This window comes from Dreissena polymorpha, chromosome 8, assembly GCF_020536995.1.
Source record: "Dreissena polymorpha isolate Duluth1 chromosome 8, UMN_Dpol_1.0, whole genome shotgun sequence".
Classification (NCBI taxonomy): Eukaryota; Metazoa; Mollusca; class Bivalvia; order Myida; family Dreissenidae; genus Dreissena; species Dreissena polymorpha.
Genome location: NC_068362.1, coordinates 45,508,848 through 45,580,936, shown reverse-complemented (window position 1 = coordinate 45,580,936; position 72,089 = coordinate 45,508,848). Strand labels below are relative to the sequence as shown.

At 36.3% G+C, this 72,089-nt stretch overlaps 3 protein-coding genes and 1 pseudogene across 7 annotated transcripts; all 4 read left to right on the top strand.

The window, feature by feature from the left end:
* The first annotated feature begins 2,451 nt into the window (after window positions 1-2,451).
* Window positions 2,452-8,628, top strand: LOC127842669 (uncharacterized). The gene is made up of 6 exons (XM_052372299.1): window positions 2,452-2,584; window positions 4,043-4,340; window positions 4,474-4,545; window positions 5,195-6,022; window positions 6,754-6,885; window positions 7,152-8,628. The coding sequence occupies exons 1-6, from the start codon at window positions 2,510-2,512 to the stop codon at window positions 7,214-7,216; spliced, it is 1,470 nt and encodes a 489-aa protein (XP_052228259.1). The 5' UTR covers window positions 2,452-2,509; the 3' UTR covers window positions 7,217-8,628.
* Window positions 8,629-23,980: 15,352 nt separating this feature from the next.
* On the top strand, window positions 23,981-28,228 carry LOC127840495 (uncharacterized; annotated as a pseudogene).
* Window positions 28,229-31,107: 2,879 nt separating this feature from the next.
* Window positions 31,108-44,905, top strand: LOC127842668 (uncharacterized). Of its 5 annotated transcripts, none has more exons than XM_052372296.1 (7): window positions 39,666-39,817; window positions 41,119-41,416; window positions 41,558-41,629; window positions 41,998-42,563; window positions 42,630-42,924; window positions 43,658-43,789; window positions 44,058-44,905. In XM_052372296.1, exons 1-7 carry the CDS (start codon window positions 39,743-39,745, stop codon window positions 44,120-44,122), a joined length of 1,503 nt encoding a protein of 500 aa, XP_052228256.1. In that variant the 5' UTR covers window positions 39,666-39,742; the 3' UTR covers window positions 44,123-44,905. The 5 variants fall into 5 exon arrangements, with proteins under 5 accessions (XP_052228255.1, XP_052228256.1, XP_052228254.1 ...); XM_052372298.1 differs by having other exon boundaries at window positions 39,668-39,817; window positions 41,998-42,398; window positions 42,696-42,924; window positions 44,058-44,904; XM_052372295.1 differs by lacking the exon at window positions 39,666-39,817 and adding an exon at window positions 31,108-31,249 and having other exon boundaries at window positions 41,998-42,924.
* Window positions 44,906-66,066: 21,161 nt separating this feature from the next.
* LOC127842022 (homeobox protein araucan-like) lies at window positions 66,067-68,491 on the top strand. Its single transcript, XM_052371335.1, has 5 exons — window positions 66,067-66,225; window positions 66,436-66,648; window positions 66,956-67,062; window positions 67,403-67,656; window positions 67,852-68,491. Exons 2-5 carry the CDS (start codon window positions 66,439-66,441, stop codon window positions 68,286-68,288), a joined length of 1,008 nt encoding a protein of 335 aa, XP_052227295.1. The 5' UTR covers window positions 66,067-66,225; window positions 66,436-66,438; the 3' UTR covers window positions 68,289-68,491.
* The last annotated feature ends 3,598 nt before the right edge of the window (window positions 68,492-72,089 follow it).

Here is a 72,089-nt window from a genome sequence, read left to right as displayed (position 1 = left end):
ATTTAAATTACTCTGCAAACTGTGCAGAGATCTCGCTTAAGCTTGTGTGTTTCGTCACAGAAATTACGTCACAAGAGCTACGTCATAAATTGCGTAATCGATTTAATGAAAATGAAGGTACAGAAAACTGGTACGGAAATAAATTTAGGTCAAGCAGCAAAATAGGATGATATGTAAAATAAACGCTAACATACGGCAAATCTGGACCGGGCGTCTGTAAACTGCCCTAGCAGCATAATGGCTCTCGGGCGAAAGGCCAGAGACGACAAGCCCAGCTCTATCGTGTGTTATTTTTTTCAATATAGTATATTGTTATACTATGCATGTTACATAATAGTATAATATATAATAGCTCTAGTAATACTAAGAAAGTAATAATAATAACTTAATATAAGTTATCCATTCAAGTGCATTCTTAGCTCATTATTTCGTTGGCAAAATGTGAAATGGTAAATTCTTTATAGATCTACTGTGAACTGTTTTCTAAATTTAAAATCGGGTCTCTTTAATTTGAAATCATAGTTGTAAAAAACATACCTTGCGATTTCAGAGCACATATAATTTAACATTCGTCACTTATTAGTTTTATGTGGCTAATCTAAACGAATATTTTAATCAAAACTGAAGAGGCCCTCTCCATAAATTACACCATCCATGTAAGTAAACATGTTTATAGAGAATAATTAGAAATATTAATGAGTCAGTGCAACATTATTATATGCAATTCTTACAAAATGACGTTGGTGGTTTAGTTCACGCAATTATAATTTAACGTGTTGTATGTGCGCTGCCATTGCTTTTCAATTCAGTGTTCCCATCGTTGCAAATCTTTTTTGTAGAATATAAACTACGGATTTACTTAACAAGTATTTAATACGGAATACCGTTAGGACCACCGTAGTTACACATTAAAATCCAGAGATGGCGCCAATGCGATAGTACGATGGCGAAAATCCGATAGTACGATGGCGACAATGCGATAACTACACACTTACGATATCGCCAAACCGGTAAGTGGTGTTTTTTTCAAATAATATTTAAACATTTCAACTTGTGCATAAAAAACAGTTTTTAATGCGACTTATGGCATTGTGAAAAGCATAAGAAATTACATAATTAAATAATCATGTGTTCTTGGCCAAATTTGGATGTTTACAACATCACAATCCTATTTTGCTCATTGACTTAACAGGGTGCAGGATCAACGGGGTTCACAGATGATTACACAGGGGCTGGACAGAATGAAAACACATCGTTAAGAACTTTATTTTTTGCAAATATCTCAAGTTATTGAAATATGTTTGAAAAAATATTTAGCGCATAAAAGACAGTTTTTTTTCTTGCAGTTTTGCCGATATCTTAATATTTAAGAATACATTATTGAATACGTCGGGAACGACACTTTCCGCTTTTATGATTTTTTTCGTTTAAATGAAGTCTCTTCTTAGCAAAAATCCAAATAAGGCGAAAAGTGTCGTCCCTGATTAGCCTGTGCGGACTGCACAGGCTAATATGGGACGACACTTAACGCACATGCATTATGCCCAGTTTTCTCAGAACACGACTCAGTTTGTTATGCCGCACGTTCCCATTCTTTTTAGATATGAAAAATCGACCATGCTAGGCGCCTTGAACTAGTATTTGTTATCATTGCATGCATTTGGTCAGTCTTTTCAACTACTTAAAGCATTCTTAAAATACCCCTTGTTGTATGTGTACCGAAGCTCTTGTTCTTAAGAAAATAAATTTGTAACAAAATAAAACACACTGAAATTAATTGCAACTGCTGTGCATATAAAACACGTTGTGTCATGATTGCTGAGTGACGAGCTTAACCTTTTTGTGCTCAGAATTTCAGGGTTTTTAAGTAAAATTTTTGATAAGCACTGTTGTTTCTTGCAACAAAGGTTTGTATTTAAGGACAACTGAAATTGCGTAATAATTTGCTCGCGATAATGTAAGTTTTTAAAAAATAAGTGGTTTGCTTGTACTAACTCGACCGAACCCATTTTTTGCACACACAATGCTTTTTTTGAGGTTGATTTTTCGAACATTTTGCTTTTTTTCTATCATATTCGTAAAAATAACTTTAAACATAATGTGGTAAATTCTGACTTGGAAGATGTCTGTCTCTTGAAAACCTTATAGAAGTGGAAAACAACTTTTTTATACTAAAAAAGTTAACTTACAAAACATTGGCAGACCTTCCTAACCTATATATTTGGAGATGACAAAAAAAAATATTCTTGGGCCTGATAGATTTTATATAATAATTATGTGTGGTTTCCGATGTAGTTGTCGGAACAGAATCTTTTTAGTTACAGAATATGAAAAAAGTTATTTTACTTTAAATTACGTTAAATTCAATAAATGAAGCTTAGGCCGGTTTTATTGTCCAATAGAATACTTGCGTACGTGTAACGCAATTACAGAAAACGTAACTTCCACTGTGACGTCATTTCACGTCGTTGCTAGTGCATTGAACAACACATAAACCAACTGCACAAATATGGGGAAGTTAGGCTGTTTACCGCCCGGCAGCTGTCGGTGGCTCGTGCAATTTAAGAAGTCGATGAATGCCAGGGTAATGTCTTTAACAATTGACTCGCTATTTTGATACCAGATTCATTGTTGTTGTTTTTTTGTTTAAGACTTATGGTTAAAACCGACCTTTTGCTGTTTCATTATACAAGACCAGGTTGTGTTCATATATTAAACTTATATCGAAAATACCAAGAGTTTTGCTCGAAACTGTAGACTGTATGCCTAATAGTTTGCATTTAGTCTTGCAAAGGCTTGTGAATATCTTTATTTGTTTGAAAGCGTAAGATGTAATTGATAATGGAGGAAACTTCAACGCGGCTCAACATTGCATTACTGAATATTTGTATTATGAATGTTATCACCGCTTTGTTGTCACTTTTCCTTCATACACTGCTCGAAAATGTTGCTTTAGTTTTGTGACTAAATGAATTAAACTGGAGGACCGGTTGATGTGTGGAACGTTGATTAAATATGACGATTAAAAATGTGAATTTCAAAGCGTAAAGGACTCTGGGTGCCACTATTGGCCCAGGATTTTAACCCATTTATGCCTAGCGTCAAGAAAAAAAGGCCTTGGAAAACAGCGTAGACCCAGATGAGACGCCGCATGATGCGGCGTCTCATCAGGGTCTGCGCTGTTTGCTTAAAGGAATTTGTGTAACAAATATTTTAAAAATAGAAATAAATAAACTAGACATCGCTAATTTTGAAAATAAATTGATCCAATTTAGATGGATCGGTGAGTCCAGTAGGCATAAATGGGTTAATGCAATCAAACTGAAAATATGTAAAGCCATTGAGCACCAAAAATACTCCGATGCATGCTAGAAGACATTAGTGTTTACGAACTATAAGCGATTTTTCGAGGTACTCCAAGTGCATCAAATGCTGTCGCGTGCATAGAAACTATACATTATTTTACCGATTTAATTGCTATCTTTTGTTGCAAACTAATACTTCAACATCGATCCGGGAAAACGGTTTCAATGCATGTCGATGCATGGAGTGTCGTCCCAGAATAGCATGTGCAGTCCGCACAGTCAGATCAGGGGCGACACTTTCCGCTTTTATGGTATTTTTCTTTTAAATGAGTTCCCTACTTGGCAAAAATCCGAATTCGGTGGAAAGCTACGTACCTGACTATTCTGTGTGAACTGCACATGCTATTCTGGGACGACACTCCACGCACATGCATTAGACCCCGTTGCTCCAGATCGTGACAGAATTTTTGTTATGTGTATAAAAGGATTATAAGAATCAGTTTCTGCTTTCTTTTCCTAATGTTTGCTTAATAGCGCTTAAGGTTTCACGCGTGTTATTCGAAGAAGTAGCGCTTGTAGTAGGCACTGTCCGATCGCGACCTGTCGTGTTTGGTTACATATTATGATATTTAAGCAAAACATGAGCGTTTCCGGGCTTCGACTTGATGTTCATTTGTATTGTTATTATAAACGATGTTAAGATTAATATGTACTTTAAATTTACAAAATATCATCAGGTGGCGAAATTCAAAAATGACTTTAAGCGGAAGTTTTTTCGGGACAACAAGCACCTGGGAGACCTGCGTGCCGACCAACTTCACAATGAGACTGGGTCCCGAGATATGGAAATCACGAAACAGACGTCCAAGCATGCAGCGGACAGTCCTGTCCCTAAAAAGAAGGTCGTCAAGAAATCAACTTACGGTTATCAACCCCCCTTGTATACTGAAGAAGCAAGTTCCGAGATTCAACGGACTCAAGTTGTAAAGAATTCAAACGACGAAAACAAACGGAACTCTTCGCCGAATTGTCGCGGTAAGAAACGCTTTTAAGAATTTCAAATAGATTTTGGATCGATAATATTAAGAGTACCTTCTTGCTAATTTGTTGGGGTTCACAACAGGTTTTGCGTTATGACTTACATTATTAAAAAAATGGTTTCCTCTAGATTCATGCCAGGTCACAATCAAAGCCGTTGTTCACGAACCCACTCCAACCCGTTCCAAGGAAGAAGAACTAGGTATGTATAATTTCATGAATTATTAATTAATAAACTAGTATTTTATTAAAATAATTGTTATTAATATACTACTACTACTACTACTACTACTACTACTACTACTACTACTACTACTACTACTACTACTACTACTACTACTACTACTACTACTACTACTACTACTACTACTACTACTACTACTACTACTACTACTACTACTACTACTAATAATAATAAATAATAATAATGCTAATAATAATAATAATAATAATCATAATAATAATAATAATAATAATAATAATAATGATAATAATAATAATAATAATATAGTATTATTATTATTATTATTATTATTATTATTATTATTATTATTATTATTATTATTATTATTATTAATTAATAACAATACTATTATTATTATTGTTTCTATTATTATTTTGTGTGTTATTATTATTATAATTCTTATTTGTGTAATTGTTATTATTATTAGTAGTAGTAGTAGTTGTAGTATAAGTATTATAATAATTATTTTTTAATTATTATTGTCGACCTCGATGTAGTTCTTGTTGTTTTAAATTATCGACGATAACATCTATAGTATAATCAAATCATATGCATTATGTTTGTAATAACTTCTTTTATAATTGAATCGTCCTATTTTTTCAATTAGATGAATTCGTGACTACAGTCATCCGCAACTCTGTGGCACATCTGATAAAGGAAGCCAGCGTTACGTTCCTAATGAAAGAGTCAGCAGAGAACTTGCTGAAGAGACACGACAGTAATGTGGAAACAACCGGCGAACACGTTATCAAGGATACCGACACCACCAAGGAACAGGTTGTCATTGATACCGACACCACCAAGGAACAGGTTGTCATTGATACCGACACCACCAAGGAACAGGTTGTCATTGATACCGACACCACCAACGAACACGTGATCATTGATACCAACACCACCAAGGAACACGTGGTCATTGATACCGACTCCACCAAGGAACAGGTTGTCATTGATACCGACACCACCAACGAACGCGTGATCATTGATACCGACACCACCTACGAACACGTTGTGATTGATACCGACACCACCAACGAACACGTGGTCATTGATACCCACTCCACCAAGGAACAGGTTGTCATTGATACCGACACCACCAACGAACGCGTGATCATTGATGCCGACACCATCAACGAACACGTTGTCATGGATACCGACACCACCAACGAATGCGTGATCATTGATACCGACACCACCAAGGAACAGGTTGTCATGGATACCAACACCACCAACGAACGGGTGGTCATTGATACCGACACCACCAACGAACGCGTTGTCATTGATACCGACATCATCAAAGAATCCAACGCCGTGAACGTCATCAAGGCGTCATCCGAGATTGTCCTAAAAGAACAGGGCGACAATTTCGACATCACCTACGAACAGGTTGTCAAGGAAACCGACAACGTTTCCGTCTCTTCAAGCGTGTTAAGCGGTAAGATTTTTTTGCATAATTATGCGATGAAATTATTGATGGTAAACATACTGTTGTGTTACTTTTAACGAAGGAAACATTTTACTTAAAAATAACAAACTAGACATTAGTTCTTCGTATCTTTCCTGCCAAGGCAAATAAAATTGACAAGACAATTTCTTTTATTTTTACACTTATATTGTATTTTTGCACACCTATTTTTGGGAAGTTATATCAGAAATATGCACAAATTAATGTCATTTTATAGAGGTGCTTGATCGCATCGGAGTTCAGGCCCTTGTCCAGAAACCTTCCAGCTGTTTGCACAACTTGGAGCACTAGTACTCCGTGTCTTAGAAAGGAGCCTCGGTTTGGAAAAACTAGGCTTAATGCGAGTACGTAAAGTTTTGTCCCAGTTTAGCCTGTGTGTACTGCACTGGCTAATCTGGGACGTAACTTTCGCCTGAAGTGGATTGTCGCTAAGAATATACTTCTTTGAACGTGAAATTCCATAAGAGCGAAACGCGTCGTCCCTGATTTGTCGATGCGGAATGCACTGGCAAAACCGGGACGACAACTTACGCAAATGCATTAAGCCCAGTTTTTGAAGAACGCGGTTCGGAAGGGTCTAGAAACCCATAAGTGGGGATCGCATATACGATTACACGGTCGGGATGTGTACATAATATCCACTTTACCATGTGAAACTGCATCGACTTAAAATGTTGACATTGTTTTGCACCAATTTTCAGCTTTTGCCGAGAGCGCAGTGAAGGCCAGTCTGTTTGAGATGGATGTCGTCGACAACGTTAACCACTCCGCGAGGGTCCCAAAGCCCGCCGTCAAGGCTCGCAGATCACCAAGGACAGTGAAGGAATTCTTAGGTACGTGTGGTTCATTCGAAATGAGTAGTCATATACAATTAATGCGTGAAGCATTTAAAAAATAATAATAACAATTCTAAATTACTTGTGTTTTTCATCTGTTTCATGTCATTTTTTTTATTTATATTGCGTGATATGTTTAAGATTTTTAGTATAATGTGCTTTTCATTTAAAACTAAAAACTATACTATTATGACTGCTTGGGCGTGGAAATACGAATATATTTAACAATGGTCTGTATTAATGTGTCCGTAAATGTATTTCAGAGATGATTGGAGTACCAGATTGCCGGGACAGCTCCAGCCTTCACCTTCCCGACGTCGACATCTAGACATTTAAATTAAGCCCCAGTCTCATATAAGCACGGTTGGCTACGGCAGTTCCGGATCATCACGAATACACCCGGATCAAGATCCGTGATGATCCGTAGACTGGTTGGTTTCTAAGCGTCAAAGGTTTTACCAAGATCATAACGTCGGTGACAACACGGCACGCAAACCGGCCACACGTACCAACACGGACAAGCCTGGCAGCATTACGAAATCAACACGGAACACGGCAGAGACACTTACCATCAGGTTGGTTTTCGGTGAATCCATAGACTTACAATCAGATCTCGAAAGTGTAACCTCGAAAGTTTTCATTTCGATGTGACTCGTAATTGCACAATATTTTCAGTTTGTTATTATCACACAGCACAAAATCTTGCACATATAAGTATCATATCATGTCTTAAATTTTGGACACGGACCCGGCTTCTAAGCTGAATTAGGCCCGACGATATTCGCGTTGGTTATTTGTTTCCTTTTTGAAGGAAGATTTATAGTTCGAAGATAGATCCGACAACACATCTATGAGCGGGTTGTCGTTTCGCCATTGCCCTAGTTTGATGTGATAATAGTCCAACTCGTCAGCAGCACTCGCATTTTTATGCCAATAACAAAATGAAGATTCAGGATCAGGCAGGCAGGCACACCATTTCCTAGATTATGGTTTTCTGCTCTTGAACACTTGAAAACCCCGGGCTGAATTATCGCTACCTACTTCCAGCAAAATGAATCCGAAGCAAGTTTCGACCAATGTTATATGAATTATGGAATGGTAACCCTTGTAGTTCGTGCAAGGATCAATCACGCTGAGGACACTGTTTGCAGATGTGCTTCCCGTCCAAAACAGAAGCACAGTTGTGTAGCTGCTAAGGGTCGACGAATTGATTGGCGATATTCTCGCATTCATGTTCACAGGACAGCGAATTAGGTCATCAACAAACTCTATATCTATCGCATTGCAGATCTGATGATGATCTTGGAGTTGGTGTTGTGTGCGAAGCCATACATCAGAATGGGGTAACTGTCCCCCAATGCTAGGTTCCGTCATGTTATTGCCAACTTAATTCCAACTGACAGATGTTTCTCGTAGTTTGGCTGCTTTTGCTTGGATCTGTCTCCATTTCGAGTCAGAATATGTTGGTATGTCTGATAGCCCATGCGGAGGAAACCAAAGAAGTCATTTACGTTTTTCTTATTCGGTTTCTTCATCAGCTGAGAGTATTGATCCAGGTCTGTTCGTTTGGTAGGCCATTTTCTGACATAGATTGTCAGAACATTGCTTGCTAGAAGTCCAGACAAGGGTCAATGCGCTCCGTTGATGGACGAACATAAGAAAGAAGACGCCAATGGCTTCTTTAATTTCCTGCGCGTGGGCTATCAGATATACCAAGACATTCTGACACGCATCGGCGACAGAATCAAGCCGAAAAAGTCCAACTACAAGAAGCCTCTGTCAGTTGGCATTAAGTTTGCAATAACATTACGGTACCTAGCATTTGGGGACAGTTACCACTTTCTGATGTATGACTTCGCACACAACACCAACTCCAAGATCGGCATCCGGTCTGTGATGCGATACTTACAGAGTTTTTTGATGAACTAATTCGCTGTCCTGAAAACATGAATGGGAGAATATCGCCAAGCAGTTCGGCAACCCTTTGCAGCTACACAACTGTGCTTGTGTTTCGGTCAGGAGACACATCGACATACAGTGTCCTCAGCGTGATTGATCTTGAACTGCAAATACAGGGGTTAACATTCCATAATTCATATGACCTTGGTCGACACCTGCTACAGATTCATTTGGGTTGAAGTAGGCAGCAATAGATCCGCCTGTCATGCTCAAGTGTTCAACTACAGTGAACTGATGGAAACCATAGGCGTGTTGTGTCCACATTATCATTAATCTGTACCTAACGTTCGACGACGCATCAATGCCGTTGTACTTTTCAACAGATGACACTCTGTGTCCTGGCAGGAGGACGTGATGTGAACATTGTGATTGAACAAAATAGTCTATGAAACATGTCATTTTATTCTACATATAGTTGATTTATTATATTAAACAATAATATGTGGACTAATATTTTACGAAATTTAAGAAGTTAACATCATTTGATAATAATATTTGACATATTATGGTCTGTGTGATAATAATACAAATGAAATGTTATGTCATATGTCACATGTGTCATATCGATTTTAAACATTTAAACGTGAAAAAGTAGCATTCAATAGTAAGCGTTAGAGATCTGATTGCAAAATGATGGAAATCATCGGAAATCAACTTTATTTTATACAAGTTATTGTCCCGCCGGGGCAGACGTAATAGTTCCGTATCACTGCCATGTTTGTCCGCGTCATTTCCGTTAAAGTCCGGGATAGTACGTGTAGATTCCGTGTTTACCCGTGGCCCTCGGTGTCTATGCCGTGTTGGTCCGTAATAGAACGTACCTCTGCCGGGACAGTCCGTGTTGCCGCTGTGTTTGTTGGGTGTAGCTTTCGTGTTGGTACGAACTGGTCCTTGTGGATCCGGTGTTGTCACCGGGTTGAACGTTTTTGGAAGACCGTAGACGCTAAAAAAGCTACAAAGTCCTGGAATTTTATCGGATCTTTATATCCGGGCGATCAGGGACGATCTGGGACTACCGTAGTCATCTGTGTGTATATGGGACTAGGCTTATATGGGCTTTACAAATTTAGAAAATTTAAAAATTTTAATTTAAATTTTTAAATCTTAATTATTAATAAGAAATAAATGTTTTTGATTGTATTGTGTTTCTCACGTCTTGATAGACATCAGAGCAATAAGATGGGACGTAAAATGTCTATGAACGACACTCTCGCGGGGTGTATCAGTAAAACGTATCGTAAGCAAACATTCACAGTAAATGCATGCATCAATTTCAGAGGGGTAATCACGTGACAAACAAGATGGCGAGGCAGGTATTTTTCGTCGTTTTATACTCTTTTTTACTTGTATTATTTTTTTTAATTCCGCTCACTTTTCAGCCATATTAAAAAGAAAGTGACTGGCTTTTATTTCATATAAATATTCGCTCTATATGTCGACTTCACTCGCTGCGAACTTGGCTATTATTTCGAGTTTATTTCTATTCAGGTTACTTAGTGCACTTTCCTGACATGGAATAAGTATTGAGATATTTGAAAACGTAAAACGTCTTACGGGCTTCAGATCAAACCTCTATTTTATTGCCAACAAACTAACGATGGTTTATTGCGCAAGTAAAGGATCTTCTGAGAACCGTTACTCGCTTGATCGTGCCAGTGACCACTCGAGGCGCATATGTAGCAAACCGGTTCCGTTCCTGTGTTGTCTCACAACGGAAATATAAAAAGTCGCCCTGCTTTACGGCACAGAACATAATCGAGTAATTAAATGGAGCACACCCTTAACAATAGAGTGCAATGATCAAATAAAACGCGAGCAGTAGTACGGATAGAAAGGTGTGTAACTTGTTTGAGAGACCAATTTCAAAGACAGTAAATCGTATAATATTAAGTGGACGATTAATCACTTCGCTTGTTGTAGGTAGCAAAGAAGTAACAAAACACTTGGTTGCAGTAATAATGGCCCATTCAACACATGCGAACACTGACACGCATTGTGGATTTTCCTTCACAAGTCCATTTGACTATTCTTACGATACTGAGGATTGAGAAACTTAAAGCCATTAATAAGTAATGAAAATACAATTACATCCGAATATTACACATTCCTTCATAGCCCATCCATAATGGCCATTTTAATCAGTGCAATGAAGCACGTGATATACAATACACGCACCTTTCATAGTGCATGCTTGGAGAATGATCGAGTATTCACTAGTGAAAGATACACTAACTGAAGTTTGATACAACTTTTCAATGAAAAAAGGGCTTAAGCAAAAGTAAGTCGAAACACGACAGAACAAGTTTTTCGTCAAGTCATTTCAAACCATTTTGTCAAATTGTATGTTATACTGTTAAAATGTTTTGCACATTATATTCTGATTGACTTGTGTCTGATATGCTCTATGGTTTCCTGAAGTTTAAATGTTATCAAGCTTTGTTTACCATGTTTACAATTGTTTACAATGTATATCCACTAGTTATTCTGAATTGTTTCTGATTGCTTTAAAAACAACAGATTTCCATTACACGCTAAATAAAACAATGTATCCAAGGTTCGTGTATATACATACCGTCAAACAGACGTTATATACACAAACCATTCAACAGACTTTGTTAACAAAAGCAGTCATGCTCTGAGCACCAATAACCAGCAGTCCATCATAAAACCCCAGTTTCATGAGTAAATGAAAAAAGAAGATGCAGAAAAGAAATGAGTAACGATTGTTAACGATACCGCTTTCATGCAGTCCGCACTTTCAAAACCAATGTCCGACAATCAATCTCTTAAAACCACTGTCTATAACTTTCAAAACCTGTTTAACCCATTTATGCCTAGCGTCTAGAAAAAATGATGCGGCGTCTCATCAGGGTCTGCGCTGTTTGCTTAAAGGAATTGCTGTAGAAAATATTTTCAATATAGAAATAAATATACTAGACATCCCTTATTTTGGAAATATTTTGGAAATAAATTGATCCTATTAAGAAGGATGGGAGAGTCCACTAGGCATAAATGGGTAAAACACAGTCCATACTACCTAAACAAGTTTCGCTGAGCCCATACTTTCAGAACCAGTTTCCAGCAGTTAATGTTCACAGAACTAGTTTTATACATTAATTTGAGTCGTGTTCTGTGAAAACTGGGCATAATGCATTGTGTAAAGTGTCGTCAGGACGACACTTTCCGCTTAAATTGGATTTTTGCTAAGAAGAGACTTCATTAAAACGAAAAATGTTATAATAGCGGAAAGTGTCGTCCTTTTAATTGCTCCTTCATACTGAAACTCAAAAATATATTTGACTCTTTGGTCCAATGAAATTTCCGTTTTTGCATTTGACACTTTATCTGTATGTGTCTTATGTATGAATGTGTTTTTTTTTAACTTTTCCTTAATGCATTATAAATTGGTAATTTATTTAGTTTAAACCTATTTATTTTAGCTCGATTGCATCGAAAGGCTTATATAAACGCTCTCGAGTCCGTTTCCTGGGTCTAGAACCAGTACTTGGTGTCTTTGGGGGAGATCTAAAGAACGCTCCCACGGTGGGGATCGAACCCGTGACCTCCCACCAGTCCCGGTCGCCAGGCGGACACCATATCCATTACACCACGGCGACCTCAATAAAATAAAATACTTCCGGACAGTTATTTTATTATATACTTCATTGCTACTTGACCTTTTATGTAGTAATTTCAAGTTTATAAATCATCTTACGACAAATATATTTATTATCAGGAAATTTATTATCACGACTGCTTCGTTGCTTGGTTCAGATCAGATCACACAGAGCGTCAAGAAGACTTACAATATCATGGTCAGACAGGACTGTGTGCGATGTCAGTTTGCCGGTGATAGTGTTTTGTAAGACGTCTGCCACGAATTTGCCATTCAAGATGTGACTTTTGAAGCAACGCGCATCTTTTTTTCAGTAAAATGTTTGTTTGGGCAAAAACATGAATTCTGGCCGACTCAGGCACAGGCATGACCGAGTGTTCCTTTTTGTTGCAAATCGGACATACAGAAGCAAATCGGACATACAGAATGACTGTACCCTGCTGATGGAATGTTAAGAATGTGTTTATTATTTTCTTATCAGCAGTGTTAGAGTTGACGGCACCGGATCTCTTTCCGTTGAAATCATTCTTTTAGACATTTCGATTTGATATTTGAGTCTGCAGGAATTGTGAACAACATCTTTTTCTGAGATTTCATGAGATATTAATAGGACTTTTCTTAGATATTTTATTAGCTGCGTATTTCCATCTGTTCTCAATAACCGCCTATCTTTGGGTCCCACGCGTTTTCAACAAATGCTGCAATTGAGCGGTTTGGGGGCATTCCAGTCAATATATAAAAAATGTACATCATATGTCCCTGAAATAGTATGAGAGTTTCCACACAAAAATATATTTCAAAACGCTCTTTAAATCATGATACTAATCATTGTTGCGTGAAAATAATCACTGATTGAAATAGCTGAGATACTTGAACATTATGGAGCCTCTTATTCTCTTAATAGAATTGTGCAGTTTTTCGAAACCCTATGTCCCGCTCTGTATGTATAGAAATTGATGTCATCTTTCTAATATCTCAAGCATGCTATTTTAATTTCAATTTATGCTCAGAAGTATATAAATAGACCGCCATAAACCAAACTAAAACAAATTTGATCAAAACTTTACTCTTATGTTGCAATTGAGCTGTTTAAATGCCGTCCTTATTTTTAATTTTTCCGTGTCATTACCGTTACTACTTTGTTGACTTGTGGAAATGTGCTGATTACTTCCCCTAAACAGCACTTCTTTACGTGACGTCATCAGTTTAAACGCGGGTATTTTTTAATGTGGAAAAATGCTGGTTCTATGGCGGACGATTTAGAGGAAAAAATCAAAGGTTAGTATGATGGTATTGGACGTGCATCTTTGTAAAGTCATTACCGTACGTCAGTTTTTGTCTATTTATTTAAAGATTATGTCGACTTTTACCTTCAAAATACATTACATGTGTGTATTTAGATCAGATGAAATAAACATAAGGCGCCATTTTGGTATATGACGTGGCACATTTGGTGAATCTGTATATAATTTTCATTACCGTTACGATCATTACCGTTACCTATTTTTTTGCAGTACAGCGTAACGGTGATGATTGATAGTGTAACGGTAATGATTGATAAAATAATACAGGACATTTTCTATATATATGTTATATATAAGTTACAAAATAGAATATAAAATATTAATTGCAAAATGTTTTTTAAATAATAACCAATTTGCGAGTCACTGAGTCATTTTTTAAACAAACACAAAGCAATTTTATGCAGACGATCATAAATGAGGTGTGCTCTGTGAAAAGGGGGGTTTAATGCATATGCGTAAATATAAAAGCGGAGAGTGTCGTCCACGATTAGCTTGTGCGAACTGCATAGGCTAATCTGGCACGACCATTTACGAACATGCAATTAACCACTTTTCACAGAGCATGGCTCATTAATGATTTAACAAAACAAAGCAAACTCATGTTGTGAATTTGATTTACACAAGATAAATATAAACCGCAAATGCAATGAAGTTGATTCCTGATAATAAATATATTTGTCGTAAGATGATTTATAAACTTGAAATTACTACATAGAAGGTCAAGTTGCAATGAAGTATATAATAAAATAACTGTCGGGAAGTATTTTCAAACCTACATTAATTATGTGAAATTTTAACCTCGATAACATAAATAAAACACATCTGTTTTATAGGTTAACTTATAAAAACTGCGGATGGTATTCTGTTTAATTCGTGTTCACACTCTTTAATCAGCTTATGATGAATTTTTCAACTTAAGACGTAGACACTCGTATATTTCGTCATCAGTCAATGATGACGTAGTATTTGATCCAAACTCTTATTTCATCGTACTTATAACCTTATAACATGACAATGTGTAGCAGGGACAGATCTGGTATCTGTGTGAAATCATTAAGTACGATTTGAAAACTGGAATAAATTCTGGCTTTATTTGTTACTTTCATTTACAGTTGCGTGTATTAATTGGTGCATGCTAGTTCATTGTAGTTTATTGTTACGGAATTAAAATTAAGCCAGAAATATCAACACGGAATCATGCATTTCATTTTAAAACGAAAACGGAATGCATTTAGATGCAGAATATATGAATTTACTGGAACGAGATCAATGGCCATCGTAAGGCAACGTCATTTTTTTTCCACCCATTTGTCTGTGTGTGTTTTTCCAACAATATGTGTATTGGGCGTAAGTGATAATTTAATGGAAATGGTATCGATTTGAAATAAAATTAATAATCTTAATATGATTACCTTTTACGAGACTGTTTTTTTTTCTCCATCTAATTCAATTAAATATTTGATTTAAATAATTATATTATGACCTTCGATCGATGCCGGACCCGCTTGTTTGCGCCATATGTTCGTGTAATAATGTTTACACACAACATAATAATCGATTTTGTATAGAAAATGGGAGGGTCGGAAATATTGACATGTAGCCTAGTGCAATGTTATATTAAGCTGAGTTTGATTTTAATGGTCTGTCATTAATTACAACTGTGAACAATTAAAAAACAAAAAAAGTTTTGTAGACTTTCAGCGCATTTGTTAACCAAAATAGTAAATAGAACAATGGGCCTACGTGGAATTGAGAAAATAGAGCCCCGCAACGGCATATGTAAAATGAAATGGTTAACGTATGCGCTAATATACAAATTTTATTTTAAAGTGTAAAATTTGAACAAAATCGTTAAAATCGAACGTGTGTACACGTTACAAAAGCGTGCGTAATGACGTTAACGCCAAACGACGCAGCTCGATATCCATGCCGACAAACCCCGGAGGATTCGAACTTCATTTTTATTATTGGTCAACCATTCTATACATATATGGTGACGTCACTACGTTATTGCCACCTCTATACTTAGACACATCCAGGGCTCAACATTAACCTAAAAACCAACTTGCCCTGCAGGGCAAGTTCTTAGAAAATATACTTGCCCTCAAAATGTAAAGCCAATTGCCCAAACATGAAATATCACATTAACTGTAAACCTCATATTTTTTTAATCAAATCAAAATGATACACCACAAAACCTTTTATATTTTTGCATATTTAACAAAATGATTACAGCAATTTAAGTCCCATTAAAGTCTTACATAAATGTTCTTTGTTCTTTTTTGCACTTGCCCGGGTGGACAACTAGATTATAAAATAACTTGCTCCGACCTAACTTTTACTTGCCAGGGGCAATAGGACAACTGCTAATGTTGAGCCCTGACATCACACACCTCCATTTGGAGGCATTTATGACTACGACACAAAGAAGTTCGCGGATGAATCAAGAATTTGTTTAAGAAGTAAACATTATTGTTATGATTTAAAATTTAAGTGTTATTTTGTTTAGACTTATGGTCTTATGTTAGCATCAATTAAAAATGCCGTAAGTTTTCAGCAATTTTGTTCTTTATTTATTTTTTTAAACTGTTCTTTCACTTTCGGTTGTAACAACATGGTACTTTTATTGACGAAAGTTTGCAATGAAATAGCGTTTTCAAAACCGCTTGAAGAGTTTCAGAAGGAGTGTCTGATGCATGTTTTGATTAGACACGATGTCATGGCTATAATGCCGACTGGGTATGGGAAAAGTTTGATATTTCAAGTGGCTCCATTTGCATTGAAAGAGAAGTTCAAGTAGACTTGTTCAGTTTGTTTGATTTTGACCTCCTTAAACAGTATCATGATGGACCAAATCTATGCATTGAGCAAACAAGGAATAAGTGCGTGTTGGCTTGACGATAACTGTCAAAGTGGACAGCAAGTGTTGAAGGCGGTTATGAGCAAATTGACAGAAATATTATGCAAGTGGGAAAATATGGATACATGAGTAAAAGCACAAAGCTTTGAAGTTCTTTGATGGTTGTTTTAGGGAAGCCGCTAACAAATTTTACCAATTAAATAGATCTAATTATAATTATTTTTATAAGTGCCTGATAGAAACTTTTCTTTAAAAAATTGAGATCATTGAACAATTTAGTGAAAGCACATCATTGATGTTCTTTGATGGTCATTATTAGTGGAATAGTATGTCCACGCCGGGTATGCGGATACGTTGATAACAGATGGCACTTCGATACCAGATAACAACGCGCGAGAGTTGAGTTCTCAGCTGCTTTGCATTTATGTTCTGTTCATTTGGGTTTCAGACACGTAACATTGTTTGGTCGATTAATGGTATAGTACTTCGTATTGCGGAGCAAGAAAGTCGTGAAGAAAAACAGTGGTTTATAAAAAAAAGAGATACAATTTCATCGATAATCGTCATGAATTCGATGATCAGTACGTATTTCAATAAAATAAAAATACTTCGAAATAAATCAAGAACGTGCCAACTAATCGAAATAAAAGATCAATATGTCCATTATGTTACAACATGTTAAATTTTAGTTGAATAACGTATTGCAGAAAATTCAAATGTTTCAAGAGTCGGATGCCAAATTTTCATGGACACTTCTTTTACCGATCATTTCAAAGACAATGGCACTTTGATTCCAGATAACTCGACACTTTTTACCAGATATAACACACTCTATTTAGTGAATCAGAAATGCAGAATTCGCTGTGGAATACTGCTATAGTAAGCAGGCAATAGATAAAAATGTATGTACTGACGTAAATGAAAAACGAATTACCGAAACATGTTCTTATCCCTTTGGAATATGATAATAAAAGGGAAAGGGAAGTGTAAAGGGAAGTGCTTCCTATAAGTAGAGCTCAATATAAAGGGAGTTTTTCAATCTCTTTTAAATTTTGTGGCTACGCATTAGTATCGTCTTCATGATGCGATTCTAATGAGCACCTATGACAAAGGATTTTATGAGGTGTATTGGCCGCTTTAAGATCCCTTGCTCCCCCTATCTAGAGTCCTGCTATAAGTTCAATTTAACACAGTCGTGTTGATCCACATTATCCGTTGTATTTTCAATTCTCTTAATCTCAATTTACCACTTAAAAACAAGTTTATTATTAAGACAATTATTTTCGGTTGTCACTTGAAATATATTACTTCAGAAATAAGCATTTGAATCTTATTTACAATTTGCACTTTTAATATTAATTATATAAATTAATAGTAATAAGATTTTTGAAAACGAACAACGCCATTGGTTAAATTACTTTATGCATAGATTCCCAATGTGTCGGGCTTGACAATGCAAATTGATTCGTACTTCAAAATGTATGGTAAGAATAGCCATAATATACATAAATGCATTTCAGGTAGAAGATAAAACTCGGTTATCAGAGTGCCCAATTTGTTTAAAGTTTCTGTTATCCGAAGTGCCCTATATCGGGAATCTAAGTATCCGCAACTTCATGAATACCACCTATTAAAACATGCTCTTTCTTCGTTTATATTTCATTAAATACTATCAACATTTCAGTACTTGAAGCACAGTGATTACTCTACATGCTGGAATATCAAACAATTTCTTGCAATATTTCTAAGTAGTTTCATTTTGTTGAAATGTTTACTGTTCATCCAGTGTATGCTGTTTTCCGACCGAATTTTCTATTTTTTTGGGGAAAAATCAACCATTCTTCCGTGATGTTTTTCTTTGCATTAGAAAAGGATGCACCATTTATAAACTCGACCATGCGCTTTGTCTAAAAAACTAATCTTTATGATTTAACTTTAAAAAAAACTGATGAACTTACCTCTTGCGCGTGGCTTTTGTTATTATCTGGTATCGAAGTGCCATCTGTAATCAAAGTATCCGCATACCCAGCGTGATGTTACAATAAAACAATTATAACTGTTGTGTAAATGAATTTAGATTAGGTGACATCTTAAAAGGGGGTAGTCATTCATCGTTGAGATTAGCACATTCTATAGTTGAAAAAAAAAACACACTTTAATGACTTACCATAGTAAAATAAAGTAGCATAGAATATATTGCAGGTAATAAAATGTAAACTGAAGTTGAAGAAGCTATACAAATATTTTACACTGTCAACACTGATAATTTTAAAAAATATATATAATTTCCTTCCTATCTACCTACCCTAGTTTTTTGGGGCAAATTTAAATATTATTAATAAAATTGAGTTACATTATTAAAATATCAATATGTTTTGATTACATTTGCTTAATATATTATTAATAATGAAATACTTTGCAAGGAAATTGCAATTCTGTTTTAATTAGTCTAAATTAGCTTCTAGTAAAAATGAAAATATCAGTGATATCCAATAATTGGATTATATACACATGAATGCATATTTTTGACAGTAACATAGTTTATTTATTTATCATATTTAACTGTTACAATGAGAACATTTTTGAAATTAATATAAATGTGATTTTACCATTTTTCAATTCACCAATGGATCCTATTTAATTGGATGAAAAACAGCAAATAACTACTGTTCCACAACCCAGCGCAAGTTTACTCAAACTGAAATAATTAATCAATTGATCCTATTTAATTGGATTAAAAACAACACCATGTATAAGATACTCAGTAAAATTTTCAGAATATTCCATGTATTCCTCTAGTACACCAACATGCGCTTACTTATGATTTACATGCACTCCTTTTAACAGTTTAACAAAAATAATGAATTCTCAATCCAAAGAAAACAACAAACAAGCTGCCTCATATATAAAGTAAATGAAAGATTACATAAACAAAATAATCATTTTGATAATAAATCAAGATTATACTTCAACCAAACCATTATAAATTTAATTGGGGGGGAGGGGGGCGTAAGCACATAAACTAAAATGGGGGAAGGAAACGTCTGTGGAGGAATCGTCGTGGTGGGGGGGGGAATGTCTGGGAAGGAAACATCTTGGGGGATGGGGGCGTCCGGAATTCCTGCGAAGGGCGACAGTGTTAATGTGCCTTTAGAAGAAATAATTGAAGGAATGTACTCATTGGTGTTCGACCATCCTGAAGCATTTTTGAGCACTTCAATTGGAACAGCAATATTGAGTGCATTTGAAAGAGATATAACTGTGTCATGCATTGCTGTTGATAAAGCTCACATGATCCTTGAATGGTAGCTTTCCCAATTGTATACTTATTTTTTACTCTATAATCTAGCTCTTTTGTCATAAAATGAAAGGTTTTATTATCCAACAGGTTTCGTGTTTGAACCTCACAAATTTTCTTGAACGCGGGTTTAAGGAATTCATGTGCAAACGGCACTTTGAACCCGGGTTCAAAGTCTCTAATTTATATAGTTAACTGTTAAACCGTGGTTTAAGGCAATAATGTGCACTTCGATTGCCATAGCTACGGGGTTGACTTCAGCGTACAGGTATGTCAATACTATGTAAACTGTACGCTGAAGTTTCTTTAGCTATCTTGCAACGTGTTTAGTTAGTTACGTGTTTAGTGAGTCTTACAACAATAGACTGGCGTGAAAAGTGGCTCCTTTTGAAGCACAACCTGCATCCAATAATATATTATAGCTGGACCGGTTTGATGGGGCCTGTTTTTGATAATAATTAATTACCATTTTTCACTTCCGTGTTTTTTATGTTTACCAGCGCCATGCTGGAAATAGTCCGTTCCCCACAATTCTTAGCGCGCATTTACACAGGTCAGTAAGACCGGTGTGTACACAATGGAAAGCCCATAAGATGGCGAAGCGAACGTTTAACCTATTTAAGCCTAGTGGACTCTCACATCCTTCTAAATTGGATCCATTTATTTCCAAAATTAGGGATGTCTTGTATATTTATTTCTAAATTTAGAATATTTTTTTACAGAAAGTCTTTTAAGCAAATCTTGTTTGCCAAGGCCTTTTTTCTAGACGCTAGGCATAAATGGGTTAATCGTTTCTCGTTGACAGGTTGCAGCAAGCTCAAGACTTGGTCAACTCGATGGTCATCGAACGAGATGAATACCGTACGAGATATTTTATCTCAAAGTCGATGTATCACGATTGAATCCGGATCAGCGAACGATTTATTGCATATATTGCGGCACGATTGATATTGCAGAGTTTCCGGAGAAAAGTGATGTATAAAGATTGACTCCTGATCAGAGAACGATTTATTGCATATATTGCGGATTTTCCGGAGAAAGTCGATGTATCACGATTTACTCCGGATCAGAGAACGATTTATTGCATATATTGCGGAGTTTCCGGAGAAAGTCGATGTATCACGATTGACTCCAGATCAGCGAACGATTTATTGCATATATTGCGGATTTTCCGGAGAAAGTCGATGTATCACGATTGACTCCGGATCAGAGAACGATTTATTGCATATATTGCGGAGTTTCCGGAGAAAGTCGATGTATCACGATTTACTCCGGATCAGAGAAAGATGTATTGCATATAAGGCGGATTATCAGGAGATAGTCGATGTAGTAATATTGCTGTGACTGCACGTGTACCTCATCGTTTCCCCGTTACAGTTTACTTTATGCTGGCGCACAATCTCCACGCAGTTTTCGTTCCATGTTCTCACATAAAATATCTGCCATCGCAAGAAAATCCTTCCAGATCTGGAAGGTACAAAGGAAAAATCTGCAGGTACAAATAAAGCTGACCCATTTATAGTCCTTTCTAAGTCACACACCGTGTGAATCGTTATTACTTAAATCTTTGTTAAATTGGTTGATATAATGGAACAGCGTTGCTTGTACCGGGGTGGTTAGTGGGGGTTTCTAAACTCTTGCTTTTCAGGTATCCGTCTAATGAACATTGCTCAGTGCCTTTCGTTGCATAATTTGTCGCCACGATCTTATTCGAAATCGGAAGATGTTGTAACAGTATTAAACCTACGTCAGATCAAGTACAAAATAACATCGACGATCTGACAGTGTGCGGTCAAACTATAAAATATCACTAGGTGTGTGTTAACGTTAAAAGGATTCGTTAAATTTCGACAGGTGCCATCCACATAATTATGATTCATCGATTTTGTTTTATATAATAATTATACGTTACATACGCTTTCAAGCCTAGGATTAGCTCATAGGACTACAGTTAATGCAGACATAAAATCACACAATTTGTCAAGTATTCTTTTTTAATCATACATTATCAGTTCGACACAATGCTGTCTCCTATAATTCTATTATGAATGGCCATGTGTGCCTTATTGTACCCTACCGGTGAAACCGGAGGGGACTAACGGTTTGCACTCCGTCTGTCTGTCAGTCTGTCAGTCTGTCTGTCAGTCCGTCACACTTTTCTGGATCCTGCGATAACTTTAAAAGTTCTTCATATTTTTTCATGAAACTTGAAACATGGATAGATGGCAATATGGAGATTATGCACGTCATTTCATTTTGTTCCTATGTCATAAATTCTGGTTACTATGGCAACAAATACATTTTTTTTTACTGACAATGGTGGAGTTTCACTGGTAGGGGACCATATTGCTTGGCAATCTCTTTTTTTATAATGTTGTAGATATTATGTTTTATAATGACGTACACGTGGATGAGACAATTATAAATAATATATATGCTTCAGTTGTGTGAATAAGCTGATAATTGCTGTATTAAATACAACTGACAGTGCCCATCTTTGCACCACTACTTTATTTTTTATTTGAGCTAGTGGCACGTTACACATTTCTGAGATGTGATCAGGAGGTTTATCAAGGTGTGAAACGTGATCGGGTTGATCATTGATTGTTGGGATATTAAAATGAATGGATGTTCAGTTCACATGATAAGGTAAATATATATGTTAATTACTTATTACTTATTTGCGTATGCTTTGTAACTGAGTCAGTGCTTGTAAATGTGATTAGAGTTTAAAGGTTCGGATAAGGAAAATGAAAAAACAACAACACATGCATCACGTAAAACGAAAAAGAACAAAAAATAATAATGTGTTGACTGAAATACCGCTAAAAGTATTGACAACACCGAATATGAGCAGAACATAAACACACATTTATATGTTTGTTGTTTTCCACATGAAAGCGATAGCCATTTTACACATGCGCGCCCAATTGTGTATGAATACTTTTACGGAATCCACTCCTTTTGAACTTTCATAACTAACAGTTTTTATCGTAAATAAAAGGTTTTCGTGCTGCAACTAATTTTGAAAAATGAAATCACATTGTGATTTGGAACACTATATTAACTTTAATCAATAGATTTCGACAAAACATATTGGCGACATGTTCTTTGTCTGTATTTATTATTCTGTCTTTTTGTAATTAAGGAGTTGTCTCCCATTCGGGAAGGTATCACGAGTATCCCGGGTAAAAAGCGGTCCGTCTAAAATGCGAATATGACTTCTATCCGCGGATTGACCGCAAAGTGCGGATATGGACGAATACAGGCAATATCGACATTTTTTCTGCAATGTTTAATAAAAAAATACACAATATGCGTTAAATATGTTACATTGTCTCAAAATATAACAATTTAAAAGACATTATCATTTTTCCAACATACTATCACTTTAAAATCGATAATCCACCGAATTCAACAAATTTCCTTTATATATTATAGTTTATTAGTACGTACAAATATGCACGTCATTTTATTTATTCAAATGAACAAAGGATATCTTAGTGCTACATTTAAATGTTTCAAGAATGATTACAACCATTATAATTGCGCTGTTCTTGAAAAGCAATGCATGTTCCGCTAAAATTTTAGATTTTTCGTTAATATTATGTTTTATAAGTGAATGTAACAGCTGTAATATTGATCTTTAAAATATAGGCTTCGTATTTTAACTTTTCGGGATATTGAATATGAACTGTTGAAATATTAACGAAAAATCTAAAACTTTTGCGGACATGCATTGCTTTTCAATAATAGCGCAACTATAATGGTTATAATCATTATTGAAACATTTAAATGTAGCACTACGATATCCTTTGTTCATTTGAATAAATAAAATAACGTGCATATTTTTACGTACCAACAAAATATAATATATAGTTACAATCAAATATAAGATATTTTACTATGCATATTAAATACATATTGTGTATTTTTCATTGAAATGTCGGTCTTTTCGTAATTAACGTCGAGCAAGAGTTGTCGTTCGTGCGGGAAGGTATCGTTTACTTCCGGTTGTCAAAAGTTATAAGCGCGTAAATTTCAACAAAGCTAGTATGGATTCTATAATAACATCGGCGAATTTAATTCCAATAAATAATAAAATAACTGTCGAGGATGTGTTGAACTATTCCAAAGTAGAAATTCAAGCGTTTTTACGCGCAAATAATGTTAAAATTAGTGGAAGCAAGTTGACACTTGCCCAACGGGTAGTAGATACGATCGGATCGCGGTGTGACATTGTGTCGGATTGTGCACCACAGTCGTCATCTTTTGGTGTTGAAACTCCCGAAATAGCTGAGCTCCGAGCAGGATGGACTGGGACTTCATGTCATTTCCCTACAGTGAAGCTTAGCGACATCGAGAGCTACTTACTGCACAGTAGCCACCGCACAGAAGATGCCGAAAAAATGCAGTGCTACAGACAATACATCAGGGATCTCAAATTTTATAAAGAAGGATTTATCCACAAAATTATGATAAATTCCATAAGCGACAGCAGCAAGCACTGCTACATTCGCTCCAAATGTTATCCTTCAATGCAGCAAGGTGTCTATGAGCAATGGATTTTAATGACCAAGGAGAACCCTTTGAAGTTGTCATGGCATACTGCACATGCCCTGCGGGGTACTTATATAATTATTGAGGACGTTTATACTTGAAACATTGTTTTGGTTTTCTTAAGTAAGGAAACCAGATATATTGTTCACAGATACATTTGCTCATATAAACATGTATGTCATACATTCTCTGAGTGCAGACAAAGGAGTCATGATGAGTGATTACTGTATTATAAACATTTAGCCACTTACCAGGCAATAAAAGAAAATAACAATTACAATAAAATTTCACACATTTTTTTATTCAAGTCATTGTCAACTCGTACACTTTTCATTTAAATCAGTTTTCATGTAAAGAACATTATTTCTATTTAACAAAATTTGCATCTGAATGTATTTGAGAATAATGTTTGCATAATAACAACTATATAATTACAATGTGCCATAACCCAAAAATTAAGTTTGCCACAAATCCTTATTAAAAGAAGAAAGAGTCAATTACATAAATGAGTCGTGTTCTGAGGAAACTGGGCATATTGAATGCATGTGCGAAAAGTGTCGTCCCAGATTAGCCTGTGCAGTCCGCACAGGCTAATCCGGGACTACACTTTCTGCCAAAAGCCTAAACTGGATTTTTGCTAAGAAGAGACATTACTTAAAAGAAAAATTCAATACAAGCGGAAATTGTTGTCCCTGATTAGCCTGTGCACAAGCATTATGCCCACTTTTCTCAGAACACAACTCATATTTGATCAAATTACACCTTAAGTTTGTTTATAAGTAAAGTACGTGTTATCTGATATTGCCTTCTACAAGAATATTAAATATTTACTTATTCAGTTATATTATTTCTTGTACTGGAGATAATTTCTACATATTATCCCTTACCCGTTATTTTATAATCTTATATATATAATTTCTTGTTCATGGGTCCTTCGGCATTTTTTGTAAAACAACTTTCTTTGAAAATTTACCCACTCTGCCGCTGAAATTATGGCACTCAAAGATAGAGCAGTAGTCTTTCGCCATTGTTTATATTGACACCGGAAGTGGGTATACCTTCCAGCAGGAACGGCAACTCTGTTTAAACGGAATTATTAAAATCCAGAATTGAAATGAACATTGCAGAAAAAGTGTCGATATTGCTTATATTCGTCCATATCCGCACTTTTCGGTCATATCCGCGAATATGAGTCATATACGTATTTTAGACGGACCGCTTTTTACCCGGGATACTCGTGATACCTTCCCGAATGGGAGACAACTTCTTAATTACGAAAAGACAGAATACGTAGTGGGTGTCATCTCTAACATATCTTTTTTCGAACAGCTGTCCGTTTATTTGGATACAAACAATAACTGGCGACGGGATCGGATAAACCATGAGCAATGGCTTGAGACTGCTGGAGGTCACAATAAAAAGACCGAAGTATGGATCGTTGAAATGTCACCCCTTCCACTGCTGTAAATACATAGATAAGTGATAATATATCTTTTTGAAATTGACGTAAGACAGGTATGATAAAAGAGATAATTGTGATGTGCGATTGTCGTTGAGTTCCTATGGTAAGCAGTACTGCGGTTGGTGCGCAGAAAGACAACACTGTCCATTATACTTGATTTCTAGAGCTAGGACGTTTTAATGTTTTTGACGCTCTGTCTGTTTGTCTGTCTGCTCAAACTCTGGCAAGGCTCCTCAGTTTTATTGCGAGGGACACACTTTTCTACCCGCTAGCGTAAACACTGACGTGGGTCGCCGGTGCTGGTACAGCGAGTCCGAGTCGTCCGAGTAAGCGTAAGCAGTGTTAAAACGCCTTAGCTCTAAAAATCAAGTCTACTCGATGGCGTTTTCGTTCTGTTATCCAGCAGCAATACGGTTACTTAAGGCAGTGACTAAGGTCTTACATCATATTATCCCTTTTTTTCATTGCTGTTTAACGTTAACTCTTTTTCTTGCAAATGGACGTATTCTTATTTACCTACCGGTATATATGCTAATACGTGTTTATTTTTATTTATCTGTTATCGTCCCTTAATATTTTCTTCGTTGGTTTAAATGATACTAAACTGTATATTTTCAATAAGAAGTGTTTAATTTATTTTCATTTAAGTTACTAGTTCGTGTCAGATGGGACTCTATCACGATCCGGTTCCACTGCTGGAGAAGGATGGCGCAACGTTTACGGATGCCATGACAATTCTTCAATTTAGCCGGTGGTGGTGGTGCTGGTGGTGATGATGGTGGTGGTGATGGTTGTGGTGGTGGTGGTGATGATGGTGATGTTGATGGTGGTGTTGATATTCGTGGTGATGGTGGTGTGGTTTGGTGACGGTGGTTGTGATGGTGATGCTGATGGTGGTGGTGTTAGTTATAATGATGTTGATGGTAGTGGCGATGGTGGTAGTGGTTGTGGAAATGATGATGTTGCTGGTGTTGATGGTTATGGTGTTGGTGATGATGGTGTTGGTGAAGGTGTTGGTGAAGGTGATGGTTGTGGTGGTGATGGTGATGATGGTGTTTGTAATGATAAACGGGAGATCAGCATGCACTAGGTCGCTTCCGGGGGATAACTTTTGATATCCGAAAGGGTTCCTTAAAAGTTCATTCAACTCGCCGTGGATATAGCGCACACTATGCTAATATGCTAAATTATAGGCTGTACGTACGTCCCCCCCCCCCAACGCCATCGCTCATTAAAAATCCAGAGAATAAACTATGCCTTCCCGACAAGCAGCCGACGGGAAATCAGCGTGCACTAGGTCGCTTCCATGGGATAACTCTTTATTTGTCCGAAACGGGCCCTTAAAGGTCCATATCCACTCGCCGTATATATTGCGCGTAAAATGCTTAATAGTCTGTTTGTACGTCCCCCTGAAGCCCACCTTAAATAAAACCCCGGGTCGAAACTAGGTCAGCCCGGCAGGCACTCAACTGGTTATCAGCGTGCACTAGGTCACTTGCGTTGATAACTCGTGGTCGTCCGAAAGGGGCCCTTAAAGGTGCATACCCATTCGCCGTAGATATAGCGCATAATATGCTAAATAGACTGTATATACGTCCCCTATCACCGACCCTTATTAAAACCCGGGCTGATATAAGGTCAGTCCGACAGATCTGCATACACTAGGTCATACCGGGGGAAAACTCTTGTTTGTCCGAAAACGCTCTATAGGCTGTATGTACGTCCACCTGACGCAGACCCTTATTAAAAACCCGAGCCGAAACTAGGTCAGCCCAACACGCAGCCGACGGGAGATGCTTGCAAGAGGTCGCTACCGGGAGATAACTCTTGTGTGTTCGAAGGGGTCCCTTAAAAGTGCATACCCACTCGCCTTGGATAAAGCGCATAATACAATAAATAAGCTGCATGAACGTCCCTCTGACGCCGACCCTAGATAATCCCCCGATCCAAAAGTAGGTAATTCTGACAGGCAACCGACGCGAGATCAGCGCGCACTAGGTCGATTCGAGGGGATAACTATTGTTTGTGATGGCCTGCTAAATAGGCTAAAACTTAATAATATGATGAATGGTTCAACCTATGCAATAAGATTGCTAAAAAGCTTAAATAGACTGCATAGGCTGATTAGGTTTCTAAATAGCCTTAATAGGGTGTTTGTTTCAACTTATTTAATAAACTTGATTAAAGGGTGCTTAATACAGCATATAACTCGAACCCACAACCGCCGGCTCTACCAACTGAGACACCTGGCGGCTGGTTCTTGCCCGAGTACTCCCTCTAATCTTTAAGGCCGACCTCCTGATGAAAAGTGCGTACAGTGCGAGGCTTCACCCACTACCGTTTTATAAACCGCATAGACCAAGATAATTGAATTTAATATAATTATCAATTATTTCCACAAAAGGATTTTATGTGGTGGAAAATTTACACGTATTTCCATTTTTAAATAGTCCTCTTTCTAACACGATTATTAATAATTTTTAATAAATAGTTTGACAACAAACGTGGAGTGCTTGAAGATGTTGAATATTGATTTTTACATTAAAAGTTTATACGTGATGATTACAAAATAAACGATGTGGTTTGGGTTACAGTTACGTCTTAGTATAGTATGATTAATGGGTGATTCGTTTGGCCTTTTTATGTTTATATTTTCTATATTTAATGTCAACCATTTACGCATCCTAATAAATAAATAAAATCCGAATTCTCATGCGTTCTAAATTAAGCAACAATGGTTACAGTTCGTGTTCTATTAAGAAATTCAATAAAAAGCTGCGTGTTTCACTATTCAAACCGACCGACCCTTTTTGTATGCAAGAACAATGATAAAATAACGGTTCATTTAAATTCTGTGGAAAATTGCCACATCATTTGCGATTTATATGACTAAACTATATGAGCAAAAAACTATCTGCTTACAAAAATAATATCAGTTTTGATTGTTTGTAAAAACAGTACCTATGTGAGCCTTTTAAATGTCACTTTTCTTTTTAATTAATATATCAGGACAAAACGGAAAACTCTGGGACCTTGTATTGTGAAACTGTAACCCCATGCCAATATATCTTTTACTGCTCAATTTCATAGTCGCGTTAGTTTCATATTGACCATACTATCTCTTCTAAACAACTTTCCACATATGTTGAGTAAAGCATTAAAGCATTGCTGTGTCAGGCAGCGATTACGTACCAGATAAAGGTAGAAAAAACACGTCTGTTGTGATAAAAGAATGTACAATATCCATATCAACAATAAGCACATAATTGATATCACCCGCCGAATTAAAAAAAATCCTTTAGTTTCAATCAATTAGAAGGCTATCTATAACTCTAAACTGACAATCATTCTAACGAATCTTGTCTAAGAAACACCAAAATATGATAATACACATTTTATTTGTATTGTATTTAATTCTATACAACAGCTTCGTGCAGACAAAATTCTTCAATAGCAATGAAATAATGGGCCTAAACTTTATAGGTGATCCCCACAAAACATGCTAGTGCATTACCACAGTATGATTATACATTTCTTTAATCACATTTGATACAGTAGTTGTTCATTAACAGTTTCGGAGAGACAAATTTACTCAATTTAAATAAATAACAGGGTCATAACTCTGGACTTACCTAGTCAATCCAATAACAGGGTTATAACTCTGGACTTACCTAGTCAATCCAATAACAGGGTCATAACTCTGGACTTACCTTGTCAATCCAATAACAGGGTCATAACTCTGGACTTACCTAGTCAATCCAATAACAGGGTCATAACTCTGGACTTACCTAGTCAATCCAATAACAGGGTCATAACTCTGGACTTACCTAGTCAATCCAATAACAGGGTTATAACTCTGGACTTACCTAGTCAATCCAATAACAGGGTCATAACTCTGGACTTACCTAGTCAATCCAGACGAATCTCCAACGTGTACTAACACAGTATGAACATCGACATTTATTTAATTTTCATGACATTTTATACAATGGTTACCAAAAAAAAAGCTCCGGACGTACAAAACGTCTCAATTTCAATCAATTAAGGCGCCCATAACTCTGAGGTAACAAAGTCCCATTCCGACAGAATATACACTTGAACCACCGCAGTATGATGATAAACATATATTTTTTTAAGTTTCGTTGTATTATATTCAATAGTTACTGAGAAACAGCTCCGGGTGGACAAAATTCCTTAATTACTGAGTAACATGTACATACACGCACAATTCCTTAATTTCAATTTAGGGGGCATAACTCTAGAGCTACCAAGTTGATCCCGACTGACTGTAAACGTGCACCACCGCACACTGATCCTACACATATATTGATGAGTTTCATGAAAATCGATGCAAAAGTTAATTAGAAACAGCTCCGGGCATACACAATTCATGAATTTCATTCAATTAATGGGACATAACTTGGAGTTACCGATCTCGAAAGAATCCGCAGTATAATTATACGAATTTATTTTAAGTTTCATGACATTCCATGAAATAGTTACCGAGAAACAGCTCCGGAAACATACGTGCGACGGACGGAAAGACGGACAACGCTAAAACAATAACCCTTCGCCTTCGGCGGGGGATAAAAACTCACCGGAAATAGACAAAAGTATAAAACGTTTCTAGCGCTTTCTCGGTATTTTTAGAAAACAGCGTATCGCCTACAGAAAGTAACTTTAATTATCTCATTCGAGTACATAAGCCTAGATAAACGAGCAGTTGCGGCATTAAGAGCTAAAGCCCTTTAGTTCCATGTTTCGAACGTGTAAGTTACGAAAGCGTGCATTTTGACGTTACGCCGCACGACGCAGCTCGATATCCATGCCGTTAAATTCCGGAGGTTTCGAACTTCATTTATTATTGGTCAAATATTATAAATGTCTTAAACACATTTATTCGTTATGTTTTAGGCAAAAATCGACCTTTAACGGACCTTGTTTGGAGATGACAATGAAAAAATACCTTGGGCCTGATATAATTGATATTATAATTTGGTGTTGTTTCGGATGTAGTTTTCGGAACAGAATCGTCTTAGTAACATAATATGAAATAAGTTATTTTACTTTTAATTATTTTATTTCCAATAAATGACGCTTAGGTCGTTGAACATCCAAAAGAATACTGCGTACGTGTAACGCAATTACAGCAAGCGTCACTTCCACTGTGACGTCATTTCACGTCGTTGCTAGTGCATTGAACAACACAGACACAAACTGCACAAATATGGGAAAGTCAGGATGTTTACCGCCCGGCAGCTGTCGGTGGCTCGTGCAATTTAAGAAGTCGATGAATGCCAGGGTAATGTCTTAACAAATTGACTCGCTTTTTGCTATCAGATTATTTTTTTAAGACTATAAATGGTTAAAACCGACCTTTTGCTGTTTCATAATACAAGGTTGTGTTCATATATTAAACAAATATCGAGGATGCCAAGGGTTTGCTCGAAACTATAGACTGTATGCCTTGTTACTTTGTATTTTGTATCAAGTCTTACAAAGGCTTGTGAATATCTTTATTTGTTTGAAACCGCAAGATGTTATTGATAATGTGAAATGTTTCAAAGCAACTCAAAATTGAATTACTGAATATTTGTATTATGAATGTTACCACCGCTTTGTTGTCGGTTTTCCTTCATGCTCGAAAAAGTTAATTTCCTTTAGTTTTGTGACTGAATGAATTAAACTGAGGAACCGGATTATGTGTGGAAAATTGAATAAATATGCCGATTAATAGCGTAATTGCAATTTGCTGTGGGTTTCTTGAGCTCTTAGGAATTTGGTAAAAACAGTCCATGAAACTGGTAGATCTCGGGTCCAATCTCTAATCTGAAGGCGTTGTGAAGATCTTTCCAAACACTTTATACTGGTTCTTGTCAGGAGAAGAACGCTGGGGTGCCATTATTGGCCCAGGATTTTGAAGCAATCTAACTAACTATATGTAATGACATTGAGCACCAAAATACTCCGTTGCATGATAGAAAACAGTAGCTTTTAAGAAATATACGCGATTTTTCGATGTACTCCAAATGCTCTCGCGTGCATAGAAACTATGCATTATTTTACCGATTAAATCACTTTTCGGTCATATCCGCGAATATGAGTCATATACGTATTTTAGACGGACCGCTTTTTACCCGGGATACTCGTGATACCTTCCCGAATGGGAGACAACTTCTTAATTACGAAAAGACAGAATACGTAGTGGGTGTCATCTCTAACATATCTTTTTTCGAACAGCTGTCCGTTTATTTGGATACAAACAATAACTGGCGACGGGATCGGATAAACCATGAGCAATGGCTTGAGACTGCTGGAGGTCACAGTAAAAAGACCGAAGTATGGATCGTTGAAATGTCACCCCTTCCACTGCTGTAAATACATAGATAAGTGATAATATATCTTTTTGAAATTGACGTAAGACAGGTATGATAAAAGAGATAATTGTGATGTGCGATTGTCGTTGAGTTCCTATGGTAAGCAGTACTGCGGTTGGTGCGCAGAAAGACAACACTGTCCATTATACTTGATTTCTAGAGCTAGGACGTTTTAATGTTTTTGACGCTCTGTCTGTTTGTCTGTCTGCTCAAACTCTGGCAAGGCTCCTCAGTTTTATTGCGAGGGACACACTTTTCTACCCGCTAGCGTAAACACTGACGTGGGTCGCCGGTGCTGGTACAGCGAGTCCGAGTCGTCCGAGTAAGCGTAAGCAGTGTTAAAACGCCTTAGCTCTAAAAATCAAGTCTACTCGATGGCGTTTTCGTTCTGTTATCCAGCAGCAATACGGTTACTTAAGGCAGTGACTAAGGTCTTACATCATATTATCCCTTTTTTTCATTGCTGTTTAACGTTAACTCTTTTTCTTGCAAATGGACGTATTCTTATTTACCTACCGGTATATATGCTAATACGTGTTTATTTTTATTTATCTGTTATCGTCCCTTAATATTTTCTTCGTTGGTTTAAATGATACTAAACTGTATATTTTCAATAAAGAAGTGTTTAATTTATTTTCATTTAAGTTACTAGTTCGTGTCAGATGGGACTCTATCACGATCCGGTTCCACTGCTGGAGAAGGATGGCGCAACGTTTACGGATGCCATGACAATTCTTCAATTTAGCCGGTGGTGGTGGTGCTGGTGGTGATGATGGTGGTGGTGATGGTTGTGGTGGTGGTGGTGATGATGGTGATGTTGATGGTGGTGTTGATATTGGTGGTGATGGTGGTGTGGTTTGGTGACGGTGGTTGTGATGGTGATGCTGATGGTGGTGGTGTTAGTTATAATGATGTTGATGGTAGTGGCGATGGTGGTAGTGGTTGTGGAAATGATGATGTTGCTGGTGTTGATGGTTATGGTGTTGGTGATGATGGTGTTGGTGAAGGTGTTGGTGAAGGTGATGGTTGTGGTGGTGATGGTGATGATGGTGTTTGTAATGATAAACGGGAGATCAGCATGCACTAGGTCGCTTCCGGGGGATAACTTTTGATATCCGAAAGGGTTCCTTAAAAGTTCATTCAACTCGCCGTGGATATAGCGCACACTATGCTAATATGCTAAATTATAGGCTGTACGTACGTCCCCCCCCCCCCCCAACGCCATCGCTCATTAAAAATCCAGAGAATAAACTATGCCTTCCCGACAAGCAGCCGACGGGAAATCAGCGTGCACTAGGTCGCTTCCATGGGATAACTCTTTATTTGTCCGAAACGGGCCCTTAAAGGTCCATATCCACTCGCCGTATATATTGCGCGTAAAATGCTTAATAGTCTGTTTGTACGTCCCCCTGAAGCCCACCTTAAATAAAACCCCGGGTCGAAACTAGGTCAGCCCGGCAGGCACTCAACTGGTTATCAGCGTGCACTAGGTCACTTGCGTTGATAACTCGTGGTCGTCCGAAAGGGGCCCTTAAAGGTGCATACCCATTCGCCGTAGATATAGCGCATAATATGCTAAATAGACTGTATATACGTCCCCTATCACCGACCCTTATTAAAACCCGGGCTGATATAAGGTCAGTCCGACAGATCTGCATACACTAGGTCATACCGGGGGAAAACTCTTGTTTGTCCGAAAACGCTCTATAGGCTGTATGTACGTCCACCTGACGCAGACCCTTATTAAAAACCCGAGCCGAAACTAGGTCAGCCCAACACGCAGCCGACGGGAGATGCTTGCAAGAGGTCGCTACCGGGAGATAACTCTTGTGTGTTCGAAGGGGTCCCTTAAAAGTGCATACCCACTCGCCTTGGATAAAGCGCATAATACAATAAATAAGCTGCATGAACGTCCCTCTGACGCCGACCCTAGATAATCCCCCGATCCAAAAGTAGGTAATTCTGACAGGCAACCGACGCGAGATCAGCGCGCACTAGGTCGATTCGAGGGGATAACTATTGTTTGTGATGGCCTGCTAAATAGGCTAAAACTTAATAATATGATGAATGGTTCAACCTATGCAATAAGATTGCTAAAAAGCTTAAATAGACTGCATAGGCTGATTAGGTTTCTAAATAGCCTTAATAGGGTGTTTGTTTCAACTTATTTAATAAACTTGATTAAAGGGTGCTTAATACAGCATATAACTCGAACCCACAACCGCCGGCTCTACCAACTGAGACACCTGGCGGCTGGTTCTTGCCCGAGTACTCCCTCTAATCTTTAAGGCCGACCTCCTGATGAAAAGTGCGTACAGTGCGAGGCTTCACCCACTACCGTTTTATAAACCGCATAGACCAAGATAATTGAATTTAATATAATTATCAATTATTTCCACAAAAGGATTTTATGTGGTGGAAAATTTACACGTATTTCCATTTTTAAATAGTCCTCTTTCTAACACGATTATTAATAATTTTTAATAAATAGTTTGACAACAAACGTGGAGTGCTTGAAGATGTTGAATATTGATTTTTACATTAAAAGTTTATACGTGATGATTACAAAATAAACGATGTGGTTTGGGTTACAGTTACGTCTTAGTATAGTATGATTAATGGGTGATTCGTTTGGCCTTTTTATGTTTATATTTTCTATATTTAATGTCAACCATTTACGCATCCTAATAAATAAAATAAAATCCGAATTCTCATGCGTTCTAAATTAAGCAACAATGGTTACAGTTCGTGTTCTATTAAGAAATTCAATAAAAAGCTGCGTGTTTCACTATTCAAACCGACCGACCCTTTTTGTATGCAAGAACAAATGATAAAATAACGGTTCATTTAAATTCTGTGGAAAATTGCCACATCATTTGCGATTTATATGACTAAACTATATGAGCAAAAAACTATCTGCTTACAAAAATAATATCAGTTTTGATTGTTTGTAAAAACAGTACCTATGTGAGCCTTTTTAAATGTCACTTTTCTTTTTAATTAATATATCAGGACAAAACGGAAAACTCTGGGACCTTGTATTGTGAAACTGTAACCCCATGCCAATATATCTTTTACTGCTCAATTTCATAGTCGCGTTAGTTTCATATTGACCATACTATCTCTTCTAAACAACTTTCCACATATGTTGAGTAAAGCATTAAAGCATTTGCTGTGTCAGGCAGCGATTACGTACCAGATAAAGGTAGAAAAAACACGTCTGTTGTGATAAAAGAATGTACAATATCCATATCAACAATAAGCACATAATTGATATCACCCGCCGAATTAAAAAAAATCCTTTAGTTTCAATCAATTAGAAGGCTATCTATAACTCTAAACTGACAATCATTCTAACGAATCTTGTCTAAGAAACACCAAAATATGATAATACACATTTTATTTGTATTGTATTTAATTCTATACAACAGCTTCGTGCAGACAAAATTCTTCAATAGCAATGAAATAATGGGCCTAAACTTTATAGGTGATCCCCACAAAACATGCTAGTGCATTACCACAGTATGATTATACATTTCTTTAATCACATTTGATACAGTAGTTGTTCATTAACAGTTTCGGAGAGACAAATTTACTCAATTTAAATAAATAACAGGGTCATAACTCTGGACTTACCTAGTCAATCCAATAACAGGGTTATAACTCTGGACTTACCTAGTCAATCCAATAACAGGGTCATAACTCTGGACTTACCTTGTCAATCCAATAACAGGGTCATAACTCTGGACTTACCTAGTCAATCCAATAACAGGGTCATAACTCTGGACTTACCTAGTCAATCCAATAACAGGGTCATAACTCTGGACTTACCTAGTCAATCCAATAACAGGGTTATAACTCTGGACTTACCTAGTCAATCCAATAACAGGGTCATAACTCTGGACTTACCTAGTCAATCCAGACGAATCTCCAACGTGTACTAACACAGTATGAACATCGACATTTATTTAATTTTCATGACATTTTATACAATGGTTACCAAAAAAAAGCTCCGGACGTACAAAACGTCTCAATTTCAATCAATTAAGGCGCCATAACTCTGAGGTAACAAAGTCCATTCCGACAGAATATACACTTGAACCACCGCAGTATGATGATAAACATATATTTTTTTAAGTTTCGTTGTATTATATTCAATAGTTACTGAGAAACAGCTCCGGGTGGACAAAATTCCTTAATTACTGAGTAACATGTACATACACGCACAATTCCTTAATTTCAATTTAGGGGGCATAACTCTAGAGCTACCAAGTTGATCCCGACTGACTGTAAACGTGCACCACCGCACACTGATCCTACACATATATTGATGAGTTTCATGAAAATCGATGCAAAAGTTAATTAGAAACAGCTCCGGGCATACACAATTCATGAATTTCATTCAATTAATGGGACATAACTTGGAGTTACCGATCTCGAAAGAATCCGCAGTATAATTATACGAATTTATTTTAAGTTTCATGACATTCCATGAAATAGTTACCGAGAAACAGCTCCGGAAACATACGTGCGACGGACGGAAAGACGGACAACGCTAAAACAATAACCCTTCGCCTTCGGCGGGGGATAAAAACTCACCGGAAATAGACAAAAGTATAAAACGTTTCTAGCGCTTTCTCGGTATTTTTAGAAAACAGCGTATCGCCTACAGAAAGTAACTTTAATTATCTCATTCGAGTACATAAGCCTAGATAACCGAGCAGTTGCGGCATTAAGAGCTAAAGCCCTTTAGTTCCATGTTTCAGGTCCCAGTAAGTTAGGTTTATTTAAGTGTTTTCTTTTTGGGGGTAAATACTTTTGTGTTTGTTAATCCATATGCTTTAATTTTGCGGTTAAATTAGAAACACATTTTTTTTTCAAACTTTTACACAAATGTGAACAAATCTCTTTAAATCTACACAACATCATTGTAAGTTTATAGTTTATTTACCAGAATATTTAGTAGAAGAAAAGCGCATTTGCAAGCCAGTTTAATACATGTTACATAGGAAGTCAATCCTGAAATATGCCAATATATTTACAATATAAATATCTAAAGAAACCTCCGTTCCAGAAAAATCGTAGTGTACTCCATCTACGGTAATATTTTCTAATATAAAGAAGACGTAATGCTCGGAAACTAGTAAAATGACAAAGGGGCACACACACTGGAAGTTATCATTTACCATATAAAACAGTTCAATGGTTGAACAACAACAAAAAAACACTGCGTAGAGTATATGCAATCATAAAAAAAAATAATTATAATAACTATAACTTCAATTAAAGTCAATTTTCATATTTATATGTGATTTATTAGCTGTACTTAAAATAACACATATCTTATCATAACACAACTTTGTAAGAACAAAACATTGTATTGGTTTACTGCAGACACGTACATGCATAAAAATGTTGCGATATATGATTGCCCAGTGCATGTATTGAGCCACAATTTTTATTCATTATGCATATTACCAAAAAATTAAACAATGGCGAGCAAGGAAAGTCGGTAGATCTCTAATTACTTTATTTATGAAAAACAACAGCAACGTATGTAATGATTGACAAATTTCATGTGTAAAAGCCACGACAAGTTATATATTTTACCATCATTATAATTATCCTGAAATAAATATACTCTTATTTTCCGTTAGTGGTCCATCTTGGATCGGGGCGTGATATTGACCGATGGGCCTCCTTGACTTGCACTTTGAAATTTTTACTATAACACCGGTCGACATGCGACACTTGCGCGATATTTGCTCGATATTGTGTCGAGTGTCATATCGTGCGTCGCGCGTCATATCGTGCGTTGCTCAAAGGTCGAGTGTCGCGCTCGAAGTTCGACACACGACAATTGAAGTCGACATGCGACAATTGAAGTCGACATGCAAAGTGACACGCGACATTCATCGCGACGCACGATATGACAGTCGACAATTCTTTAGACAGTCGAGATTTTCTGCAATATTTTTTTTCTAGAACCCGGCGCGAAATGCGACACTCAAATCTTGATTGTCGCATGTCGACTTCAAATGTCGAGTTTTATCTCGTGGCTGACGTGCATTTAATTATTAGTATTAAACAGTGTAGAGCACAGCGCATATGAAACCAACGTGCAACCAGAGCTTTAAACCAGTGAAGCAAAACCAAATGCAGTAGCAATAATTTGGAATATACTACAATAATGTTCACTTTAGGATTTCGAAGTAGTCCTGTTCGACTGTGTGACTTCTTCCTACTACATTGTCACCAAGAAACATGGTTTTCTTTGTTAACGTGACTGTGTGTACTTGGTACAACGTTTTTAATTCCGATGGCACTACTGCTATCTCCTCGTCGTCCGAAGATATTTCAATCACGGAAGAGGGAGGCGATGGACAAACAATGTCAAAGTCTTGCACATCTTCGTCGCCTGAAATATTTTCCAAATAATCCTCGTAGGTAGACGCATCACTATCGCCGGTATCGTCGTCGTAATCGGAATCGTCGTCGCCGACCCCGTCACCAACCATGGCATCGTCGTTGCACGCGGATACGTCGCCGGCAGAGACAAGAGCGTCACCATCGCCGACACACGCGGATATAATGACCATCGATCGATGTTGGACCTGCTTGTTTGCGCCATATGTTCGTGTAATAATGTTTGCACACAACATAATAATCGATTATTTATAAAGAATGGGAGGGTCGCAAATATTGACATGCTGTGCAATGTTATATTAAGCTGAGTTTGATTTTAATGGTCTGTCATTAATTACGACTGTGAACAATTAAAAAAACAATAAAGTTTTTGTAGACTTTCAGCGCATTTGTTAACCAAAATAATAAATAGAACACCGTGTGTAATTGGTAAAATAGAGCCCCGAAACGTCACATGTAAAATGTTTAGCGTATGCTCTGATATACAAATTTTACTTTGAAGTAAAAATTTGAACAAAAACCGAACGTGTACACGTTACGAAAGCGTGCATTATGACGTTTACGCCGCACGACGCAGCTCGATATCCATGCCGACAAACTCCGGAGGTTTCGAACTTCATTTATTATTGGTCAATATTATAATTGTCTTAAACACATTTATTCGTTATGTTTTAGGCAAAAATCGACCTTTAACGGACCTTGTTTGGAGATGACAATGAAAAAAATACCTTGGGCCTGATATAATTGATATTATAATTTGGTGTTGTTTCGGATGTAGTTTTCGGAACAGAATCGTCTTAGTAACATAATATGAAATAAGTTATTTTACTTTTAATTATTTTATTTCCAATAAATGACGCTTAGGTCGTTTTTATTATCCAAAAGAATACTTGCGTACGTGTAACGCAATTACAGCAAGCGTCACTTCCACTGTGACGTCATTTCACGTCGTTGCTAGTGCATTGAACAACACAGACACAAACTGCACAAATATGGGAAAGTCAGGATGTTTACCGCCCGGCAGCTGTCGGTGGCTCGTGCAATTTAAGAAGTCGATGAATGCCAGGGTAATGTCTTAACAAATTGACTCGCTTTTTGCTATCAGATTATTTTTTTAAGACTATAAATGGTTAAAACCGACCTTTTGCTGTTTCATAATACAAGGTTGTGTTCATATATTAAACAAATATCGAGGATGCCAAGGGTTTGCTCGAAACTATAGACTGTATGCCTTGTTACTTTGTATTTTGTATCAAGTCTTACAAAGGCTTGTGAATATCTTTATTTGTTTGAAACCGCAAGATGTTATTGATAATGTGAAATGTTTCAAAGCAACTCAAAATTGAATTACTGAATATTTGTATTATGAATGTTACCACCGCTTTGTTGTCGGTTTTCCTTCATGCTCGAAAAAGTTAATTTCCTTTAGTTTTGTGACTGAATGAATTAAACTGAGGAACCGGATTATGTGTGGAAAATTGAATAAATATGCCGATAAAAATGTGAATTAATAGCGTAATTGCAATTTGCTGTGGGTTTCTTGAGCTCTTAGGAATTTGGTAAAAACAGTCCATGAAACTGGTAGATCTCGGGTCCAATCTCTAATCTGAAGGCGTTGTGAAGATCTTTCCAAACACTTTATACTGGTTCTTGTCAGGAGAAGAACGCTGGGGTGCCATTATTGGCCCAGGATTTTGAAGCAATCTAACTAACTATATGTAATGACATTGAGCACCAAAATACTCCGTTGCATGATAGAAAACAGTAGCTTTTAAGAAATATACGCGATTTTTCGATGTACTCCAAATGCTCTCGCGTGCATAGAAACTATGCATTATTTTACCGATTAAATCACCATCTTTTGCTACAAACAAATAAATGTAAATCGCTCCGGGAAAACAGTTCTAATGCATTTGCGTAGTGTCGTCCCAGAATAGCATGTGCATTCCGTACAGTCAGATCAGGGACGACAATTTCCGCTTTTCTTGTGTTTGTCTTAAAGGAAGTCTCTTCTTAGCGAAGATCCAAATTCGATGGAAAGTGACGTACCTGATTATCCTGTGTGTACTGCGCAGGCTATTCTGGGACGACACTTCACGCACATTCATTAGACCCCGATGATCCAGAAAGAGGCAGAATTTTAATTAAGTGTATAAGAAGCTTATCAGAATCAGTTTCTGCTTTCTTTTCCGAAGAAGTAGCGCTCGTTGCATGCACTGCCCGATCGCGACCTGCCGTGTTCGGTTACATATGACGATATTTAAACAAAACATGTGCGTTCCCGGAATTCGACTTGATGTTCATTTGTATTTTTATTATAAACGATGTTAAGATGAATATATACTTTAAATTTACAACATACCATCAGGTGGCGAAATTCAAAAATGACTTCAAGCGGAAGTTTTTCCGTGACAACAAGCATCTGGGAGACCTGCGTGCCGACCAACTTCACAATGAGACAGGAACCAGAGATATGGAAATCACGAAAAAGACGACCAAGCCTGCAGCGGACAGCACTGTCCCTAAAGAGAAGGTCGTCAAGAAATCATCTTACGGTTATCAACCCTCCTTGTATGCTGAAGAAGCAAGTTCCAAGATTCAACGGACTCAAGTTGTAAAGAATTCAAACGACAGAAACAACCGGAACTCTTCGCCGAATTGTCGCGGTAAGAATTGCGTTTAAGAATTCTAAATAGATTTTGGATCGAATATTAATATTAAGAGTACCTTCTTGCTATTTTTTTTGGGTTCACAACAGGTAAGTTTTGCATTATGACTTACATTATACAAAAATTATTTTCCTCTAGAGTCATGCCAGGTCACAATAAAAGCTGTTGTTCAAGAACCCACTCAAACCCGTTCCATGGAAGAAGAACTAGGTATTTATAACTTCATTTATAAATAATAATAATAATAATAATAATAATAATAATAATAATAATAATAATAATAAATAATAATAATAATAACATTTTTTTTTTATTATTGTTTACATTATTAATTTTTGAGTAACTATTATCATAATTGTTTTTTGTGTAATTGTTATAATTATTATTAGTAGTAGTAGTTGTAGTATTAGTATTATGATTATTATTATTATTATTATTATTATTATTATTATTATTATTGTCGTTCTCGGCGTAGTTCTTGTAAATTATCGACGATAACATCTATTGTATAATCAAATCATATACATTATGTTTCTTGTAACTTCTTTTATAATTAAATCGTCCTATTTTTCAATTAGACGAATTCGTGACTACAGTCATCCGCAACTCTGTGGCACATCTGATAAAGGAAGCCAGCGTTACGTACCTAATGAAAGAGTCAGCGGAGGACTTGCTGAAGAGACACGACAGCAATGTGGAAACAACCGGCGAACACGTTATCAAGGATACCGACACCACCAACCAACACGTGGTCATTGATACCGACACCACCAACGAATGCGTGATCATTGTTACCGACACCACCAAGGAACAGGTTGTCATTGAAACCGACACCACAAACGAATGCGTGATCATCGATACCGACACCACCAACAAACACGTGGTCATTGATACCGAATCCACCAAGGAACAGGTTGTCATTGATACCGACACCACCAACGAACGCGTGGTTATTGATACCGACACCGCCAACGAACGCGTGGTTATTGAAACCGACACCACCAACGAACGCGTGGTTATTGATACCGACACCGCCAACGAACGCGTGGTTATTGAAACCGACACCACCAACGAACGCGTGGTCATTGATACCGACACCACCAACGAATGCTTGATCATTGATACCGACACCACCAAGGAACAGGTTGTCATTAATACCGACACCACCAACGAACACGTGATCATTGATACCGACCCCACCAAGGAACAGGTTGTCATTGATACCGACACCACCAACGAATGCGTGATCATTGATACTTACACCACCAAGGAACAGGTTGTCATTGATACCGACACCACCAACGAACGCGTGGTCATTGATACCGACACCACCAACGAACGCGTTGTCATTGATACCGACATCATCAAAGAATCCAACGCCATGAACGTCATCAAGGCGTCATCCGAGATCGTCCTGAAGGAACAGGGCGACAATTTTGACATTACCTTCGAACAGTTTGTCAAGGAAACCGACAACGTGTCCGTATCATCAAGCGTGTTAAGCGGTAAGATTTTTTTGCATAATTATGTGATGAAATTATTGATGGTAAACATACTGTTGTGTTACTTTAAACAAAGGAACCATTTTACATAAAAAATCGAAAACTAAACATTAGTTCATGAGTTCTTCGTATCTTTCCTGCAAAGGCAAATAAAATTGACAAACATTTTTTATTATTTCTACACATATATGGTATTTTTATCCACCTATTTTTATGGAAGTTATATCAGAAATATGCATAAGTGAATGTTATTTTATAGATGTGCTTGATCGCATCGAAGTTCAGGCCCTTGTCCGAAAACTTCAAGCTCTTTGCACAACTTGGAGCACTAGTCCTCCGTGTCTTAGAAAGGAGCCTCGGTTTGGAAAAACTAGGCTTAATGCGAGTACGTAAAGTGTTGTCCCAGTTTAGCCTGTGTGTACTGCACTGGCTAATCTGGGACGTAACTCTCGCCTGAACTGGGTTTTCGCTAAGAATATACTTCTTTGAACGTAAAATTCCATGATAGCGAAACGCGCCGTCCCTGATTTGTCAATGCGGAATGCACTGGCAAAACCGGGACGACAATTTACGCAAATGCATTAAGCCCAGTTTTCGAAGAACTCGACACGGAAGGATCTAGAAACCCATAAGTGGGAATCGCATCCACGATTACACGGTCGGGAGGTGTACACAACTTTACCATGCCAAACTTCATCGACTTAAAATGTTGACATTGTTTTGAACCAATTTTCAGCTTTTGCCGAGAGCGCAGTGAAGGCCAGTCTGTTTGAGATGGATGTCGTTGACAACGTTAACCACTCCGCGAGGGTCCCAACGCCCGCCGTCAAGGCTCGCAGATCACCAAGGACAGTGAAGGAATTCTTAGGTACGCGTGGTTCATTCGAAATGAGTAGTCATGTACAATTAATGCGTGAAGCATTAAAAAAATAATAAAAACAATTCTAAAGTACTTTTGTTTTTCATCTGTTTCATGTCATTATTTTTTTATTTATATTGCGGAATATGTTTAAGAATTTTAGTATAATGTGCTTTTCATTTAAAACTAAAAATTATACTATTATGACTGCTTGGGCGTGGAAATGCGAATATATTTAACAATGGTCTGTATTAATGTGTCCGTATATGAATTTCAGAGATGATTGGAGTACCAGATTGCCGGGACAGCTCCAGCCTTCACCTTCCCGACGTCGACATTTAGACATTTAAATTAAGCCCCAGTCTCATATAAGCACGGTTGGCTACGGCAGTTCCGGATCATAACGAATACACCCCGATCAAGATCCGGGATGATCCGTGGACTGGTTGGTTTCTAAGCGTCAAAGGTTTTACCAAGATCATAACGTCGGTGACAACACGGCACGCAAACCGGCCAAACGTACCAACACGGACAAACCCGGCAGCATAACGCAATCAACACGGAACACACAGAACTACACGGCAGAAACACTTACCATCAGGTTGGTTTTCGGTGAATCCATAGACTTACAATCAGATCTCGAAAGTGTAAACTCGAAAGTTTGTATTTCGATGTGACTCGTAATTGAACAATATTATCAGTTTGTTATCATCACACAGCACAAAATCTTGCACATATAAGTATCATATCATGTCTTAAATTTCGGACACGGACCCGGCGTCTTAGCTGAAGTAGGCCCGACGATATTCGCGTTGGTTATTTGTTTCCTTTTTGAAGGAAGATAGATAGTTCGAAGATAGATCCGACAACACATCTATGAGCGGGTTGTCATTTCGCCATTGCCCTGGTTTGATGTGATAATATTCCAACTCGTCAGCAGCACTCGCATTTTTATGCCCATAACGAAATGAAGATTCAGGATCAGGCAGGCAGGCACACCATTCCCTTGATTATGGTTTTCTGCTCTTGAACACTTGAAAACCCCGGGCTGAATTATCGCTACCTACTTCCAGCAAAATGAATCTGAAGCAGGTTTCGACCAATGTTATATGAATTATGGAATGGTAACCCTTGTAGTATGTGCAAGGATCAATCACGCTTAGGACATTGTTTGCAGATGTGCTTCCCGTCCAAAACAGAAGCACAGTTGTGTAGCTGCTAAGGGTCGACGAACTGATCGGCGATGTTCTCGCATTCATGTTTGCAGGACAGCGAATTAGGTCATCAACAAACTCTATAACTATCGCATCGCAGATCTGATGATGATCTTGGAGTTGGTGTTGTGTGCGAAGCCATACATCAGAATGTGGTAACTGTCCCCCAATGCTAGGCACCGTCATGTTATTGCCAACTTAATTCCAACTGACAGATGCCTCTCGTAGTTTGGCTACTTTTGCTTGGATCTGTCTCCATTTCGAGTCAGAATATGTTGGTACATCTGATAGCCCATGCGGAGGAAACCAAAGAAGTCATTTACGTTTTTCTTTTTCGGTTCCTTCATCAGCTGAGAGTATTGATCCAGGTCTGTTCGTTTGGTAGGCCATTTTCTTACCTAGATGGTCAGAACATTGCTTGCCAGAAGTCCAGACGTGGGTCAATGCGCTCCGTAGATGGACGAACATAAGAAAGAAGACGCCAATGGCTTCATAAATTTCCTGCGCGTGGACTATCAGATATACCAAGACATTCTGACACGCATCGGCGACAGAATCAAGCCGAAAAAGTCCAACTACAAGAAGCCTCTGTCAGCTGGCATTAAGTTTGCAATAACATTACGGTACCTAGCATTGGGGGACAGTTACCACCTTCTGATGTATGACTTCGCACACAACACCAACTCCAAGATCGGCATCCGGTCTGCGATGCGATACTAACAGAGTCTGTTGATGAACTAATTCGCTGTCCTGAAAACATGAATGGGAGAATATCGCCAAGCAGTTCGGCAACCCTTTGCAGCTACACAACTGTGCTTGTGTTTCGGTCAGGAGGCACATCGACATACAGTGTCCTCAGCGTGATTGGTCCTTGCACTACAACTACAAGGGTTTACATTCCATAATCCATATGACCTTGGTCGACACCTGCTACAGATTCATTTGGGTTGCAGTAGGAAGCAATAGATCCGCCTGTCATGCTCAAGTGCTCAACAACAGTGAACTGAAGGAAACCATCGACATAGGCGTGTTGGGCCCACATGATCATTAATCTGTACCTAACGACGACGCATCAATGCCGTTGTTCTTTTCAACAGATGACACTCTGTGTCCTGGCAGGAGGACGTGATGTGAACATTGTGATTGAACAAAATAGTCTATGAAACATGTCATTTTATTCATGAAATTTAAGAAGTTAACATCATTTGATAATAATATTTGACATATTATGGTCTGTGTGATAATAATACAAATGAAATGTTATGTCATATGTCACAAGTGTCATATCGATTTTAAATATTTAAACGTGAAAAAGTAGCATTCAATATTAAGCGTTAGAGATCTGATTGCAAGATGATGGAAATCATCGGAAGTCCGGGATGGTCCGTGTAGATTCCGTGTTTACCCGTGGCACTCGGTGTCTATGCCGTGTTGGTCCGTAATAGAACATACCTCTGCCGGGACAGTCCGTGTTGCCGCTGTGTTTGTTGGGTGTAGCTTCCGTGTTGGTACGGACTGGTCCTTGTGGATCCGGTGTTGTCACCGGGTTGAACGTTTTTGGAAGACCGTAGACGCTAAAAAAGCTACAAAGTCCTGGAATTTTATCGGATCTTTATATCCGGGCGATCAGGGACGATCTGGGACTACCGTAGTCATCTGTGTGTATATGGGACTAGGCTTATATGGGCTTTACAAATTTAGAAAATTTACAAATTTAAATTTAAATTTTTAAATCTTAATTATTAATAAGAAATAAATATTTTTGATTGTATTGTGTTTCTCACGTCTTGATTGACATCAGAGCTATAAGATGGGACGTCAAATGTCTATGAACGACACTCTCGCGGGGTGTATCAGTAAAACGTATCGTAAGCAAACATTCACAGTAAACATGCATGCATCAATTTCAGAGGGGTAATCACGTGACAAACAAGATGGCAAGGCAGGTATTTTTCGTCGTTTTATACTCTTTATTACTTGTATTATTTTTTTAATTCTTCTCACTTTCCAGCCATATTAAAAAGAAAGTGACTGGCTTTTATTTCATAGTAATATTCGCTCTATATCTCGACTTCACTCGCTGCAAACTTGGCTATTATTTCGAGTTTATTTCTATTTAGGTTACTTAGTGCACTTTCCTGACATGGAATAAGTATTGAGATATTTGAAAACGTAAAACGTCTTACGGGCTTCAGATCAAACCTCTATTTTATTGCCAACAAACTAACGCTGGTTTATTGCGCAAGTAAAAGGTCTTCTGAGAACCGTTACCCGCTTGATCGTGCCCGTGACCACTCGAGGCGCATATGTAGCAACCCGGTTCCGTTCCTGTGTTGTCTCACAACGGAAATATAAAAAGTCGCCCTGCTTTACGGCACAGAACATAATCGAGTAATTAAATGGAGCACACCCTTAACAATAGAGTGCAATGATCAAATAAAACGCGAGCAGTAGTACGGATAGAAAGGTGTGTAACTTGTTTGAGAGACCAATTTCAAAGACAGTAAATCGTATAATATTAAGTGGACGATTAATCACTCGCTTGTTGTAGGTAGCAAAGAAGTAACAAAACACTTGGTTGCAGTAATAATGGCCCATTCAACACATGCGAACACTGACACGCATTGTGGATTTTCCTTCACAAGTCCATTTGACTATTCTTACGATACTGAGGATTGAGAAACTTAAAGCCATTAATAAGTAATACAAATACAATAACATCCGAATATTACACATTCCTTCATAGCCCATCCATAATGGCCATTTTAACCAATTCCCCTAAGCACGTGATGAACAATAAACAGATCTTTACCTAGTGCATGATTGGAGAATGAGCAAGTATTCATTATTGAAAGAAACACTCATTGAACTTTGATACAAATTTGCAATGAAAATGAAGGCTTAAGCAAAAGTAAGTCGAAACACGACAGAACAACTTTTTAATTAAGCCATTTCAAACCATTTTGTCGAATTATATGTTATGCTGTTAACATTTATTTCATATTATATTCTGATTGACTTGTGTCTGATATGCTGTATAGTTTCATATAGTTTAAATGTGACCAAGCTTTGTTTACACAGCCAGATGTCTTACAATGTATATTCACTAGTTATTCTGAATTGTGTCTGATTGCTTTTTAAAAATCAGATCCTTATAACACGTTAAATAAAACACTGTATCCAAGGTCCGTGTATACAGGTACAGTCGAAAAGACGGTATAATACACTTACCATTCAAAAGTCCAAGTTAACAAAACCAGTCATGCTCTCAGCACCAGTCCCTCCCCCCCCCCCCGAACCCCCAGCCCATCCTAAACCCCCAGTTTCCTGAATAAATGTTAATGATACCGCTTTCATGCAGTCTGCACTTTCAAACCAATGTCAGACAATCAAACTCTTAAAACCACTGTCTATAACTTTCAAAACCTGTTAAATCCATTTATGCATAGCGTCTAGAAAAACGGCCTTAGCAAACAGCGCAGACCCAGATGAGACGCCGCATTATGCGGCGTCACATCTGGGTCTGCGCTGTTAGCTTAAAGGAATTTCTGTAAGAAATATTCTAAATATAGACATAAATATACTACACATTCCTAATTTTTGAAATAAATTGATCCTATTTAGAAGGATGGGAGAGTCCACTAGGCATAAATGGGTAAAACACAGTCCATACTACCTAAACAAGTTTCGCTGAGCCCATACTTTCAGAACCAGTTTCCAGCAGTTCATGTTTACGAAACAAGTTTTATACATGGATTTGAGTCGTGTTCTGAGAATACTGGGCATAATGCATGTGCGTAAAGTGTCGTTCCAGATTAACCTGTGCAGTCCGCACAGGCTAATCAGTGACGACACTTTCCGCCTAAATTGGATTTTTGCTAAGAAGAGACTTCATTTAAACGAAAATTGTCATAAAAGCAGAAAGTGTTGTCCATGATTAGGCTGTGCGTACTGCACAGGCTAATCTGGGACGACACTTTACGCACATGCATTATGCCCAGTTTTCTCAGAACACGACTCATCTGTTCATTACAAGTCTGCAACATTTTTAACAGTGATGTTAACAAAACTTTCTTATGCAGGAGCTTAGCAAATATGGTATATTTTTTTCTGAATTGCTCCTTCATTCTGATAATCAAAAATGTGTTTGACTCTTTGGTCCAATGAGATTTCCGTGTGTGTATATGACACTTTATCTTTATATGTCTTATGTATGAATGTGTTTTTTTAAACTTTCCGTTAATGCATTATTAATTGGTAATTTATTTGGATTTTATGGATAATAATTATCGGTAATCATATCCGTATTATTGCAATATGTATCATATTTATTGTTATTGAAATAGTTTATATTTTATTTCATTTTTAAATATCATTTCAAAAGTGTATATGCTTTAGTATGCAATTTGCATGAAAATTGTTAGTCTTATATGTCGTCTTAATTCATTAACGTTACTATTATTAAGTATCTTTACTGGACAAAACAGCATTTAAGTTTTCACTGCTGTCCTTTTATGAATATACGTGTATATTACATTATATTTGAGTCGTGTTCTGAGAAAACTGGGCAAAATGCATGTGCGTAAAGTGTCGTCCCAGATTAGCCTGTGCAATCCGCACAGGCTAATCAGTGACGACACTTTCCGCTTTTATGATATTTTTCGTTTTTCTTCTTAGCAAAAATCCAATTAAGGCGGAAAGTGTCGTCCCTGATTAGCCTGTGCGGACTGCACGGGCTAATATGGGACGACACTTTAAGCACATGCATTAAGCCCAGTTTTCTCAGAACGTGGCCCATTTAAATTATTGTAAAAAGCCACCGCGCTTAGGAGCTCGAGTACTACAGTTTCCTGTTTGGTCTAGGAAAAGACAACCCTGGTATGCTTAGAAAAAAAATCGTATTAAGTTGCACCCCTGTAAGACAAACGCATTATAAAAGAGATTGCATGCTGGAGAAATATGTTTTAAAAACAATAATCTTTGCTTTGTAAATATTATGTAAATGGTTTGGGTGGTGTAACGTTACACGAAATTTATTGATGCATATAAATTAGTCTTTTAAAGTTTGATAGTTTATTGACGTAAGCTCCAACTGGTTCTTTAACCCATCTGGACAACAAATTTACAGAAATCAATATGGCAAGACATAGAGCTGTTGTACATAAACATGCATATGACTGTAGAAGCACATGGTTTTAAAACATTTTAAACCACTACCTTTACTTAAATACATAGCAGATGATGAAAATGACGCCTTCACGTGTCTTTAAAGAGTCTATGAAAGGGATAAAATACTTGATCGTGATTTACCGGAAACATGCGCATGTTATAATTCAAATAATAAGCATGACAACTTTGCAACACACGAATATTGTTTAAATCACAATATAAACCTTAACACAATTATGTATATCATTAATTAATTTATTATTATTTACTTGGGTTTGTATTCAGATAAGCAGTTTCTTTACTCAAATGAGTACAATATATAGACGCCTATATTTCTTACTAAATGTTTGTTTTGTGCAATAATTGTGCAAATCTTTCTCTGATAGTACATAGACATGCAGTTATGAACTTTAAAAGATGCAGATGAGTCAAGTTTGGGCGATACTGCGTGTATGTGGTTTCCACCACCATGGTTAACAATGTCAAAGAGGTATTAGCAGACGGAGGAGGTTGTTTTCAGTTTCTTTTGGCGTAATTTATGGTACGTAAGTAATAGCACATAAACAAAACAAAACTTGTGTCTCTAAATGGTTATGATAAATTTAGCAAGTTCTGAAAGAAGAAACAAACGGAATGTTAAGTTTATTGTACAGCATAAGCAAACATAAGTTTTTTTCCACGAACATCTTAAAGAAAGAAAGTATGGCGGTATTAAACACTGTTTCCATGTTGTTTTTATTTACTAAACACAAGCTATCAGTCTTACGTAAGTATCAGTTTGTTAAATGAAAGAAATCTTTCAAATGTCTTTGTTACATATCTTTCTTAACATGCCAGGGGGCAATTTTGCTTGCTTCTATGATATCCGACAAAAGAACACTTTTTTCTCGCGGTTCTTATTAGCTTATACTGTTCAAAACTGTATAGATGTGTTAGTGAACATATTTAATGACCTTTTTTGAAAATTCGAAATTCTGTGAACAAGTCTCTTATAAAGACAAGTTGACATCGCTCTCAGTTTCAATAGTAATTCATTTAAGTTCGAATCTCAATTAAATTCAAAGGCATGCAATTCTGAAATTACAGCATTGTCATAAAGAAATATCTTTGTTCTGATGATGGGCCAAATTTAAGCTTCTTATGTCTAGAAATACGGATGCAAAACGGATGCCATAATGCACTTAAGGAATAAAATAAGCCCCGCCCCCCCCCCCTTCACCGATATAAATTTATTTCTATGGGAACCGTATGTGCAGAAAACGGACTTAAACGTGTGCAATCTATCGAAATAGTTTGAATGGGAATAGACATGGTACATTATAATAGTTAATTTCACAATACCACTTCATTATTTTTATACTGTATTGAAGTTCGGTTATTCAAACTTAAATACAACATTACAGATCAATAATATTTCTATTTGCACCAAAAATAACCCATCTCGCACATTTCAAAAGCAGCAACGAATCAATCATTTGCAATAAAATTGATAACTTTCTGAAGCGGCTTCAACAGTTCCGATTTCGCATATGAACTTAATTGCGTATCGCTTGCATCACTTACGTGTTTTTTAACGTTTCGTGATTTTAGCGTCTGTGAACAAACGCGAAACATATGTTTTATTCGCAGTCTTGTTTGTTCGGTTTTTCATTTGTCCCCAGGAATATCCGTGGCTCTCGGGGAATTAATAATATGCTAGCTGACACATTTTGTACGAAAGTTGCCAACTGCTGTATCCGATTCCGTCAAAACCCGCGATATAACTCTAATAAAACTCCGGTGGCAAAGGTGTTAGACGGTGAAGAAACGTTCATGGACTATAATTATACTTCGCAAGAACGCTAACCGCGTCGAAATGGACCGTCCAATGATAATGATTATCTGACAAGTGATACCAGCCATATGGTTCGCGATGTATTGGTTAACTCTATCCGAATAACGATTATCCGAATACTAGTCGAGGGGAATTGTTCAATATGACAAATGGGCTGCTATTTGACATGTTGTTCGATTGCTACGTACAATTATGGCATTGACATTCAAGAAGAGTAATTGTTCGGTTATTTTTTTCTATAAGTTTAAAATATGAGTTACAATCCGACTTTATGACTTCATCTAACGTTTGCTATCGATTGTATTGGCTCCCTCAAACACGTTATAATTGCCATAATTTTTTTTAATATAGTAGTATTTGATGACTCGTTTAAAATACTAATAAGACTTAAATATTAAACGCTGAAGCCGCTTAAGTTGTATATTTATTTTAAGGTTTATTCTATTCGACCACTCTGTGTTTACTCTATTTGATATAAGTTTTAATCCCTACATTTCGTTCGGTCAACAACTATTGAACTATACGATAAAGCAATTATTCCTATTTGACCTATTGCGCTGAACGTTATCGTTGAATGTTTCCACTTCACCTGCTCATACGTGGCAGCGGAGATGGTTATTTGACATTGACACCTTATTGTCATACAAATTGCTCGGATTTTTTTAAAATTCATTTTGATAAAGGTTAATATCTAAATAACCACAGGAAAAAATTGCACTCTGAAATATGGTGGAAAATGTACACAAATGTGTTTAAATAGACTGGGTGTCACAATTAAATATGTAACTCAACTATAACAACATCATTCCATATTACAAGTATAAACGAAAAATGCAATAGTTACAAAGATATTTTAACACATAATGATATGAAAATGCTTATTTGAACAACTGCCGGTACTATTACGAAGTATCAATATTGAATTATAACATAATATTTTCATAACGATCGAGTCAAAATTACTCTTATTATTAGGAATTTGTTTTTTCGTGTAATTAACTCTTTCATGGCTCTAGATAATGGGAGTGAAAGGGTATTTATGAGACAATTACACTATTGCTGTACATTAAATCTTCGTACGGCGTTGGTGCTCATAAGAAACGTCTCGTCGTGGCGTTTAAAATGGTTGAGGCAAAGTTTATATATGTTTCCAATATCTAAGACACGTCGTTCTTTTCGTGCTCTTCTATCATTCGGGAATCGAACAACTCGTTCCAAGACATTCTCCACATCCCGCATAACAATCCAAGCCATGTTTTCTAAATGATCATCTTGTTGAATCACAATTTAATTTGCAATTACATGTTAAGACATTAACAAATGTTCCGGGGCAGGGGGTGTGTGTTTTGATGAGAACTAAAACTCCGTCAGAAACTTCATATGCCCATTCTTCCGGATGGAGATTACCAGTTGATGTCCAGTTTTGTACCTGGGCACGCTTAGGGTGTGGAATATTGTTGCCGAAGATGTTAGGGGTAAGCTTTGAACTTGAACAACAGTGGTACTTCTCATTACTTGAGAAGCAAACAGTTTAAAACATTCTGCGTTCAGAGTGCTATTTAAATCGTACAAATTCGTTTGAATCTCTTTCGTCTCTGGTGGACCTTGACTTTCCTTCTTCTTTGTGTTGATCACTAGTCTCAAAGCCAGTTTTTGAGAACTGCTGAATTGTATTACAGTGTATTCATTTCGGCGTTTGCTGGCATTGACACAACCCACAACACTCTTTGTTTTTTCTGTCATACCCCGTTAAGCCTCCTGAAGTTTTTAAGGATCTCATTAAACCTGTTCTTATATTAGATATGTTCACAAAACAGCCCAATATCTGTCACTACGTCTAAAGCAATGGAATCCATTTAGAAATTGCTTATATACATCAAGATTTTCCTCTTCCAGTTTCCTCATTTTCTGAAGGTAAATACGTTCCAATTTAAAATAATGATAATTGCCGAGGCTCGAAAATATGGCAACATTTCCATCAGTGTTTTAAATTGACATATCCATTCCCCTGTCTGTTCGGTTCTTATGAATTGTTGCATGATCGAAATCATATCCATGTATTGGACCACAATGCTGATGTCTTTTTGTGCTTCAATTGAATCCCGACAACCATAAAGTTCTCTTGAATCTCTTTAGATATTTGATAATTTGAAGTTTATTATATATTGCAGCGAGATGGTCTAGTATTTCGGCTTTGTGAGACACGCCTGGTAACTCGGAAAGGTGAAAAACTTCTTCATAATTCATTAACTGTTCCTCATCACATCTCTCTGTTTCATCAATCTTTAGTTGGTTTGGGAAGATTGTAATTTCATCATATGACTTTCTCCCTAAAGGTAAGTCTACCCTAAATGATTTTGAAATCAGTAGCGTATGAAGTGCATATTCGACAAGAAAATGTCCCCTGATTGCTCTAGTAACAGCATTTCCAGTCATCATGTGGGTGACAGCATTTCCAGCAGATACAGTTTGTAAAACTTCTTGTAGCCCTGAGCTGGACATTAAATGACCGATACAGCCGAGAAAACCCATCTGGTATGAAATGCTTCCAACCTTAGAACTACACGCTTCTTTTGCTGTTAACGCATTCTATTATGTGTTTTTGCCTTTTGAATAAAGGCTGGTCAAAAGGGAGTACGAGTAACATTGTACCTATGATCTTGATCTGTGACGAAATGTCAAGTAGAATGTACGCATGATACATCACTTGCACCCATGTCAATCATAGGCAGGAAAGTGCAAGCAATAATCATTTTAAATAATGGGTTTATATGCATATTTGCTCTTTGTTATAGCATCAATATTGACTAAGACGGTCAATGACATTGGACGTTTATGTGCGATTTCAAAACACATACACGTTGATAAAGCATGTACTGTAGTGTTTAATCTATGAAAATTAAGAAAATATTCCTCATTTGTCCGTTTTTCTGACATACTTTTGTGAAATTGTCAAAATAATGTATCTCAATATTTGCTCTCAAGTTTAGTTTACATTTGTTGTGCGTGAAACCTGCATCGGAGGTTGAAGAGTACTCTCTACGGTGTGAAAATAAGTGTCATATATTTTTTCCGATTTTCGGTTAATATAAACGCTTAATTTCCTCCTTTAATTCAACGTTATGAAGGTGCATTTTTTATTGTTCCAAGCTATCGTTAGAGACCAATAATAATTCTTTTGCAGTACTTTCACTAGTCAAATAAGGTAAGGCGATGACAAAAGTTAACGCAATATTATTTGTATTTTGAGTAAACGAAATTTAATCGTACAATAAAACGTAATTTTCCTTCAAAAGTTACTCACATATTTCCTAAACATATGGTCCGTAAGAATAGAACCAAGAAGGACACATGTTGAATGAGTTTTTTTCGGATTGCACTAACATTATCTGACAAGAATGATGAATTAGCGCGCTATTGTTAACAAAAATAATAAATATATTATCTTGCAAGATCGTTTTTTTTTGAAAAGCACACCCGTTAATGACAGTTATACATCTCATTTCATACGGTCTTAATGGATTTCAAATAAATTCACGTCTGGCTGATCTCTTGCTCTGTGTAGAAGTCAAACATAGTTTTGCTATTAATTACCAATTTGCAATTGAAGAATTTAATTAAATTATGCAAATACACCTTGTAATTCACCAAGGTACCGCCAGTTTGCGGCGCTCGAACAGACCGGGTTCCGGCCACCCAGCCGCGTTGTTGACAGACATAAATGATGACGGGGCTGCTTGTTCAAATACATTTTTATCTCCATTCTGACATATGAATCGGACGGATGATGAACGTTTTTATGTACGACTTCACATTAAGATTTTAAATACTATAAAATAATTAACTTATGCTAAACGTGTATTTGATTTATGACAGTTTTCGGCAAGGGATAACGGCCGCGTATTGTGCCAGTTTTGGTATGAATATGACACTCGCAGTCGGGAATACCACTGACTTAGCGATGATTGATCCGCGTTTATGCCGTCCCCAGCGGGCGACGTAAGTGTTCCCCTTTGAAATACTGAGAACTTCATAAAGAATAACTGTTGGCCGACAGAAAAAAACGGTTTTGTAATGCATTTCATATTTTTAAACTCAGATTAAATGTATGTTCCTTAATGCTTAAAAGTGTATACATTTTTGTTTTAATTTACACTACCGCTAATAAGGTATATGATGTGTAGAATCCTAAATGTGTTAAAGGATTTTTTTAAGTATTCCTTAGTGCTTAACATTGTTCACATTTGTGTGTCAATTTACACAACCGCGTATACAGTCTTTGATTTGTAGAATCCTAAATGTGTTTAAGAATTTTGTTTGTAAGTACAGTCATTTCGTATAGTATAATGCCAATGCATACTACTGCATTTAGGTTATTCAGGAAACATGAGGTGGTACCGGTTTTGAAAGTCCCAAGAAAGGTGAAAGTGGTCAAATTAAGAAAACACAATTATAACAAATATTGCAACGTATGACTGAGGTTTAAGGTTGTTTTTTTAAATATAATTTAGGCATTAGTCTTTGTTTTGGGGATTTTTTTATTATTGGTAAAGCACCAATGGTTCGTTTACCTTACGGCACCTTTTTATGTCTCCCAGTGTATACTGGGGGGGGGGGCATATTGTTTTTGCCCTGTCTGTGTGTTGGTTTATTGGTTTGTTGGTTTGTTTGCGTCAAACTTTAACATTGGCCATAACTTTTGCAATATTGAAGATAGCAACTTGATATTTGGCATGAATGTGTATCTCACGGAGCTGCACCTTTTGAGAGGTGAAAGGTCAAGGTCACCCTTCAAGGTAAAAGGTCAAATGTATGGTGGGGGTGGACATAGTGTTTCACAAACACATCTTGTTTGTTACTTTAAATGCCTTTTGTTCATTGCGTAATAACTGAATAATCGCAAAACACATGTATACTGGCGTCCGATCAATCAATAAATATAAAACAACCTATAGGACATGTATAAATAAAAAGTATTCATTGAAGAATAGTGCCTGTTTGATTAAAGATTCCAATCTATAAAATAACATGTCCGAATACAACCGTTTAAAAAAAAAAAAAAGCTATTGCGGATATTCCGAAAAAAAATCTGCATTTAATCTCGGTTTCATGTATATCCTGAGGTTACGTAAAAATAGTTATCGACTCGGACTTGAACTTGCAATCCCTAGATCCTTAGTCCATTGGCGACGGGGCCTTTTTTACAGTGCTCGATAACTTTGCAATAATACTTGACTGTTGTTTATAAATGTTTTTGTTGTTCCTTTCGTTACTAACAGAACTAACGATTAATATATTAACCCATTTATGCCTAGTGGACTCTCCCATCCTTCTAAATTGGATCAATTTATTTCAAAAAGTTATGGATGTCAAGTTAAGTTATTTCTATATTTAGAATATTTCTTACAGAAATTCATTTAAGCAAACAGCGCAGACCCTGATTGGACGCCGCATCATGCGGCGTCTCATCTGGGTCTACGCTGTTTGCCAAAGCCTTTTTCTAGACGCTAGGCATAAATGGGTTAAAACATAAATACGGCATCATAGATACAACTATTTTTATCGATAAACCATCAATGGAAACACGGTTTGTTATTCAAGACATAATAACAATTTGGATTGATGTCAGTTGATTTCAGAATAGATTGATGCAATCTCGCTATTGTTCTATATCCTTACTTATCCGCGGCTGAATTACGCGATGACTTAGATTTTATGTTTCCGCTACACACACTCAGTATGTTACAGGAATTCGGATGTGTATGAATGTTTATACTGCGCATGCGCAGAAAATCAATCGTCGACGGGAAATTATTGTACATATTTATTTATTTTGTATTTTGTTTCTCTTAAAATGTTGTCGTTTCTGGTTTAACATTTAATATAATATAAATACAATAAATGAATACAACAACTATGATTTCAAGTACTAGGTCATCCGTAAAATGACTGGATGGGAAAGCATACTTACGCTGCATATTTAATATTCCCACAGTTTTCTTATTGGAAATCACATCATATGGTCGTAAACTTAAACGTTATGCAAGCCAAGATGATTTATTCACAAAAACAAGTAAGAAACGTACAGTAATATTATTAATATGCATGATTTCCGGAAATGAATCTTATAATTATTTTATAAATAAAAAGGAATTACATTTTCCAGTATACGTTGAAATGTTTCTCGGTGAGTGAATATTAAAGTGGAAACGTGATTAACTGGAGCCTTGTAAGTTTTACCCCCCAATGTACTTCAGGTATTTTTATTTAGACACGCCACTGACAAATAAGAAAAGAACTCGCGGCGGACAAGCTTACAAATTGATTAATAAACTTCTGGGTTCTTAAATTTTCATATACAGTCTTTTCAAAATAACACTAAATCGCGTTTTCAGTTTGTGCAAGGAGGATGTACCTTTATACAACACAGCGAAGTGCTTGTTTGTGCCCGGGCCAAAGCTAGACGGTGTTTGGCGCCTTAGTCGGTTAAGGGTTTTGTTCGGAAAACGAATCAAGTAGGTGTGACTTTAATCAAGCGGAATGCTTAAAATGACAAAATATGAGTTTCTCGTTAATGAACGATGAAATAAACCTCTTCAGTGATCTTAATGAAAACACTGTCAGCATTCACGGCAGATCATTTCAACATCAATATTATTTGTTAATAATCCTGCCTTTACACGGCGGGAGGTCATTCAGGTCACGACGCGGTAGCATGCGCAATGTGAAAAATATCAACTCTTTTACGCTAAGTGATTGCGTCTGTTTTATTTGCTGGTAATTTGTGGCTCACTTTTTATTGCAGAATGATACATCAGATTTAATGTTCACAATTCGGTTATGAAAACCGAATTAAGAAAGACTCTTCATTACCTTCAATTTTCAATTTAGATAAAGTTTCGAATGAAGTTGAATTACAAGTACATTAAAATACATGTAGATATACTTCATATTTGACCACATTATTCTCAACAGATCCGTTTTTGAATATGTTTGAGTAATAATTATATTGCTTCTTTTAAATGAATTGTATGGAAATAATTGTATGTAGTTGTGACTGTGTATCTCAACGGCGTTTTAGCTGCGAAATTTTCTGCTAGAAACCAAATAACTTCCAGGCAGTAATTTCGTGCGACTACAGATAAAAAGACTTAATTGTTGATAGGAAAATGCTTTTTATTCATTTTTTTTTCATTTATTCAATTGCAAATATGTTGTCGTCGATGACAAATGAGTTTTGTTCATTGTTCTTGAATGTTTATAACCTGGACCCGAGCATTATATGTGAATCGTACTTGTACTATGTAAAATGTTTAGCAAGGCCTCTTACATTTGTGTTCAACCATGAGGTCACATGTTTCCTTGTTGGAGACTTTTCCGTTTTCGGGAAATGGTTGCCAAAGCTTAAGCGTTTTCTTTCAATAAACTATAGCCGCGCTAAATTAATAAATTTTTTAGTTCTATTCCTGCTCGAGTTAAATTCAAAGACGTTTGTGTAATAAATAAATCGAACGAAAAAAGTTAGTCTTACGCTATTAGGGACCTGACTGTATTTGAATTTCATAAACTCGCGCACATCTGTTCGCCTATCCACTTTCATGTTATTTCAGATGATTTCACAATACTGTTTTCTTCTGAGCAACTGTGTCCCTTTTTGCTCGGCGATGACATTAATTTCTACAACGTTACCTGCCTAATCACATGTGTTATTCTTCGTTTTAAAAAGTCGTTCCTTTGTGAAGACACGACGATTATAAAATAACACCTTTAAAGACAGAATCATTTGAAATTCTCGCTCCTTATAAAATAATACTATTTAGGAACAAACAAATATGGTAAGCGATCTGTAATTACAATGGACGCGATACGCTCGCAATTTTGAGAGACCCACAATTTCCACTGAAAACGGTATGAACCCCCTTATTAGAGTAATTTACCGGGCGAAATTATAAACGATATCTGACAGAGAGCAGTAATTTAAGACAAAACATATGTTCACAAGCCGGGATGATACATCCAGACGGTAGGAAGATAGTGTCTTCGGATGGCAGTGTTTTCGGATGGCAATGTCGAAACTCTCACTGCGCGGTATACCTCTCACTTGATTGCGACGGTTTTTGAGACATATACCCGTGTGAAGTAACAGTCACATGCAAAATTGCCGTCATCCTGGGTGGGGATGCTATTGTCTATGTTATTATGTTATGTGAACCTCTTTCGACGTGGGTGGAATCAATGTTTTTACTTGAAAAAGCGACATTTCAGCGTCGGTTACATCGGTGGGGAATACTAGTACTTTCCATATGACGAAGGGTGCCGGTTTCTTTTATACATTAGCTTATTTGATTTGAATTACATCATGTATTTCACGTGTACGTACATCGGAAAATACGTGTACTTTCCATATTACGAAAGTTGCATGTTTCGTTTATGAATTAGCTTATTGGATTTGAATACCAGCATGTATATCACATGCACGTCGGACGCATGTTGAGTATGATTTAAAATTAAGCGTTGTTAATTCGTTGTAATGTAAAAAACGAATATAAACAAGAGTGGGACAGAAATAGTGTTTGTATGTTCGGATGAAACAAATATGTAGTCGATATATTTTTTTCTAAACTATCTAAGCAAAGTTGACACATTTATGTGGTTAAGCCTGACCTCGTTACCGATAGCTCTGCATTCCGAGCTCGAACATTAGTTCTACCGCAATAACACCTGTTGATACTAGGACACACAATAACTCAGCCGCTGATTTGTTTTCAAACGAAAATTTCAAATGAAACTATCGGATTTCCCATGAACATTTGCTGGCCATATATCACTCAAACGTGGATCATATTTAGCATGTCAGTCTGTATTCTCTCAGTCTGGAAGAAGACACCTTTGGGCTAAAAGATACTTTTATCGGGCATTTTTTTCTTGGCCGAACAAGTGTAGAGATTTTGAGATAAAACGAAAATAATTTCTCATCCTGATACGGGGTGAACTTTCTTTGAGCAAAAGTGATACTTCAATATTTCATTTAAGGTAATTTAAGACTTGATTTTGTAAAGTTAATGAAACTACGCCTATGTTGTAACCTTTCGGGGTATGTCAAATGACACTTCCAATTAATGATGTGAAACATATTAGCGGGTTAAATTTTATAAAGAGTGCGAAAACTAATTGTTGTGGAAAATCCATTGAATAGTTGAAAATGAAGCATAATTAATTATGGCTGCATACTAAAATCGAATAGCAGACAGACAGACAGACAGACAGTTTATTCAGACTTATACATAAGTACATCGTCTTCATACACAAATATATACATTGATTTCTGTCACGTAAATAGGTTAACAATATTACATTACATAACATAACATAAATGGTCATTTAAGAATACAAATATAAATAAACACAATCAATTACAAGAATACGTAAATTCCATCAAAGCGGTGATGAAATTTATTTTTTAAACATAACATAACATAATAAGTCATTTACTAATACAAATGTAAATAAACACTATCAATTGCAAAAATACGTACATTCGCATACGCAAGGATACGTATATTCCATCAAAGCGGTAATGGATTTTTTTAAACTTAACATAACATAAATGGTCATTTGCGAATACAAAAATAAAGAAACACAATCAATTGCAAGAATACGTAAATCCCATCAAAGCGGTAATGAATTTGTTTAAACAACATTATTTAGAATTGTATTTCTTAAAGCAAGAGCTTCCTTCAAATATATACATACATTTGAAATGACTGATTTGTCACATGAAACTAATAACTGGTGGAATTTATATACGGATGGGTTTATATAAAATTTGCGGCTTATATATTTTTTCCTAAGATCAGTGTAACATCGGCATATACATATAAAATGGTATTCATCTTCTAAATCCAAGTCATTACAACATAAACAATAACGTTCATTTCGTGGTATGTTATTTTGGGCGTATCTCCCAGTTTGGATTCTAAAAGGATGTGCAGAGACTCTTAATCTTACAAAAAATAGTCGCAGTCGTCTAGGTAGTAAATCTAAATATGTTTCATAATCCAGACAGTTTTTAAAAACTTTTACATACAATGGATATCTACCCAATTCTCCATAAACAGCAACATTACATGTATTTATTTTTACCTGAAGTAAGCGTTTGCAAAATTTTAAATGTATACGCTCTAAATCATCGGACTTCGTGAAACCCCATACCTCTGAAGCATAATTTAATATCGAACCCACAAAAGAGTCAAACAACTGGCAAAATATTTTCGGTTTTATGTCAAATTCGTTGCATTTAGACAGTATAATTCCACACTGTGCCTAGATAGTTAAAGTTATCAACAACTTCAATAGCATTACCATTATATACCCATTTTTCGTTTTCTTTTAATCCCCCTCTCTTCCGAAATACCATTATTTTCGTTTTTGCAGTGTTAACATTTAACCCCCAAGAATTGCAATATAAGTATAAATTATCTAAATGAGTTTGAACTTCAGCCGGGGACTTGCCAAAAATAGCCATGTCATCAGCAAATAATAATAAAATCAACACAATATCATCTATATTCAAACCAGAATTAATGCTATCTTGTAAGTAAAGTTCCAGGTCTTCAACAAATAAAGAAAACCTAGCATTTATGAACTTCAACATTTGGTTGTGTGGATGTTTTCTTTTAAGATTCGTGTGTTTATTTTAACCCATTTATACCTAATGGACTCTCCCTTCCTTCTAAATCGGATCAAATTATTTCCAAAACTAGGGATGCATCTAGTATATTTATTTCTATACATGTATTTAGAATATTTCTTGCATAATTTTTTTTAAGCAAACAGCGAAGACCCTGATGAGACGCCGCATCATGCGGCGTCTCATCTAGGTCTACGCTGTTTGCCAAGGCCTTTTTTCTTGAGGCATGGCGTAAATATGTTTAACAACTGTTAAAAACTGTACATGAAACATACTGCAATATTTGAAGTCAATACGGTCAACTACCAGTGTTTTCTTACCTAATTGACGATGGAAGCTTTAGTTATATATTGCATGAAAAGTGAATATAACAGACAAGTATGCAAAACTCAAGCAAATACTCCCAGATCAATACGTCCAGCCATGGTCTGATATACTAACATCAATGAAGAATATATATTATTATGTAAAAGTACTAAACATTTGGGGGAAAAAAACAACAACGTAGGATGTGTTTATAGTTTAACAATTGCTGCACAACAGCTCTGCCAAGGTTAAGACTAAGTTCTCACTCGTTAGAAATTGAAGACGGTTGGACGGTATAAAAACATCAATGATGCCGAGCATTAAAACTAGACACTTAAGGAAATATTTCTAAATTTATTTACAATGCTATATTAAAACGATATGATTACCGCGCTGATTATAAATTTTTTGGATAACACTATTGATGTATTTATGTGAAAGGCTTTTCGGTCTGTAGTTAATTGTGGGCATCTTCATAAATAATTGATAATTAGGTGGCCAAGCTAGCGTATTTGCCAAGTCTACCAAGAAAATGAAAATGAAACTGGTATTTATTAATTTTTTTTTTTTGGGGGGGGGGGGTGTGCCAGAGTCCTGTCGATCGAATCAGTCGAACATATAAGAGAAAATCTGTTATATAACATTTAATTATGTCACTCGTTTATAGACAAAGAACAAAATTGCGTCTTGGAAAAACTACTCGTTAAAAACGCAAAACAAACGAACAAAAAATACACCATATTTTTTAATCAGTTACAAAATGTCCGATCATATAAGATTTATTGCGTATATTTTTGTCGGCGAATAAACTACAATTTGTATATCAGGCACTAGAAGAGAATTCCCATCTTAACTCCATTTCGTTTTTTTATTTTTTGAAAAACTTCTATCTATTAAAATATATTTTCTAAAATAAGCGAATTCCCAAATCATCCAACATGCGTTCGCATACAATGCTCACACCGTCAGCCGGAAGTACACTAAATAGATCACGTGAGCGTTTCTTTTATCGGTGTAATATCTGCACCAATAAACGTGACTGTTATTTTTACACTTAAAAAAACATCATACGAGTTATCTACCGTTGTTAAAATTAATAACATAAAAATGTCTGCCATTTTCAATTTAAAACGTTTCTTGTAAATTAGACAGACCAAAACAGCAAAATAATATTTCCTCTTGTATTAATATATCGACAGGAACAACAAATATTCTTTTCTTTTATTCAATGAACATCTACTCCAACCCTCTCAATCACTCAATCAAAGGAAGAAAAAGAGAGGGAGAAAAACAGAAAGACAGAACGAAAACAGAAAGAAAAAAAGGAAAGATAGGAAATAAGAAAGAAAGATAAAAAACGAAAGAAAGTAAGAAATAAAAAAAGAAAGAAAAAAAGATAACGAGGTCTTAATATACCACAATAGATAGACCAATCATTAAAGTTCGTAATTTCAAATAAGTAATCTTCGATATGATCGAGTGGCCTACATCATGTATCGTCGGTTGATTTACCGGAAGAAAAAGTAGATAAGGAACACGTGACAGTTTTACACGCGCATCTCTTTACAGCGTAATTATCGGATCTTGTACAAAATTATTACGCTAATTAGATCAAAAGACAACGCTAAAGACCCATCAGTGGCAATTAAATTATGTATTATTTTTAAATCACGCGCGATAAGGTGTCCACAGTTTTAATATAGAAATCTGTTGTATTATCGGATGTTGAAAATACGTTGAATTATATAGATGTAATAATACATTCATTTAAATGACTGAAGTAAAATTGTCATTTTTATAAATATTTCTTAATAATTTAGGCAATATTGCCGAAATTCCATGTTGAATATATAATTATATATGTTAACGAAACACTATACTGAAAAATGCATCTATGAAACATGTTTACATGCATCAATATCTTCATAAACAACTGTGTGCTATGGCCTTAGTATGTTTGCAATATTGAATATTTACTGAAGTAACATTACAAAGCCGTTCTCCATTTGAATGCACATGTTATGAAATATTATTTTCACATAGTCCTTTAATATATACAATTACCGGTATCCACAAATTGACGAGAAAACATCATTCAGTAAACTTTAAATTTGATCTACACACAATATTAATAATAATAATAATAATATTATTATTATTATGATTATTACTTTTATTATATTTATTATTATTACTATTATTATTTTTATTAGTAGTAGTAGTATTAATAATAATACTCAAAATACTATAATAATAATAATAATAATAATAATAATAATAATAATAATAATAATAATAATAATAATAATAATAATATTATTATTATTATTTTTTTATTATTATTATTATTTGTATAATTTTTTGTTATTGTTGTTGTTAAATGTTACACGTAGTAGTTGTATTGGTTATAGTGTTATTTGTGCATTTGCTTCACTCTCCAAAAATCCTAATAGCGGTATTTAATGCACAAGTTATTAAAAATCAATTCGTTTTTAATGCAATTTATATAATAAAAAGTATATTTTAAATAAAGGTATCAAACATTTAAATAAAAACGTCAGTTTTATTTTTACAATGAACAGTTAAAAAATAAAATAATTATTTACATGTCTGTCAAATTTACGACTTCTATATCATGTCACATTAGAAAGGACTCTATTAATGTTAACATGTAAATCAGCGTGATTCGAAACAGTAATATATCTGTCAAAATTAGAAAGATAAAATCATTTCTTATAAAAATACATCAATCTATTCGTGTTAATTGCTTCCAGCAACACCACACTCCACACGAGAAACAATAGTAAGGGTAGATAATAGCAATTACCGGTAGAAAATTATTGAAGTTTGCCCACGAGTGTGTTTAAAATAGCCAAGGGGTGGGGAAGTGATATAGAGATATTATTTGATTTTCGCAATCACTACAAGATTCCACGAGGCGATAACGATGTTCATCATTCGATGACATTTTAACTGTGGGCGTGACTAATGGTTGCCCATTGTCGCCTGGTGATTATGAGATGTACGGGTAGATTTGCTGTCAGCCAATGAGATTGAAGGGATTAGGCGAGCGGATTCTGCCTTTACCATATATTGACGCGAAACTGTGTAACGCTTCAAAACAGATTTAACTCGAAGTTTAAACTTTCATCTTAAAAGCGAATCGCAAGAAATAAAATATACTTACAAAATAACGGATAACTGAATATTTTGGAGTTAACATTTATTTAAGGTAAGATATTGTTACAACAATATCAAGAAGGTCGATTTATGCATATCTAACATTTATTGAATACCGTTCTTAAAGTGCTGATTGATGAGTAAATTTTAATAAAATCAATGTCCTAGATATCGTTTCGAAATTAAAATATCCGAAGAAACCTAATCGTGAACATGGACATCAAATTGAAAATTTTATTTATCCATACATTTTCTATTTTAGACGATGGCTTCATTAGCGGCAACTTACGCCAGTTCTATGCATGCGCAGCGTTCTCCGTGTTGCCAAACCGGATATCCGGTAATGGCGGACCCTCTGACCGGGCGGACTGTTTGCTCTTGCCAGCTTCATACTGGCGTCCCTAGCTACCTTGCCCGGGTACCTCGACTACCGGAAACACATTTCATCAACAGCGACGTTTCTCAGTACAAAATGGTAGGCTACTGTATAAGCTTTGCTTGAACGTTTATTCACAGTTTAGGTGCTTAATATATTAAAATATGTTAAAAGTGCTAGATAACTTGCAAAACTGTCCATTCTATTGATGTACAAAACAACCCGCAGACATGACTGAAAGAAAAAAAATACCAACGAGGGTTTGATCTGAAATTTGACGGAAGTTCTTTATATAATTGTAGTATAGTGCCCAAAGCAGCACATAATAATAAATACTGCTTATTGATAATATTATTAACGTATATTGCCAGGTTTTTTTATCACGTTTACGTATTTGTCTTTCCAGATGGCAGCGGACCGTCATACCCGGATGTACAGAGCCCCTCTCCAGGGAGGACACATACCGCATCCCTATGACGCAGCCCTGATGACGTCACATCCATACGCCGCAATGTAAGTACTTCGGTAGTACTCCATAGTCTCTTACACAAATATAGAATGTTTTACATGAACACTATAGAATAGAACTACATATAAAGAAAAGTAAAAGTCGACAAAATGTTTCGCTTTGAGTTAGTTTAATGTGATATTTTCAATCGAAGTTTTTTTTCTGTTTTCCTTTTTGTAAAAAAGATAGTTAACAACGATCCGGTAAATCAATATATGCTAACGCATAGATGTATTGAATTCATAATTGACTTCTGTTTCTCTGTTTGTTTACTTGACATGTAAGCCGTATTCAACAGTTTCTAAAAGCAGCTCAATTTTAATAACCCTCATTTTCAAATGTCAGGTACCCGGGTTTCGACATCAATGGAATCCGCAGAAAGAATGCTACTCGGGAGTCCACGAGCGCTCTCAAGGCGTGGCTCTTTGAGCACCGGAAGAACCCTTACCCAACCAAGGCAGAGAAAGTCATGCTGGCGATCGTCTGCCAGATGACATTGACCCAGGTTAGCACGTGGTTCGCGAACGCCAGAAGGAGGCTTAAGAAGGAGCGGAAGGCGGGCGATAGCGATATTGATTTGGACGATATTGACGTTGATGGTAAGGATCGTTTGAGGCTTTTCTATGCAGTACAATTATTTCAAAATATGTCTTTCGAGTACTTATACATTAATTTGATAAAATTAATAAATATTATTTATTGATTTTTTTATAGCGTTGTTAATTTTGTTATCAAACTCATTATTTTCTCTAAGAATTTCTCTAAATAAAGAATAAAAATGTCTGTTTTTTCAGATAAGAAATCCGTTGCTGATGACACGTATGATTCCGATTCCATGACGAACAATACCGACAACTCCCGATCATTAACGGACGCTTCCGATGTATCTGATGTCGAAGAACAGACGATAGTTCTAAGAAATCCCGCTAACAAATGCGTGCAGAGGCTGTTTTCACCGGATAGCCGCAATGAACTGTTTCTCGAGAGGCTTTCATCCCCGGCCGATTTAAAGAACTCTTCCACAATGTCATCAACTGCTGTTTCAACACTGACATTTGCAGTAGTCTCGTCCCCTCTTGTTTCAAGCATACCTTCAAGCGATTCTACAGCCACAATATCTACATCTGCTGTGTCGCCAACTATTAGTTCTTTGGTTGGCAAAACTGTGAAAGAAAGTGGCAGTGGAAGTAAATCGAAGATCTGGTCTATTGAAAGCATTATTAGTGGATGAGATTTTGTTTTCGGAAACAATAATATGTTCATATAACATGTATGATTTTCATAATATATAAGTTTGCTTAAGTTAACACCCATTTATATTTATAATGTCAAGATATTATATGAATGTATATTTAAGTGCATGAATGTTTATTTAAGTGCTACAGTTTTGTTCCGTATTGACACTAATGGACGTAAATAAATTGTTGTTATAAATGATGTTTTGATATCGTTTTTATGCAAATATAATTCTAAAAGAATTGTCAAATAAGAGCTGAACATGTTATAAAACGCGTGTTAATCGAATATGATATAACTTCAATTTGATAACATCTCTAATAAGACGCACATTGTTAAATTAAAAACGGAATGACTTTTAGTTCGATGCGGTTTATCTATAACAAATCCCTGCTAAACATATCATAAATTTGATTCGAAAAAAAAACGGGATGACGATCATTTATTTTCCATTTGCATTGAAAAAGTTAATTACTTTTAAATAACTACCCATGTATTATGGATTGACATCTTTGACATTACATTTTGATATTTAAATTAAGCATTTAAACGGACATAAAATGAACATACTAATAACACATTTAAATTTATTAAGTACAAAATATCGCGACCGCATGCACTTGTTATGAATCCAAATTTTGTCAAATGAAATAAGTTTTGATGATTGGTTTATATAAATTAGTCATCGGAGAGTTAAAACTTTTAAATGGATTTGTGTGTAATGTTTTTAATATGATAATCTACCTTCCGCTTGCGATTGATAATATAAGATGTTCTTAGTTATTTTTTGCGGCCTCGGAAATTGTGTAAGAACAATACTACAAAAAACAACAACAATTAGTCCATAACCAACAAGGGCTCACTGTTTGTTTTATCTATCCCGAGTTTTGTTTATTGTTTCATTACGCGAAGATATTAATTTATTTTGATACAAAAGACGTATTTATAAAATTGATTACATTAAATATAATACAAATATATACACATTTTAATATACAAGTATATATATTTAATTTAAACACGGACAACCATACTTGCGTCCCTTACTTGTCCCTTTTCACTCACGATATTTGACAAACGTATGATGGTATCACTATAGTTGCAGAAGGAATGAAATGCTGAATTCAACTTTATTTTCACGAACAATTATTAAAAAACATGAGTGTACTTCAAAAATGTGTAAATATGGGTTTCTCAAACAATTGTTTTTTTTATATTATTGTATTTTTTATATCTTCATGAGTCCAGGTCGGACTTGACAACGGATTTTCTTTAGAGAAATAATGTATAGACAGCGTTACGTCTTTACATTCATTCTAAACCATTATAAGCAAAAATAAAACAAACGTTCAATGTGCCGATTACGAAGGCTAAAGTATCTCAGTCATTTGTGTCGACTATCAATAATGCTTGGAACTCGGCAAGTATGAGCTTAATTGGTGGTCACCAAACCAGACAGTCAGTGTTTCTCCAATGTAGCATAATATGAAACGGACAGTTAAAAACATATCTTTTTTTTAAATGAACAGTTGCAAATGGAGGCTATGATTAAACATTCAACAAAATGTTCGGTGATCTCTAAAGGTGGAACAGGAATGCAGACACACTCACCGCATCCTTTCAAATTGCATCTTCCGGGCTAATGAATTCAGAAACGTTGAAGGACACGCGTCTTCATGTTTTGTTTTTTAGTTTAAATCTATTTATTTTAGCTCGATTGCCTTGCACGCATAAGGCTTATTTGAAACGCTCTCCAGTACGTTTTCTAGGTTTAGAACCAATACTCGGTATCATGGTTATCTAAAGAACGCGTCCACAGCGGGGATCGAACCCGTGATCTCCCGCTCGCTATGACCTCACGTCATGTGTTTTTAGTCCACTATGGTAACGTACTTCACAGTTGCAATTTAATAACTACGTTGATTCTAACAGAACAAGTTTCACTCTTTTCTGATATATTTCGCTTAAATAGACATTTTCAAAGTTTTTTTTACGTTAATTATGTTCTCATACGTTGCAAAAACAACACGACCTTAAATCTTTCAGTGCTGGAACCGAATTTTGAAGACCTTTGCAAACAGTTTGGATCCATATGAGACGCCACATAACGTGGCGTCTCATCAGGATCCAAACTGTTTGCTATTCTGATAGTATTCTTTGAAAAAAATCGAAGAAATTGCTACTTTTAAAAATTCAGCAGACGACATTTTAGCAGACGACAAATATTTCAGCATGCAAAGGGTTAATCGTCGATTACCCGTAGTCTGACACGTTTGCAGCATCTAGACAGATGAGTCGCGTTCTGGGAAAACTGGGCATAATGCATGTGCGTAAAGTGTCGTCCCAGATTAGCCTGTTCAGTCCACACAGGCTAATCAGGGACAACACTTTCCGCTTTTATGACATTTTTCGATTAAATGAAGTCTCTTCTTAGCAAAAAAATCCTATTTAGGCGGAAAGTGTCGTCCCTGATTAGCCTGTGCGGACTGCACAGGCTAATCTGGGACGACACTTTACGCACATGCATTATGCCCAGTTTTCTCAGAACGCATCTAGACATATGGCTTCAACACCCAATACTAGAAATTCGTCCCCTTACGGATGCATATACATTTCCCTATTAACTGTACCTGCGATTTCCACGATAGAAGCATTTTTTTATTCATCAACGTTAAAATCTACGTTGCTCACATAAAACACGATTTAAAATGCGTTTTACTCGTGTTATTGCCATGGTTTTAGTGTAGATTTGAAAACGAATTAATGACTACTCTATACGGAATGTGCGGGTATGTCGTTTTCTGTATGGAGTATGAATGGATGAAATAAATATAGTGCACATCTTGTTTATTTAATTGATAGATAAAAAACAATGGAAACCAAAGACATATTTTGACAGCATGCATATATAGTCAAAGAGATAAAGTAAACAAACAATGTGCACATTTATGTCAGTCAACAAATACTCAAAATAATATTTTTTTAATTGGAATAATTTAAGTAAATAATCAGATTCTAAGTGTCAACGTGAAACTCATTAACAGATAAACAATAGTTCGACTACGTATGTATATCCCCATCTAAATTTGAAAAAAAAGAGCATCTGTGAGGCTCTAAGGGTTCTTGTTGCAATTAATCATTTCAAGATCTTTTAGCAGTTCTTGAAAACAGTTTCGAGTAAGCACATACAGAAATACCTGTCCTTGTTCCAGGTGAAAATATGAGCCACGATCTGGGTAAACTGGGCTTAATGCACGTGCAGTCCCCACTGGCTTACCAGGGACGATACTTTCCTCTTATAATGAATTTTGTGCAGACGAAAACTTCCTTTAAACGAAAAATGCCATAAAAGCGGAAAGTATCGTAATTGACTAGACTGTGCGGACTGCACAGGCTAATCTGGGACGACACTTTACGCATATGCAATATGCCTTGTTTTCTCAGAACGCGACAAATATGTCCAGTGGTTTAGAGGCCTATGTCTCGCATCAATCACGCAAAAGGCCGGCAAAACAGCCGCATTAGCGCGAGATTTCAGCTATCAAATTTGATATGCGATTCAATCCTGCACATACACGGATCTCGATTTGTTTATTTGTGTCCTAATCCTGTTTTCGCATTACAATTTGCCTGTTGTTCTAATGTTTGTAAAATAGTCCCACTCGAAACGAGACTTGCCATTAACACACGTAATCCTAGGGATGAATGTTTTACTGGCATCACTCGGGGATTGGTTTTTCAAATGGTCGACGTGTTAACGAAAGACAAAGTTGTGTCGTTTGGCAAATAAATGTGT

What these genes read in the sequence shown, in the direction of transcription:
- LOC127842668 (XM_052372295.1), top strand. Translation starts at nt 31,175, where the DNA reads ATGGGAAAGTCAGGATGTTTACCGCCCGGCAGCTGTCGGTGGCTCGTG. An exon ending in CTCTTCGCCGAATTGTCGCG is followed by an intron (nt 41,417 to 41,557) that starts GTAAGAATTGCG and finishes ATTTTCCTCTAG; the next exon opens with AGTCATGCCAGGTCACAATA. An exon ending in GACAGTGAAGGAATTCTTAG is followed by an intron (nt 43,790 to 44,057) that starts GTACGCGTGGTT and finishes TATGAATTTCAG; the next exon opens with AGATGATTGGAGTACCAGAT.
- LOC127842022 (XM_052371335.1), top strand. Translation starts at nt 66,439, where the DNA reads ATGGCTTCATTAGCGGCAACTTACGCCAGTTCTATGCATGCGCAGCGT. An exon ending in ACGTTTCTCAGTACAAAATG is followed by an intron (nt 66,649 to 66,955) that starts GTAGGCTACTGT and finishes TTGTCTTTCCAG; the next exon opens with ATGGCAGCGGACCGTCATAC. An exon ending in TCACATCCATACGCCGCAAT is followed by an intron (nt 67,063 to 67,402) that starts GTAAGTACTTCG and finishes TTCAAATGTCAG; the next exon opens with GTACCCGGGTTTCGACATCA.
- LOC127842669 (XM_052372299.1), top strand. Translation starts at nt 2,510, where the DNA reads ATGGGGAAGTTAGGCTGTTTACCGCCCGGCAGCTGTCGGTGGCTCGTG. An exon ending in AGAAGTCGATGAATGCCAGG is followed by an intron (nt 2,585 to 4,042) that starts GTAATGTCTTTA and finishes AAATATCATCAG; the next exon opens with GTGGCGAAATTCAAAAATGA. An exon ending in CTCTTCGCCGAATTGTCGCG is followed by an intron (nt 4,341 to 4,473) that starts GTAAGAAACGCT and finishes GGTTTCCTCTAG; the next exon opens with ATTCATGCCAGGTCACAATC.